Here is a 72,089-nt window from a genome sequence, read left to right as displayed (position 1 = left end):
CGACCCTACTTCCTAATCAATATTACTCATGTAACCATCTTCCTCACTGTTCATGTATGCCAACTCTCTATATCTATTCCCTGCAAGAACATCCTCAGCATCCCACCTCAGGTCTTTTGGTATTATTGTGATTTCAAGGGCGTCTTTCTTTCCTCTACCCAGGCTAATCAGTTTTATTTGTCTTTCACCTAGTGCCGCATGGTTCCTGAGGAATGATTTCCCTATTTTGTCCAACAACACTTCCTCCCTTTTTAATATTCTAATTCCTTCCCACAGCATCTCAGTCTCCGCCTTTTCTTTTGCATCTTTTATTAGGGCTGAGTGAAGTAGGACCTTAGTTATTTCCTCTCCCTTACTATTTACCGTAAACCCAACTTCTTTTAGATCAGCGGTACTAACATATCTTAGACTGGGACACTTTGCAAATAAGGAGAGGAGCTGAGAACGATTCAAGGGGTTTAATTTTTTGTTTCTTTTCCCCCCCTTTTCCTGACCTGTTGGCTCTACAAATATCCAAGTGTCTGCAGACAATTCTAGGTGCCTTTGTTGGGAATTTCCATCTGGCATTTCTTCCCTTATATGCCTGCTTACTTCTTCACTACCTCTTCTTCTGGCACCCTTTCCGTGGGTTAAATTAGAGGGCCCCGCACCTGCGGACATATCCATCCCCCATGCAGCTGTTGCGCTCTCCTTTACCCCTGGTTGGTTCCTTATGGTAACCTTTTCATTTTTTCCCATATTATTCCTTGTTTTCCGTCTTGGTTGTTCCTCAGGTCTACTGCTACTTGCTCCTATATCTACGTGGTTAAGCTTTTTATTATCCTGCCTTGTTCCCTTACTCATTATCTTGTTTGTGGGGGTTTCCCCCCTCCCCCCATACTCCTGTTGATTCGTCGTATGGCAATTAACTGGGGCCTTATTCCCTTTCCTTCGCCGTGTTGTATTTTGCTTTCTAAACCTCTTTTCCCCATACCTTTTTATAATCATCGGGCAGTAGGATATATATTCTGTTGGTACGTCCTCTGAGGGACTACTCGCCCTTCCCACAACTTCCCCCCTGACCAGTTTGTTATCCTCCTCGGCTTCTACTGGCCTTACTAGAGAGGGCATCAAATTTTTAATCTGTGCCAACTCCCCGATTATATCTTTAAATTGGTCGCCTTGTCTTTTCAGAATGTTATTATTTAGGACTGAAACCTCTAAAATGCCCTGCAAGGTTTTCTGGAGCATTAACATAACCTCAAGCATGGATAGGCCAGAGGAGCCTGTCACCTCAAGGCTACGTAGGAGCCCTTTTGATACATCAAATCCAACAGCATTTGAATTTTCTTGTCTTTCATGTCCATTTAAGCTGGATTCCCTCCCAGCAATGTTTCCTTTACCCAAGGAATTGCTACAGTTTATTCCTTCTTCATTCACCATCTCTACTCCTATGTCCTGGGTGAATATCGACTGAAACATCCTTGGTGAGGAGGACAAGCGAGGTTCCATTGGTATCCCAGCAATGTTGAAGTCAGATTGGTTCAAGGCTTCTATGCTTGTAGCTGCCGAGTCCTCGATGGTTTGCGGGGACTCTAATGCACTTAACTCCTTATCTACTGTCTCTTTCCCTTTAAAATGTTTACCAATAAAATCTTTAATGGACTTTGATACCGCGGACCCCCCTTTTGCGCCTGCTGACTTAGAGGTTGTCGGCGCTAGCTGTGGGGTTGAGCTTGGAGGGGTGGTTGCTCCATTGGCTATTACTCTGCTGCCGGTTGGAGATGCCAAGTCTTTTATTATGTCATCCGGACCTTTCGATAAATCAGTCACTTCCACCGTCACAGATTTATTTCCTGATTTTTTAGAGTTTTTCTGGACCTTACGTGGTTTAGATTTTCCTAAGGCCATTGCCTTTGCTTTTTCGTTTCTTGAATTCTTCTTTCCGGTGTACGAAAATTGCGGTAGAGTTTTTTTCACTTTATTGGCATCCACCTCTGAAAAGATACGCAGCTACCCCCACTCCCTATATACTTCCCCTAATTATTGTATTATTGAAAAGGGGTACAAGTGTCTCTTTCACTTACCTCTGTTTCTATTGGCCCGCACTCTTTCCTCCGCCTCTCCACTCAATTTTCCAGGTTGTGTGCACAGCCACTTATATGATAATTAACTGCTACAAACTCTGGTGGCTGTACATTCCCCTCCACAAATCCATACATACATAAAGTGATTTAAACACCTGTTGTATTGATCCTGCCACCAGCCACTTATCGAGGTATTTATACTTGGCTTGTTGTATGGTTTGATGTCTGGCTGCCACAGACCTTTATGGTGCACACGCCCCGCGTTCCATATCTCCAGCGGTAAGGTGGGGCTCTTTCCCGTGCCTCTCGCGCTTCTCGCGCAGGGGCTTCACCGGCCCTAAAGCAGCCGCGAGGGTGCGGGCACCACGCCCTCTCAAACCCCCGCAGGTACTGGTCGTCGCCGCTCCTACACCAGCTGCTCCTGCCCAAGGTCCGTACTTCGAGCTCCGTGATCCGCTCTTCGTAAAGCGGCGGCGGCGGCAATCAACACGGTCAGAAAATGCAATCCTGCCCAGGGTCTCCTCAGACCGTCAATCCAGAAGTCGGAAGTTGGAGTAGACGCCGTACGTGCTGGGAAGAGGGAGGCTCAGCGAGTGCTCGGGCAGAAACAGAGGAGTTCTGATCTGAAGTCATCAGTGGCCACAGTGTGTCAAAACAGCTTTAGGCGCTTTAGATTGGATGCGAGCTTGAAGTCCTTGGTAGCATCCTGCCATTGAACGGCCCCCATCTGTACAAACTCCAACACAGCTTGCTTAATCTCCAAACGGCCCCTCGCGGCGGGATGCCTCGCTTTCACCTTGCGGATACCCTGCCGGGGTTATCTCACAGGGGAATAGCAGGATGGGTTCCCTAAGCAAGCGCTTAGAAACCGCTTGGTGATTTGCGCTATATAAATTCCTGTACATTTACATTTACATTTACATATATCCCAGTCAATTTGATTCTGTTGCATAAAATTATCCACAACCACAAACAAGTCTTGACCTGTAGTTCCACCTTTGATTTCTTTACAGAACAAATCCTCAACAATTTGTTTTTCGTATAGAAACCTGACATAGCAAATAAGATGGGTGTCTTTGTGGTTGTCTGTTGCCTCATCCAACTGGAGTGCAAAGTCTTTGCCTCGTAGATTACCGATGAGCTGATGGTTAATATCTTCAGCCATATCATTTATCCTCCAGCTGATAGCATTATTAGAAAGAAGCACTTTCAGCAGCTGTTTACCCGCATCGTCACCGAGCATGATTGTTACCATATCAACAGCAGCAGGCAAAATCAACTCTTCTGCAATTGTGTGGGTTTTTTTTCTCTGTGCAACTCGATAGGCCACTTTATATGAAGACAGGAGGGCATTACTATTAATTTTGGTTTGTTTTGAAAAAGTGGACTTTTGTAGTTTGGTTTCTGCAACTTTTCTTACAAAAGATTCCATTGGCTTTCTGACCAAGTTTGGGTGAAGACTTTCAAGATGCAGCTTAAGTTTACTTGGAAGCATGGATTCCAGAGCCAAAACTTTTAAACAGATTGCACATTGAGGACGGTCCTCATTATTAACCTGAACACATGTGAAACCATAATCTCGATACCTGTCATCGTACTTTCTGTACTTAGCTTTTCGTTTCCAGTCGTCTTTTAGGTCAGAAGAACCTGCAACTTCACTTTGCTCAGATGAACTTGAAATTGGCATTAGAAATCTCTTCATTGTTAATCCGAAATATGGGAATCAGTTCCTCTTGTCTTAATTATTCAGACGGAGAAGAGAAGATTTACAAAAATATATAAGAAAAGTCTTTCTACCTGTAAAGTTCCTGGTCGTCTTTTCTTTTTGTTTACTGAAGTATTTCCAGGTTTCTTGCAGGTCTCATCCACAGTCTCCACGGAATAATAAGCCTGAAGTACAAAACAGCCAGGTAAGACAAGTATAAGTAGAACTAAAGTTATTCTCTGCCTAATGATGGATTTATTATTTCTGTTATTTTGCAATAGTTGCCCATGATGATGGTGTCCATTTGGACTTATTATTCTTATTGGTACCCCGCACAGACAGAAAGAGCATTCAGTTTTAGAATGACATCTAAGATAAAAAAAATGGCAAATGGAAAGTTTGCTGCAATTTAGTGCAGAGGCTGCAACCAACAATAAGAAACATGAGCAACTCTGACTTAGTTCATATAAGCAAGGTTTAAACCCCGTAAAATCAAATAGAAACAAATGTGGCCGAAACTAAATAAAATGCTGTACTTTTGCATGTATCAATGAGAAAGCAAACAAGAACACATGGGATGAATGAGGATCCACATAAATTTGCATATATTTCCACACATTGTGGCTCAGGAGAAAATGTTCCTGCATATTTCTTGGGATACGCCCGGTCAGAAACTCATCAAAGCTGCATTGCTAGAAGCACGTCAGGTGAGCAGATGGCGAGGGAGCAGTCCACAGTGCAGCTCTATCCCACAAAGGGCACCTTCTATCAAACAGGATTTGAAATCCATTGTGTTACATTTTAAATTCAGAGTTTGTGCTTCTCCAGACCAAGTACTCTTCAACTATACTGCCTACCAATATGGATGACATGTGAATTCACCCCTTGTTATCCTTTGTCTTATGTGACATGTCCTATACACTGATTTGCACACCTATGATTGATAGTCTCTGTGTAATATGTGCGTTATGTACAGTGCCACCGCACCGGGTGCTGACTTCGCACAGGGGCGTAAATACAACAATAATACAGATTCTTACATTATAAAGGCTGTCGATGTGCCAGCTATATTTGCTCCAATGTTAAAAAGTCTTTCTTTTGTTTCAAGCACTGGAAACAACAAAAGTGTGTTTGTTCAGCATATATGCAACAACTGCAAAGCTTGTTTGCTCAACATTGATTGACAAGGAGCTGCCTGGCCCGGTCTAGCCCTGCCTGCCTACCTCAGCTGTGCCTTGGCTCTCTGGCCCGGCCTCGCCCTTTTAAGCCCAGCTGCCACTGCACTAAATCTGAGACCCACATTTGCTTCTCTCTTTTAGACTTCTTTTTCACCTCTGTCTTTTGCGATTTGCCCTTCTTTCACCTCTTTTCAGTTTTGCCTTTCTGTGCTTTTGGCTTTTCCTCTCGCCACTTTCACCTTTTTGCCCCTTTTGTCACCTTTAAGGCCGTGGTTTCCAAACTGTGATCAGCATTTCATCGGCATTATTTTTACTTTTAAAAACGGAGCACGTTAGAAATCAGACACAAAATATAAGTCAAGCCAAGGCCTTCTCTCAGAGAGAAGAAGGCCTTGGCTTGGCTTATATTTTATGTCTGCTTTCTATTGTGCTCTGTTTTACAGTAAAAATAATGCTGGTGATACGGTTGTAAAACGAAGGTTGGGCAGAAGATCGACATGGCTGTTAGTAAGACGAACCTCTGCTTTTAGTACCCACAAATGTAGAACTTTTTTTGCAATATCGCTCTCATTTGAGTGTGTGGCTTTAAACTTTTACATAGCACCCAGCTTGATTCTAATTGAATCTTGGAGCTGACTGTACTGCCCTCCATATGAATACAGGGAATTAACTACCCTTCTGCTCTCAATAGCCATGCATTCAGCCTGTGCCTGTCTATGATGTGTAATGCCTTGCTTCTGGGTCCGGCACATGAGGCTAAAAAGGTCTGATCAGCTCGCTCAGTGATGTTAGTTTACATTTTTGCAGGTCACTCTTGCACTTTCTGGCCTCAGAATTTGTCTTTGTTTCAGTTTCATCAGATGATCTCCATTGAAGCCCTGGGTATGAACTGCTAGAAATGTGTGGCTTGTCTCTGCTTGCGCAGCGTATGCAAAGTTGTGGTGTTGGGGATCCCCTTGTCTCTCCTCTATGATTTATAGATATATGTTTTTTTCCTAATAAACACTCTGCTTATGGCATTTTGGGTAAACAGTATCCAAATAATCTTATACAGAGATTAAAAACAGAAAATATACAATCAGCCTCAGCCAATGCGTTTTGTTCCCATATGAACTTCTTCAGGGCTAGAGAAAAACTTGGTGACACGTAAGGCAACCAAGCATAATTTGTAAGTCGAAACCTCCATGTCGTCAATAGGTCAAATTGTTAGAATAAATAGATGTGACGTATTAGAAGGGGTTTCTAACGCCAATAAGCGTCATCGGGCAGGAGTCTTCACGGTCCAGACGTGATTGAATGTCAGTATAAATAAGAAACTGAACCACAGTTCCTCGGTATGTAGGCTGTTAGGCCATTGGGTAATCTCAGAACTAGTCAAAATCGATGACCACCTCTCAGTAAATTAGATATGGCCCGTAGAATACTGAAAATCAAATATACGTTGGGAATGGGGGAAGAGACGCAATGCAATGACCGTGGGATAGGGCACATATAAACCTGAACCACCAGTAATGATCTCCCCAAAAGGAGTTTGTATTCTCCATAGGTCCCGAGTCCACGTTTCCAAGCCTGATGTTTCAAACCCCCCGAACTGGTGCCCTGTTTGTGGTTAGTATTTAAATTATCCAGGCAAAGCCCACTGCTAAAAGCGTGCTATTGGCATACAGCTCAAAAGTGAAGAGCGAAACATAGGAAAATAAATACCGAAAATCTTGAGAGCTCAAGATCTCCTGGGAAGCACACTGCCAGCTAAAACACCATGAATCATGATGATACAGGCAAAATGAATAAAGAGACCTCGTCACATTCTCCGCAGCAAAGATGCACAGACAAATGGCAACACTGAACCAAGAAAATACGGCTGTTCCCAATAAATGTAAAACACAAACAAATGCTAACACCAGGGCAGTGTGAAAGATGCCCTCCATCTCTAAATTACATACTTGGGGCCGCACGAGCAAAGAGTATGGGTGTGTTGTAAAAACAGAGCACGTTACAAATCAACACCAACTGCCCTTTTAACTTGCCTTATGTGGGAAGAAGGTCCTACGGCAGAAGACTGCAAGCTGCAGAGGACAGTGGGCACAGAAGACGGTGGGCACAGAAGACGGCAGGCTGCAGAAGACGGCCAGAGCTGCGTATGGCAATCGTATGCCAGTAATGGAAACTACCTCTGACGCCTGTAAAACACACATACGACGCGTATACGTATAATGAAAGCTCCTTCACCAACCAACAAGCAGCAACTTTTAGCATTCTCAGGCGTGTGCGAATACTACAGTAAGTTTGTGGAAGGATTTGCAACTAAAATGGAACCTTTAAGAGTTTTGTTGAGACAGAATGTGAAATATGAATGGGCGGATGAGCAACAAAAAGCTTTTGAGTGTATAAAAAAGGATATTGTAAATTCTCCCACTTTAAAACCCTTTTGAATGAGAAAGGAATGCATCATAACGGTAGATGCTAGCCTTTATGGTCTAGGTGGAGTCCTGTCACAAAGCGAATGTAAAGAAGAATGGAATATTGCTTTTGCATCCAGAACCCTTAATGAGTGTGAGCGTAAACATGCTGTAATAGTGAAATAACTTCTTGCATGTGTTTGGGCTGTGGAACATTACAGGCTGTATGTGTGGGGTAGTAAATGTACTCTTAGGACAGACCACAAACCAATGGTCAACATTTTGTCCATGGGTGGGGGTTGGAACTCCGCAGCTAGGATTGCTAGGTTAACCTCGAAGTTGCAAGAATAGAATTTTTTTACAGAGTATGTTCCGGGAAAGAAAAATGTTACCGCTGATTTTCTTTCTAGTTTACCATGTGCTCAAGATAAAGTAAACGTTACTGAGGACTGTGGTTTTCTTTTGGCCATTGGTGATGTTGTTCCCACCGAATTCAAAGAAATTACAGAAGATATTTGGAATAATTGTAAACAATTAGATGACAGGTGGTGTAATTTAAAAAAAATTGTATTAGGGGGATGGTCAAGGAAGAATATGGTGAGATCAGATTTATTAGTTTTTTAATGTTTCAGAAGAATTTGAATTTGAAGGTAGTTTACTTTTTAAATTAAGAAAGTGTGTTCGTCCAAAAGGTATGCAAGACATTATACTCAACATAGCTCATAAACACATCCTGGCATTTCGTCTATGAAGCATTTGGTCAGGAGTTTCTTTTGGTGGCCAGGCATGGATACATTTATTGATCACTTTGTTAGAGAATGCAATGAATGTGGATCAAGTGAGAAGATGCTGAGGTTGCATGTTCCACCAATGAAGGTTGTCAAAGGGCCTGAAGAACCATGACAGAAAGTTGCCTTTGATATATCGGGTCCATTTAATTTTTTGCCTGAGAATTCACGTTTTGCTTTACTTATGATTGATTATCATTCCAAATGGCCAGAGGTTACATTTGTTCCCAAGGCAACAACGAGTGCCGTAATTGTTATTTGAAAGAAATGTTTGCACAGGAAGGTTATCCTTCCAGAATAGTTACAGACAATGGAGTGCAATTAACTTCTATGGAAATGGAAAGTTTTCTTAAAGAATGTGGAATCATACATAAATGTACATCCCTTTACGAACTGATCCAGCGCTCTCACCAAAATATTGCACAAATGACGCTATTTACTACCACAAAACTTACACTACAACACTAGGCCCATAACAACAATAGAGCGCTTGAATCATGAGGCGATAAGATCTAAATATAGTTGTTTAAACCATCTGCAATAATCAAGACCAGCTTGTCATTTTAGAAAGTTTATTTTAACACATCTATAAAAACTTAGGTTTTGGTATTTTATTAAACAAGCATTAGAAAATGTCATAAAGAAAGATTTATTCAGTATTAATAAAAAGAGCATAAATCAAGAATTATTATTCATTAGCAGGAATAAGTAAAATTAAGCATTTCCAAAATCCTAACTATATCTCTGTCTCTACCCTCATCACCTAGTAATAAAGTAATTAATAAAAACTCCTGTCCTCACGTGTAAAGTCCATCAGCATAACATCGTCCTCCAGAATTCTCGAGCGTAAGCCAACTATGTGTTCTCTGAACCTATTCTTATACTCTAATTTAGCTGAGCTAACTATTTTTCACATTCCAGCAGACGAATTCTAGTTCTCCATTGGCTGAGCCACCTCGTACCACAGTAAACTGTGACACCTCCTTCTTACATGCCCGGGCAAATTCACTTGTCCATTGTTTATTTAGAAGTCTTGGCAGTTCTTCCTTAGGCTGCTACATTTTGTAGCAACAGCTTTCTTTTAACCTTGAGCTAGACAGCTCTGAACTCCCGTGGCACGTTAGCAAACGTTAGCAAATTTCTCCAAAAAGTCATCTTTTTAGCAGTTCATTCCAAAACCTTTCAAAATAAAAGCTCAGAGGCCTTTTCCATCCTTTCAGAATTATTTTCACTTGAGCCATTTTCATCATTAGGCCTCTTTCAGAAAGCGTCAATTTTCTGCGCCATTGTCCCTGCGTCACTTTTAAAAGGGTACTATTTTTCTGCAGCCATCTCTAAGCTTCACTTGTAAAACTATTATATAAACAAACACAAAGAATAATTAATGAAAGAAATACAGTTTGTTCTGTTGCCTCCCATCATTGCTAATAATTAACCCATTAGTCTAAATTACCTAGCAGTAAAGCACAAATAAAGCAGCATTTTATATTTACCAGTCTTCATAAATCCATAAAGCCTTATGTGCACCTAGAATAGTAGAAATGACATCACATAGACAAGGGAAGCAAAATAAGCACATGCCTTTATTTTAAAAACAGCTGCTATTAGTTATGACATGACAATAGACAAGATTAATTTATTATTTTCTACATACATGAGAATGCAACATAATGCACATTTATGAGCACACATATTAGTTTCCCGCGTGTTCTGTGAAAATGCAACTTTAAACTAGGTTGAATTAGCACACACAGCACAAATTGTTAGCATTATTAATTTATTTATGGAAGTGTGACTTCACGGGTTTAAACAGATTTCTGTTTTCTATCCCGCTCCATCAACTCCCTCATCTGGTGATTAACAAATCACCACACCAGCACCCAAAAATTTAGCAAAGATTTTATCTAAGATGAACATGATTCAATTTCACCTGTGTTAGTATTTCTAAAGACTTATCTCATCAGTTTATCTACAATTCTCATATATATATTTAAGAAACCCCTCTAGTTCTATTTCTTTCTCTTGTGTAACATACAACTAAGCTTCAATAAATGTGTTGCAAAAACTATAACTAATATAATGTCAGTATCTTGCTTGTCATATTAACCTAAAACTTCTCCTAGTTAATCTCTAAAAGAACAATAACCTAAATTAACCAAAGCAGAATTATATTTTCATTAAGCTTGCAAAGAAAAATAAAACAAAAATGTTAAAAATTTTACCTAAATTTTCTAAAAAATTTCTAACTAACATCACCCCCCTTTTTCAAAATTTTTTTTTTTTTTTTTTTATATACTCTTTAAACCTTCTAACAGTTTTTCTTCGACCTAATGTCACAAATTAATTTTTCAGCTAACAGAATTTCTTCGACCTTGTGTCACCTAACAAGATTTCTTCAGCCTTATGCCAAAAAAAACAGAAAACCTAAAATTTAACAAGTATGTACTTCAACCATTGTCACTATTCTCTTCAATCTTTTCCTGACTGTAATCCATTACAGGTATCACTTCCATTTTCTTTCCTGCCTCACTTTTCTTTTCAGAATCTTTTTGACTTGATATCTCATCAATCTGCTTCTTTGATCTGTATCTCAATTTGAATTTTAGGCCTTCATTTTCTCCTGGCCATTCATCACTTTTTCTTGGTAATTTCTTCTTTTGCTTGGTCACATTACATTCTGTTCTCCAAGCTCCTTTTCTGAATTTTCTTATTTCAGAATCTTCATCACTTTCATCAGTTTCAGTGTCAGATATTTTCATTCTGGACTCAGGTACTTCTTTACTCAGCAGCTTCACTCCGTTAGGAACGTCATCTTTGTAGCTGGTACTTGGCAATTCATTTTCTTCTTCAATTACCTTCAACTTCCCAGTTTCAGAATTCTTGTTCCTGCTTTCAGAGCTACTTTTCTGCTTTTCAATACTCTCCTGGTCTTGAATCACAATCTGATCACATTCTTCTTCTGCTTCTTTTTCTGGCAGATTTCCATCATTTTCTGAGTCTTCAGTCACAACTTTCAAGTCTTCTTCAATCAAGGCTTGTTTTCTCTTCATGTTCTCCAGATGTCGACCAACTTGTCGATCTTCAAGATCTGGATTCTCTTCAGGCTCTTCTTCAGAATCTGAATCATCAATTGTGACATTATCCTCATCAGGATTTTCAGGTGTAGATACACGAAAAGTATGGCCAGTGTCAATCCACCTCTTCAGTCTTTTGCACTTCTCTGCATTTGTTGTGACAAGACTGACTAGCCTCCTTTTCTGCCACCTTGGCACTAGAGAATTTCTTTTTAGACGAACCTTTTTCCTTATTCTTTTACCTGGTAACAAATCAAGTGCTTGCTCTTTTTCTCTTGTTTGCACTTCAGTTTCATCTTCATCAAACACAGAAATCATTTCATCTGATAAATTCCTGCAGTTCTCCAAATTGATGCTATCATTGATAGGCATCATTCTCTTCTCTGGTATGAATGTCTGTCTCATGACCTTGTCCATCATAATATTACGTGGACTTAAATCTGTCTTTTTATCAGTAGTGTTTCTCAGAAACATCAAAACAAGTGGAAGGATATTTGTCCACTTTGTACCTGCAGCTAGGCATATTTTTGTATCTCTGTCTTTTATAGTAACATTCTCATGCTCCTCAACATCTACTCTATCTGTACAATAGAACAGTCTGTTTTCAATATGTCTTTTACCATCTGATAAATTTTCAACAGTAATTTCATCATTATGTCGCATCTGAAATGTTTCAAACCATTTTGTAATCAAACAGATAATCACAAAAATGTAGCACAGTTTGTCATATATTGACATCTCACAGAAATCCATTTGTAATCTAGTCAATGAACCACTCTCCTGTAATTCTGTTCCCAATCTCACAATTGATCTCTTAATTGTGTTCACTTGCTGATAAGTCAGACATCTCTGGTAAAGAAATTCTGCAATTTTATGGTTCATGTCAGTAATCATACTATTTGGTAAAACTATTCTACTATCTTTGTGTATCCAAATCTCATCCTCATCTCGCTGTCTAAAATCTGCACTCAACCATGTGTTTTTCTCCTCATGAGTTGCATCATCTTGTAAGTCTTTGACTACCTGCCATGTTTCAACTACAGATGTTAGTATTAGTGAACTCAAAGCATGTTCATCATTCATTTTGTATGCTGCACATATCACGACAGCAAACTTTTCTGCCAATTGAATATCATCAATCAATCTTTTAATTAAATTTGCATTTCTGAAAAGTGAACCTGCAGAAGTCAATGTTTTAATCTGTTGATCAATTGCGTCCTTCACTTTGATGTCTTCACTTAAAAGAACATCAATTTTATTCCAACATTCTGGAAGTGCATTTAATCTTCTTGGACTGTTTTCCTGTTCTTTATTTAATCCTGTATCTGTTTTGTCTGACTGTTCATTAACAAAAATTTGTAATGGCAGTGAAGCCATCTCATTCTCTTGAATTATTACCTGTCGCTGTATTTGTAACTGTTCATTCAGCTCATTTATCTCAGTTTCTTTTTTATTTAAGCATACTTTTGATTCATCAGGCTGTATTAATTTAATCAGGTCAATGTCAGACTTCTCACTTACCAGAACTGAAGTCATCTCTGTTTCTCGCTGAGTTTTAATCCCTACTAGTTCAATCTCAAGTACAATAGAATAAACTTTTTCAGTTAATGGGACCTTTAAAATTGCGGAATTAATTTCATCTTTTCTAAGTACAGGCACTATCTCTGTTTCCATAATTTTCATGGACTCCTTTAAATCATTTGATGAATTTACATAATCAGGAATATTAATTCCAGATGTACTAAACATTTCATCATGCTTTTCTGTCGCATCGTTTTTAGTAGAAGTCTGAGCTTGTACTTTTGATGTTACATTTATCTGCTCTGGGGGTCTTCTTGAATTTCTGTTCTGATCCATATTTACAACATCAATTTTACACTGATCAACATTTTCTACTCTGATACTTTTATTATTTATTTTCGCTAATTTGGGAATCTTTAATTTGTTCTCGCATTTGGCTACAACCTTTTTCATTTTCTTATACAAGGAAGACATTTTATTTAATTAATTTGGTAAATGTACTCTTTAAATTTGCCTTGCAGCGTTTGCTGATCAATTAATTAATTAATTTAACACTATCAAATATTGAAAACCTTATAATTTGGTCAATTTAATGTATCTCCTAATTTACCTGTATCACTAAATTTAATTAACCTGTAAAGAAAAATTATCAATTTGCAAAAACAATAGCAATGCAAAATTTTATTTTATAACAGTAAATATCAACATATAATCACATGTGTTTTAAATGTACTTATTTTTCACTTACACACCTTCTGCAACATATACCTGTGGAAAAAGAAAACCCAATCTATTTGCTAATATCCATTGTAAAAGCTATCGTCAGGGAGTGTGAGAAAGAACATTACGCGCATGCACTTTACTGACAGGGCATCTGGTAACACAACACACAGTCCCTCAGCCAATCATAACACAGCGCTTCAGAACGCAGCTTTCTCTAGCACAGCCAATCACAACACAGCTGTAGCTATAATGTTATGTCGTTGCTGTAGTCTCTCTCCCCCTCCCGCGCTTAGCGTCTCAATACTTTAATATGAGGAACGCTATGGCTCATAACATCATGCCATTATTCTAAAACAGCACGCAACATTGTTGTCAGCTAAACACAAATCAGCCGTGACATGCAATGAACCAGCCGTAACACACTTTCTTTTCTTTAAATTAAAAGCACTGTTACAGTGGGGACACTTACAAGTGTAAATAATTAATACCAGAGCTCTTATTCAAAAGAAAAACAAAGCCAAAACACTCAGAGCACATTAGCTCATAATCATGTGCTATTACTTTAATTTAAAATGTGCAATACTCACTAATTATTTTAAAGCTAAATCATACATCAGCAATAATGAAAGACATTAATATACAATTATCCCGCTTTATCCAATCACAGCACTGTTGACAAGTCTTCAGCCTATTAGAACACTGCTTTTACAAGCACAACCAATTAGAACACATCAAGCCTCTTCTTGGGGAATTTATTTATTTGTTTGTGCATTTTTATATAGCGCTGACATAACCCAAAAGATGTCAGAGCGCTTCACAAATCAAGGCAGCAACTCTTCAAAGTGTAGCGCTATTTTACTATAAGCGCTCACCAGCACTCCCTCTAAAAGAAGAAGAGGAAGTCTAACCACACGGAGCTTTGACCAATCAGGTCGCGGCTCCTCTCCTGTGACAGCAAACGTCACAACTAACTGGTGCGCACTTTCTTAAATCAATCCTAGACAACCTCGAGGCTCACGAAGCCTCAACCAATCATGTCGCGGCCTTTGTATGACGCTGCGCGTCAACAGCCAATGGGTGCGCGGCCTTTCTATGACGCGCCGGGGCTTCAACGAATCGAAGCGCGGCCCCTTCGTTATCCTTTCAAGCTCGAGGGAGGCCAGCACGTTAAGGAGACACAGCGTATCTAGACGCACAGGCCTCGCAAGAACCCCGCTCAAAGATAGTGCGGCTCTCCTATTCGATCCACATTAGATGCCTAGTTACCAAATAACACACGGAGCTCTGCCCAATCAGAGCGAGGCTCCGTGTATGACGCGTCGTCACCCCAGCCAATAGCAGCGCGGTTTTGGCTATGACGCGACGGCGTCTCAACGAATGGGAGCGCGGCGGCTGACGCAAGCAGCCGCTGCAGCTCGCAGCTCTCCCACTCGCTCTCTACTCACTCCTCAACAGCCCCCCTCCTTCACAAAATGTACTACACTTACAAAGGACAGCGCTATTTCATTGGAAAGGAAAGCTAATGATTTAATACACTGGGGACACTTACAGAATACAAGATACTAACAATGTGCTTAAGCAAATTTTTGCACCACGCTCTAGTTAATTAGCGCACTGTCCCTGTAAGCTCAGCCAATTACTACACGGCTGCAGCTAATTTTATCACTGTTGCTACTGTAGTCTCTCCTCGCGCTCTCACTCGCAAGCAGCCCCTCCCTTACGAAATATATTCGCAATACAGCGTGTTACGCTTGTGGCATATCATTAGCTTTGTTTTTAGACTTTTGCGCGCATCTAGCAACCCAATTTGAAAGACAGGGATATTTACAGTTATAACCCAATGAGCCCACAAAATCAATAGCGCGATCTACAAGAGAAAGATAGTAATAAAAAAGGGAACACTTGTAAAATAAACAATATTTCGAGCATTAATCACGCTTCAGCCAATAAAAGCGCTGTATTGCTCTGACACTCCGGGAAACTTGAACCAATCAGAGCACTAGTCAATGATGACGCTCCAGACAGTTCTACCAACCAGAGCGCGGCAAGCTCTGACGTAGGCAGCTGCTGCAGCTGCAGGCTCTCTCCTCACACGTTCTCACTCCTAAAACCAGCCCCTCCCTTACAATTTTCGATCGGGGCACATTTTAATGGTTTTAAACTACGGAGAACAGTATAATACTATATTTAAAGTGTGGAATGTTTATAAAATGAATACTAATCGCTTTTTACTTATTTTAATGAGTTTAATAACGTGGAATACCTTAATTATTGCCTAATTAACACAAAACATTCTAAAATGCTCCTGAATGTTTTAAAATAGCACAGTTCACCTTTTTATACTTTTCAACTATGCTGAACACTTTTGAATCGAATTTTATTAGCGTGCAGAGCCTTTTAAATGTATTTAAACACTGCACATACTTTATAAAGTCTTAGAATGGTACAGACTTTATCCTGAACTTTCCTAAGTACCTTAAAATTACTTTTGGTACATTTTAGTGAATATATAAAACGAAACACATCTGTCTGCTTCTCTAATTAGGATAGTTTACATACATTCAAGTATCCACACTTCGGAATAGACGGCGCTATTCACACTAAGGATAATTTCCTTTTGCCAGTAGAGCAACTCTTACCCTACCCTTCTAACACGTAAGAATATGAACTCATTTTGCTCTGAACCCACCGCGAAGTGAAAGTTCTAAGAGTTCCACTTGAACATACCTTACAAAACAATCACGCACTTTCACACTGAAAATTCCCTAACTTCAGACACACATGAAATCCGTACAGGACTCTCACCTGTTTATAGAAATCATGCACCGTTAGCAAAATAACACCGTTATCCGTACAGGGCTCTCACCTGTTTATAGATATAAAACATGTACCCCTACAGGACTTTCACCTGTTTATAGATAATCATGCACCGACATTACCCTGCCCTTCACTCAAGCTCGAATATAACTAATACTCTTATCACAGTGAGTTTTATGGAAGGCGCTTTGTCCCTATTCTCATGCTGCTCTAATTTCTTAGAAAACCCTCACTATTACAAGATTCACACCTAGCCCTAAAACTGTGTTGCACGGCGACAACACTGTATTGCACGGCGACAATACTTCTGGTACACGGCGATACCAACAGTGATACTCGGCGATATCACAGAAACAGATCAGATATTCTGCATGACTACCTTCTCATCACACAGTTTTTGTACCGGTACACACATAGCACAAAATAAACAAACTCAACATGTGTTAAAACTTAATCCTATGAATTTACCAACATATATGTATCATGCATGTAACATGTATGTCAAAAACAACATATATAAACCGTCCGATGGCTACCAGAAATTGATCCAGCGCTCTCACCAAAATATTGCACAAATGACGCTATTTACTACCACAAAACTTACACTACAACACTAGGCCCATAACAACAATAGAGCGCTTGAATCATGAGGCGATAAGATCTAAATATAGTTGTTTAAACCATCTGCAATAATCAAGACCAGCTTGTCATTTTAGAAAGTTTATTTTAACACATCTATAAAAACTTAGGTTTTGGTATTTTATTAAACAAGCATTAGAAAATGTCATAAAGAAAGATTTATTCAGTATTAATAAAAAGAGCATAAATCAAGAATTATTATTCATTAGCAGGAATAAGTAAAATTAAGCATTTCCAAAATCCTAACTATATCTCTGTCTCTACCCTCATCACCTAGTAATAAAGTAATTAATAAAAACTCCTGTCCTCACGTGTAAAGTCCATCAGCATAACATCGTCCTCCAGAATTCTCGAGCGTAAGCCAACTATGTGTTCTCTGAACCTATTCTTATACTCTAATTTAGCTGAGCTAACTATTTTTCACATTCCAGCAGACGAATTCTAGTTCTCCATTGGCTGAGCCACCTCGTACCACAGTAAACTGTGACACCTCCTTCTTACATGCCCGGGCAAATTCACTTGTCCATTGTTTATTTAGAAGTCTTGGCAGTTCTTCCTTAGGCTGCTACATTTTGTAGCAACAGCTTTCTTTTAACCTTGAGCTAGACAGCTCTGAACTCCCGTGGCACGTTAGCAAACGTTAGCAAATTTCTCCAAAAAGTCATCTTTTTAGCAGTTCATTCCAAAACCTTTCAAAATAAAAGCTCAGAGGCCTTTTCCATCCTTTCAGAATTATTTTCACTTGAGCCATTTTCATCATTAGGCCTCTTTCAGAAAGCGTCAATTTTCTGCGCCATTGTCCCTGCGTCACTTTTAAAAGGGTACTATTTTTCTGCAGCCATCTCTAAGCTTCACTTGTAAAACTATTATATAAACAAACACAAAGAATAATTAATGAAAGAAATACAGTTTGTTCTGTTGCCTCCCATCATTGCTAATAATTAACCCATTAGTCTAAATTACCTAGCAGTAAAGCACAAATAAAGCAGCATTTTATATTTACCAGTCTTCATAAATCCATAAAGCCTTATGTGCACCTAGAATAGTAGAAATGACATCACATAGACAAGGGAAGCAAAATAAGCACATGCCTTTATTTTAAAAACAGCTGCTATTAGTTATGACATGACAATAGACAAGATTAATTTATTATTTTCTACATACATGAGAATGCAACATAATGCACATTTATGAGCACACATATTAGTTTCCCGCGTGTTCTGTGAAAATGCAACTTTAAACTAGGTTGAATTAGCACACACAGCACAAATTGTTAGCATTATTAATTTATTTATGGAAGTGTGACTTCACGGGTTTAAACAGATTTCTGTTTTCTATCCCGCTCCATCAGAACCACAAGAAAATGGACAGGTAGAAAGAATTAATAGAGTGCTCAAGGATTTTGTTTTAGACTCTATAAAGTCAGGTGCCAATTGAATGAATGCTTTGTGGGTTTATCGTATTACACCTCATACCACAACCGGAGTTAGTCCCTTCAAGCTGCTTAAAGGTAGAGATCCGGCATCTCGTATATGCCCATGGTGGTTTAGGATTAAGGGGCCGATTAGGATGGCGGACGGACTTGCGTCCGTCCGCCACCCCTGAGTAGGAGGGACCGTCCGCATGGGCAGCGGCGGTCCCTCCATGGCAATTAGGATGTGACCGCCACCCTGGCGGTCACATCCTGTATGTTTTACATTGCGGCGGGTGCTGCTTGAAGCAGCACCCGCCGCAATGAAAAAAAACGAAAGCTGTGCATTTGCATGCACAAAGCGGCAGGCACCACGCGGTGCCTGCCGCTTCGTGCACGCAAAGGCAGGGGGGTACCATAGGTACCCCCCATGTGCACCCCCCACGCAACCTTCACCCAGGGGGCCCGCAACGGGCCCCCAAAGTGATTGTCCGTATGCTCTTCCACGGCGGAAAAGCCTCCGCGGAAAAGCATGACTTTCCCTACATCCTAATATGGCTGGTGGTGTCTGATAGACACCGCCTGCCATGTTAGTGCTTTTCCGCCGTGGTCGCCTTCCGACCGCGGCGGAAAAGCGGCGGACAGATTGTGAGACCCACCAGCCATCCTGATTTGGCGGTGGGTCTTTCAGGCCTCCTCGGCGGATTTCCCGCATACTCCGGGCCGGCGGTGGCTTCCGCCGGCCCGGAGTAAGCGGAAAATCCGCCATCATAATGACCCCCTTAATGTCTAACTAAATTCACGGATAAGGAATGTGTGCATGATCCCACAAAAAGGGTTGAAATAAAGCAGAATAAAACTGCGAAGTGGTATAATAGCAAATGGAATACCAAGGTACACAAATGTCAAATTGATGATTGGGTAAGAATTTTTAAACCAGGTTTAATGAATAAAGGATCTAACAAGTTTGGTAAAGCCATTCAGATCAAGAAAGCTTTTAGCAATATTGTAATTATCCAGGACGGAAGATTTTGGAATGTTAAAAGATTGGCCAAGTGTTCTCGTCATGATGTTTCTCAGAGTGATAGTTTCAGGAAAACTAATCATTCAACCACAAATATTAATGGTGAACAAAATAAGAAGACGGTCGCTTTCAGAGTTAAGCTATCTGATCGCATAAGTCTATTTCCAAAAAGACGTAATGATTTTGTATAGGCATGGTTGCTTCCTTGGTTGTTACTTTGCATTTTTGATAAGGGGGATGTGTTACATTCTCTTTATTACATCATCATTCTTGCTTGCCAACCTTGGCATGAGCTATGTTTGTTTTCTATCTGCATTCCACATTCTGTATAGTTCTGCTTCATTTAGATTCTTTACTGTTGCTCAGTTGCATCTGGAGCTGAACATTGATGGACCTACTTTGCTGTGCTGACAATAAATCTACATTTAACTTTATTTGGACTTAGAAATATTTCAACAGCATGCAGCAAGTGTTGTTAAAAAAAAGCTTCAAAGATTACAGAATGCAGCGGCTCCTCTGTTTAAAAAACTTCAAAATGTTTGACTCTGCCTCTAAGCATTGGAAGAGCTACACTGGCTCACTATTAAAAAGAGGGCTGTTTTCCAAGCCTTGTGTATAGCTCATAAAGCTCTTAACTAAAAGGGCCCTGAGTACTTCAAGAGAAGATTTTGTCGGTATGCACCAACTAGACCTTTATGGTCGGCAGGCTCCAGAAAGGTGGTGGTGGTGCCAAGAGTCTTCAGAGCCTCCTAGGGCGGCAGAGGTTTTGTCTACTCCCCTTCCCACCTCTGGAACCAGATGCCTGAATTTTTGCAAGGTCAAACCTATCTGCAGACTTTTAGAAAACATCTAAAGACATGGCTTTTTAGTTTTTCACTATAGTTCCTACCTTGTGTTGTAGTAGTTATCATGGATAGCAAACACTAGCGCCAAGACGCCTTTGGGAATTCAGTGCGCTCTACAAAAGCAAATCCAATCCATAGCTGATAATGGGCAACCCAGTCTGGTCCCACTACCAATGGGGAACTCCTGGGAAAGAGTTTTATTCACTTTGACTTGGGCCCTGGAAGCCCTGTAGAGGAGTCCAATCCAACATCTAAATTTGGGTTCAAAGTCAATGTTTTCCAATATTGCAAAAAGGAAGGGCCATTCCACTGAGCCGAATGCTTTGTTCACATCTAGTGATATAAACACCAGTGGGAGCTCAACAACCTTGGCCACCACAATATTGTTATGAAGGTGACGGAGGTTGACCCTTGTTGATCCATGCAGCATAAAGCCACTCTGGTCTGTATGTACCAGGTCTATGATAACTTCCTGTATTCACTTTGCCAACACCTTGGAGAATATCTTTGCATACTAATTAAGCAATGAAATCAGACGGTATGAGTTCCAATGGTTTTCTAGGTTTCAGGATTCAGACTATGGTTACCTAGTTGGCAACCTGATGGGAGCTCACTCAGTTGATATGCCTCCACATATATCTTGTGGAGGTATGGAGTCAGCATATTGGCCACCATCTTGAAGAATTCTGCTGGTAATCTGTTTGGGTCCAGAGTTTTCCCGCACTGTAGCTGAGACAGTGCTAGTTGCACTTCCTCCACAGTCGAATCCGCCTCTAGGTCAAGCGATCTCTGCAATCAAGCTGCCTGCTAGGGCAGTCCCTCACAAAGCCATGCAGATCCTCTATATCCGACAGCAGTTTACTCTAATAGAAATCACTCAAATGGGCTGCCATTGTCTCCGCAATAGCCTCGGATCCCAGCACTAGACTTCTGTCTGGACCCTAGATCTGTTTTATATAGGTCCTACCCTGGTCCCGCCTACCTTGCCATGCCAAAATCTTTCCTGCCTTGTTCCCTACTATATATATGCACTTCGCTTGTGTTATACAGTCTAATTTAACCACATCTGTTACCAATGAGTGGTATTCCTCCAACCTACTAAGTAGATGAACCTTCATATCAGTCGAAGGGTGCCTTACATGTTCCTCCTCCAAATGTTGCAGGCCCCTCTCTAATTCCACACAGCGTTCCTTCCTCCTACATTTATCTCCCTCTTCTGCAATGATCACCACCCGGGATGGTGACCTTACACACCTCAAATACCATGGTTGCCTCCCACACTGACTCTGAATTGTCCTTAAAATAGTGGCTTGAATCTTCTTGTAATTTGGCTACCTGCTTCTTATTTGTAAGTCTCCATGCCAAAATTCTCCACTCACCTTGACTTCTCCAATAAGGCAAGTCCATCATCATCACTGTAAAAGGGGAGTGATCTGAGATCCGTCTTGCCTTTTAGTCAGAGTCTACAAATCTATGAATGGCTCCTATCAGGGTGAAGAAGAAGTCAGTGGGAGAGTATGTGTTGTGCGCTCCCGAATAAAAGGAGTAATGCCTCTGAGCTCCGTGGTGCATCCTCCAGATATCTCCCATATCCACTGCTTGAAGGAAATTTTCTGATTTCCCAGGGCCAACATTATAAGTCTGTCTGTACTGGGCTCTGTCTAGGCATGCATCCAGCACCATGTTAAAATTATCCCCAACCACTGTGGTGGCCTGTGGTAACCCGGTTAGCAGGTTGCCTAAGTATGCCAATGTGTCTTCTTGGAGTCCTGGTGGGACATAAACATTGACTAGGGCAAGCTGTTCTCTCTCCCATTTCCCTAATACTGCTGTGCAGCACCCCAGTTCATCTATCCACGTCTTGAATACATGAAAAGCCATGGATTTCTTAACTATAATTGCCTATGGATTGTGTATTTTACTCAAGCCAAGATTGTCCCCCTGGAACCCTTCATTTGCGTCTCCTGCAAGAAGGGCACGTAGGCAACATATCTGGCCAGAGATTTCATCACCAATACCCTCTTTATCTTCTTCCCCAGGCCATTCACATTCCAACTCAGAAAATTAAGAGTATAACGTTTCATATCTCATATAATAGTACCCCCTCCCTGTGTCCCGCCATGGTGTAGACGGCCCTCCCAGCGGGCAGAGAGCCCCACATCACTAAAAACCATTGAACATTGGACATTTTCCCCCTCCCCACATTAGAGTGCTGAGGCACCTAAACTGGCTTCCACCCCAATTCACACTACATCCATTGTCCTTGAATTTTAACTGAGTACAACACAAACATCAGGTGGTTGTAAATATAGGTCCCTGATTCTGGGCAGGGCATGGCCCGAAGCATCTCTACATCCTCTCTGGCATCCATTGGGTCGGCTAAAGTGATCCATGATTCACCACGGCCACGGTCAAGAGTCTGCATCTCAAAGGACCTCATCCGCGGTCATAGGTGTGACTCGTCACTCGAGGAGACGTCCCATCTTCTGGACCACCTTCATGAGACTCACCTTCATCTGTAGATTCCGGCACCACCTCAGCCACACCCATCTGTTCTTATCTCTGGCCATGGAGTTACTTGCAAGTGAGCAACCACTCTCGTCTTTTCAGACTCTTCCTGTGTCTTTGGCGCTGTCGCTTGTAACTAAGTCTTCTTTCTGCTATGTCTTCACTGTTCCTGCCAGGCTTGGGACTGAGCAGTTTCTCCCATCTCAGTCTGTATTTGGTGTACCCTCTGTTCGAGCCAATCTCAGACCACTGCTGCAGAGGTGAAGAAGTGGGTGCGGTCTTTTGCAATGATCCTCAATGTTGCTGGCATTAATAAAGCGCACCGAATATCCAGGGTTCTGAGGTGATGCTTGACCCGTAGGATGAACTCTCTCTCTCTGTTTTTGAACCAGTGCCATATAGTCTGGGTAGACGTTAACAAGTTGTCCTTCTGTAGTCCATGGGCCACGCGTGCGTGCCATATGCAGGATTGCATCCTGGTCCCTAAAGTAGAACAGCCGCGCTATGATGACTCTTGGGGGTCCTCTAGGTGGCGACATCCGACCTGGCAACCGGTGGGCACGTTCCATGATGAACCACTTAGAACGTTATCCCCCCAGCACCACTAACGCCAACCATTCCTCCAGGAAGACATCCATGCTCCAGCCTTCTGTCTGTTCTGGGACCCCAACTAGTCGAATATTGTTGATGCGGGAGCAGCTTTCAATTTTTTCTACCTTCTTCTTCAAATGGACCACTTCTTGTTCCAGCCTTTGTAGCCTTGTGGAATGTTCGGACACTGTTGCTCTCAAATGGGCCAGTGTACACTCCCCCTCTGCCACCTGATCCACCAATATCCTATGGTCAGTCCAGGGGAGGCTATTCTCCTGAGTCACTGCATCAATTTTGAGTTCCAGTGCTGTCTTTGTGTCTTTTATGGCTGCTAGAATGTTAGCTGTGTGGTATTCCACGTTTCGGTCTAGTGTGGTCTCCATTGGTTCCTATTCAACTCCAGTGTTGCGCAGTAGGTCCTGCTATGGGACCATGACCACCTTTGGTCCCACCATGGTTTCTCTCACTGACACTCTCTAGTTGTGGATTCCAGTATCCCTCCAGTTTGCCACCACCTAAATCTCTACCTGGAGCCGCCGCTGACAGGTTCTGCCATATATAGATTCAAAATAATACAGAACTGGTCTCTAGTTCCACGTATTCAGCTTCTCTGCAGTTCCTGCAGGCAGAACCCCGAGCCGAAGCACGCCCACTCGATATTCCATATGTCAGTTGATCTGTAGGCATGGGTAAGTATTACTTGCCATCAGTAGTGATTCTCCTTGATCCGATATTGTATAGGGCACCATACCTCGGAGTGGTCCGAAGGTTGAGCCTCTACCAGGCGCGGACAGCATACAAGATGGCGGGAGGCTCCCGAAGCAGATCTGAACCCCACACAAAGTTCCCCCGAGGATTAACTCTGTGATGAGGATGTAAATGTAAATGTAAATGTAAATGTACAGGAATTTATATAGCGCAAATCACCAAGCGGTCTCTAAGCGCTTGCTTAGGGAACCCGTCCTGGTATTTCCCTGTGAGATAACCCGGCAGGGTATCCGCAAGGTGAAAGCCAGGCATCCCGCCGCGAAGGGCCGTTGTGGAGATTAAGCAAGCTATTGCCCAGAGTCGCAGAGTGTGAACCTGTGAATCGAGTAGGCACCGGAGCGAGAATTGTCGAGTCCATGGACATTTTAGGACTCAAGACCCCGCCGAGCCGGGAATTGAACCCTGGTCCTGGGCTGACCTCTGCTCCCAGGTCTGCCTCCTCTAACCAGTGAGCCACACTTCTCCACTGATGTACCGAAGGTGAGCAAGGCCGCCACCACAGTGTTGATTGCATTGTCTCTGTTGCTTAGCCGGGTGGAGGGGAGTGAGGTGGGGGAGCAGTCACTTTGTTTGAGATTCTTCCCCTCAGCCCCACTCACGGCATGGTTCCATGGGCATGTGCATCCCCGCCAATCTCCTCCATACTGCACCCTAATGGGTTCCCAGCATCCTCCACTCATTACCATATCATAATTCACAATAAGTTTGTAGGGGTCACCCCTCTGGTCATCCAGTGTTATGAGCTCCTAGTTGGCAGGTGTGGGAAAGGCATCCTTTTTGCCCTGATCAACCCCATTTTTGACTAGTACTGATGATAACTGACTCTGACTGTGTGTTAGAAATGGGGGTCTCTAGTTGGCAGAGGTAGGTACCTTTGTCCAAATAGGGACCCTTGCTTCTAGTCAGAGTAAGGGGGATACCCACTTTAGATAACCCCTTCTCACCCCCTGGGTAGCTTGGCACAAGCAGACAGATATATCCCAAAGGCAATGTGTAAAATATTTGTACTCAAAACATTAATACAGTGATAACACCGAAAATGGACACCACACCATTTTAGAAAAATAAAGTGTCTTTATATAAACTCAACAAGACCAAAACAACAAAAAGACAAAGTACAAAAAGGTTTCAAGCAACTGGGTCCATAGAAAACTATGGATGAATTATTTCTCACAAAATACCTGTAGATGCGTCCGTCAAAATTCACAAGGCCAAACAGCCCCAGAGATGGGAAGCGTCGAAAACAAAGAGATGTGTCCGTTTCGGAGACAGACCTTGGGGAGACGATGCAACAGTTCTGCTGCACGCAGGAGATGTGATGCGTCGAATCGGTCTGTAGGTGGACTCCAAGACGATTCTGGTCCGTGGGTGATGCCTCGGGAAAACTAGCCGCACAGGTATAATGTGAGGAAATCCGGGATGCGTTGGCGATCGATGCGGCAGCATCGAGCAGTGCTACGTCGGTTTCTTCAGCTGCGATCCCTCGATGCATCGGTTTTTGCAGCCACGACAGGCGCTGCGTTGGTTTCGGCAGATGCGCAGCAAAGCGTGGAGATTCTTCTCGTACAGCAGTGCTGCGTTGGATAAAATAGCTGGTAGAAGTCGATTTGTTCAGTTATTCTTTTCTTCCAGCTCCCAACAGCAGGAGCAACCTCCAGAGGCCCAGAACTGGAAAGGGCAACCCTGTCAGGTTAGAGCTCTCAGCAGCAGAGTTCAGGGGAGCTGGGAGTGAAGTCTTTGTGTCCCTGAGACTGCAGAAAAGGAGGCCAGCACACACAGGCCCTTGGAGATCTTCTTCAAGCAGGTTCAAAGCAGAGTTCCAGTCTTTGTCCTCTCCTTGGCAGAAGCAGAAACTGTAGGCCAACCCCACACAGCAAAGGAGCAGTACTCCCCCTCACAGCTCTTCAGCTCTTGTCCTTGGCAAAGTCTACTCTTGAGTCCAGAAGTAATCTAAAGATCTGGGGTTTCAGGTGTAATACTTATACCCCAAAATGTCATTGTTCTCTTTGTCCAAACCAGTTCTGTCCTCACTGATGCAGTATGACCACAAGGGGTAGAGACAGCATTGTGCAAGGGAGATGGGCCCTATTCAGGTGCAAGGAAAACTCCTCCCACTACTCTAAATTTAGCCACGGTCTATTCAGCTCAGCTCTGAGCCATCCAGGAAGGGCCAGGCATACGTCTACCACCCTCTTCCCCCAGTGGCTGTCTACAGTGAATGCACATCCCCAGCCCCTGTCACTCCAAAACCAGACAGTCAATGCACAAACAGGCAGAGGCACACAGAATGGTTAAAGAAGAAAAAATGCATACTTTCTAAAAGTGCCATTTTCAAACACACAATTTAAAAAACAGCTTTACTAAAAGATGTGTTATACAATTCTGAGTTCAGAAGAGAGCCTAAACTTTATTTCTCTACCTTGTCCCAATGAGAAGTTATACTCGTAAGATTTTACAAAGTATTTCCCATTCTATCCTATGGAACAGATAGCCTTTCAATAGTAAAATTGGCAGAATTTCACTATCAGGACATGTCACACACAGCAGTACATGTCCTACCTTTCACATACACTGCACCCAGCCCAGAGCAGGTACATTGGGCCTACCATAGGGGGCCTTACATGTATTAAAAGGGAAGGTTAGGACCTGGCAAGTGGAGGCACTTTTCAAGTCGACATGGCAGTTAACAGACTGCGCACAGACACTGCAGTGGCAGGTCTGAGATACCTTTTCAGGTCTACTCATGTGGGGTGGCACAATCAGTGCTGCAGGCCCACTAGTAGCATGTGATTTATAGGCCCTGGCACACTCAGTGCACTTTACAAGGGACTTACTGGTAAATCAAATATGCCAATCAGGGAGGACCAATTGTAATCACAATTTACGCAAATAGCACTTGCACTTTGACACTGATCAACAGTGGTAAAGTGCCCAATGCATTTAAGCCAGCAAAAACAAAATCCAGCACCGCATACAAAATACAGGCAGTAAAGGCCAAACGTCAGGAGAAACAACGCCAAAGATGCCAAGTCTAACACTGCGCCATGAGCTCTGCTAACCAGGCCCAGTGCTCTGATCAAAAGGTATATTGTAATGAGGTGTAAGTACAATTCGTACTGGCAACGTATCCGTAAGTCCTAGTATATTGGAGGGCGTGTAGGTTTAGAGGCCAAGCAGATTTCATGCACTTAAGTGTGCACTGCTGTGTTGCCTGCTGTCACTTTAAAAGTCAGCCCTGCTTTGAAAGCTGCTTTTAAATTGAAATTATATAAAAAGTTGACTTTGGATTTAAAGATACTTCCAAAGTATGAAACTACCTTATTTTCAGGGTATTTCCTGTAGGGGCCGACCCGCAACAGCCTGGTCCTGAAAGAGCCAGTGCTTGTCCGACTCCCACCTGCTCCACTCCACCAAGTAGCGTAATTGTGCTGCCTGGAAGTACTTGCGCAGATCCGGTATCCCTAGTCCTCCGGCCTCCGGGGCTAGCGTGGATAGTGCTCTCTTCAGTCTGGGCTTCCGACCCTGCCAGATGAAATGCGAGAGATCTGCCTGCGTTTGTTGGATCCACCCCACAGGTGGCTGAAGCGGAAGTGCCCTGAATAGGTAAAAACCAGCGGCAAAACCGTCATCTTGACCGCAGCAATTCTGCCCAGCCAGGAGAGTGTGCTACGGTTCCAGCGTCCAAGTTCCTCCCGGATCCTTCCTCCCAGAGCGGCATAGTTGGCCTGCACCATGGCTGGCAGGGTGTTGGCCAGCTGGATTCCAAGATATGGCACCCGGTCTGACGACCAGTGCAGGGGAAAAAGATCTTGCAAGTAGGCTTTAGTGGACGGCGTAAGCGACAGATCCCGAGCCACAGATTTATCCACGTTCATCTTAAATCCTGCAATGGCGGCAAAAGTGTCTAATTCCGCAATGCAGGCAGAAAGGGCCGTTCATGGGTTGTCTAAGGACAATATTACATCGTCAGCATAGAGGCTGACGGCATGATGGAAGCCGCCAAACTTCACCCCCGTCACCAGGAGATTCTGCCGTATCCGCTGGGCAAATGGCTCCATATAGGGCAAAGAGCAGGGGTGACAATGGGCACCCCTGCCTTGTACCCCTCTCAATGGTGAAGCTCCGCGAGCTATATCCGTTCACCCGCACTACCACCGTAGGGAATTTATAGCAATTAAATACTAGTGAGCGGAACTTTTCACCAATGCCTACTTTCGCTAGGACCCGCTCTAGGTATGGCCAGTGCACTCGGTCAAATGCCTTTTCGGCGTCGACCGCTAGCATCATCCTCTCTCCGGGTATTCGGGAGGCTTTTTCAATAAGGTGGACGATCCGTTTGGTATTATCCACCGTCTGCCGCCCAGGTACAAACCCGCCTGGTCCGGTTCCACGAGCCCAGGTAAATGGAGGGCCAATCGGGCTGCCAGTATCCCAGTATATAGCTTAGATCTAAGTTTAAGATCGATATCGGCCTATAGGAGCCACACTTGGTCCTGTCCTTCCCTGGCTTGGGATTCACAGTAAGAGATGCCCGCAAAAGATCGGGTGGGATAGCGCCAGGTGTTGAGTTAAACAGGCGGGTGAGGATCGACGCTAGCGTCGTGCAAAATGTCTTGTAGAAAAGGGACGTGTACCGTCTGGCCCAGGGGCTTTGCCATGCTTAAGTTGAGCAATGGCCGAGATCATTTCATCAATGCGAATGTCCCTTTCTAGGTACTCCGCTTGTGAGGGCGCCAGCGAGGGGAGTGTGACCAAGTCTAAATAGTCCGCCGTTGCGGTATCGTCCGGGGGATCCCCAGTGTAAAGATCCGCATAGAACCTGCGGAAGGTTTCTGCAATATGGGCATCTTCTGTGACTAACGTCTCGTCTGACTCAGGAATCTGTTTCACCTGCTGCTGCTGGCGTGCTACTCGGAGTTTATGGGCCAGAAGTCGGCCGCACCTGTCTCCTCCTGTATAGTGTGTCTCAGATGCAGTGCCGCGTACTCTGCACGGTCCATATCCAGGGCCGCTAGAAGTTTCCTCGCTACTTTAAGTTGCTTCCAGATCCTGGGAGCCCCTGCACGCTGGTGCATTTGTTCAAGTTCATGTACCTGCTGGATGAGCTCGTCCCTTTTGTTTTGCCGATCTTTGTTTTCCCCCGAGGAAAGGGCCAAAAACTCCCCTCTAATTACAGCCTTCATTGCCGCCCATTGTGTCGCCAAGGATGTGTCGGTGTTGGCATTGTGCGATAGATATTCATGGATAGCGTCTGTAATGTGCTTCACTACTGTCTTTCGGTGCAGTAAGGTGTCTCTGAGGCGCCAAACCCTAGGTGGACAAGATATCGGCGGTAGACTGAGTGTGGTGGAGACCGGCGCATGGTCCGACAAGGAGATTACTCCCCTCTCCGTTGCCGTAGCTAAGGCGCACACCGGCTCTGTGACCAGGAGATGGTCTAGTCGCGCGAATGTTTTATGTGCATTGGAATAGTAAGAATATTCCCTGCCCGTGGGGTGCGCGCGGCGCCAGAGGTCGTGAAGACCCAATTCCGCCATCTGTTCCTTACACCCAGTGGAGAATGCCCCTGCTTGTGGAGCACGTTGCGCGGACCTGTCCAGGAGTGTGTCAAAGACCATATTGAAATCCCCTCCCAGGATGATGTGTCTATCTGGTGTGGCTGTAATGTCCATCAAGGCTGATCTTAGGAAGCGTTCCTGCTGCTCGTTAGGGCTATATAAGGATCCAATCGTAAATGCTAGCCCTCCTATCCTGAATCTGTATGCCAACAACCTCCCCTTCTGTTCCGCACACTTGTATAATACCTCTCCTCTAAAATGCCTCGCCACTAGAATCGCCACCCCTGCTGTCTTGGTGGTGCTAGATGAGAAAAATTGCGTTGGGAATTTGTGAGAGCGCAGCCGATGGCAGTCACGAGATAGCAGGTGAGTTTCTTTTAGCAGGCAGATGTCTGCGTGAGTGCTTTCTAAGTGGGAAAATACTGCACGCAGCTTAACTGGGTTATTTAGGCCCCGCACATTCAGGGTCAAAACCTTAATGGTCGTGGCTGGCATTTAAACTGATGTGAAGCAGGGGCATTTTAAAAGATGTTTTATATTACCTAGCCAGAGAAAATTGCCAATTTCGTTTTTCCCCATTGAAGTATTTTAGCTCCATACGCTAACATAGGCATACATTAATAAAGTATAACTATTGACAGGAGTGAGCTAAAATAATATTTCAAGGACTTAAAAGATTGGTAATCATAACTCCAACACAGTGGCGGTTGGTGGTATTAAAAAACAATGAGGCGCTACATATATTTACATTACATACATAACACAGTTACATCAAACACATTACAATAAAAAATGTAAAAAGAGAAAATTAAAGTTCCACCAAACTTATCCTGCAGCACGTCCTCAATGCTCTTCAGTCCCAGGCTCGATACTCCTTCGAGTGAGAGGCGACATCACATAGCCAACTACCTTTTTCAATCCAGACGATGCTCTCATTTAGCATCAGTGAAGCGTCTGGATTGGCTGGAGCAGGCTGCCTCAGTGCTCCGGAATGATTCAGAAAAGGGGGTGGTGATGAACAGAGTGCCTGAATTAAGCAGACCACTCTTACCCAGTCCAAAGATCAGGGCTTGATCCATCACCGTTTTTTAGCTCACTGCACCATCCCAGCTCAGAACTTGGCTATATGCAAATTAGTCTGTTCCTGTCCCAGTGCATGATGGGAACAGGGCAAACCAAACTACCAAGCCAATTCTTATACTGGGAAGGAAACAAGCTTCCGGGGACCGGTTTCTGCCATTTCAGGCGTCGTCGGCCCGGCTTGCTTGAATCCTGATGGTGCAATGAGCAAGGGACTCACATCTGAGTATACCCTTCCACGCATATGGTGGACAAAATGATTCAGAAAAGGGGGTGGTGATGAACAGAGTGCCTGAATTAAGCAGACCACTCTTACCCAGTCCAAAGATCAGGGCTTGATCCATCACCGTTTTTTAGCTCACTGCACCATCCCAGCTCAGAACTTGGCTATATGCAAATTAGTCTGTTCCTGTCCCAGTGCATGATGGGAACAGGGCAAACCAAACTACCAAGCCAATTCTTATACTGGGAAGGAAACAAGCTTCCGGGGACCGGTTTCTGCCATTTCAGGCGTCGTCGGCCCGGCTTGCTTGAATCCTGATGGTGCAATGAGCAAGGGACTCACATCTGAGTATACCCTTCCACGCATATGGTGGACAAAATGATTCAGAAAAGGGGGTGGTGATGAACAGAGTGCCTGAATTAAGCAGACCACTCGTACCCAGTCCAAAGATCAGGGCTTGATCCATCACCGGTTTCTAGCTCACTGTACCATCCCAGCTCAGAACTTGGCTATATGCAAATTAGTCTGTTCCTGTCCCAGTGCATGATGGGAACAGGGCAAACCAAACTACCAAGCCAATTCTTATACTGGGAAGGAAACAAGCTTCCGGGGACCGGTTTCTGCCATTTCAGGCGTCGTCGGCCCGGCTTGCTTGAATCCTGATGGTGCAATGAGCAAGGGACTCACATCTGAGTATACCCTTCCACGCATATGGTGGACAAAATGATTCAGAAAAGGGGGTGGTGATGAACAGAGTGCCTGAATTAAGCAGACCACTCTTACCCAGTCCAAAGATCAGGGCTTGATCCATCACCGTTTTTTAGCTCACTGCACCATCCCAGCTCAGAACTTGGCTATATGCAAATTAGTCTGTTCCTGTCCCGGTGCATGATGGGAACAGGGCAAACCAAACTACCAAGCCAATTCTTATACTGGGAAGGAAACAAGCTTCCAGGGACCGGTTTCTGCCATTTCAGGCGTTGTCGGCCCGGCTTGCTTGAATCCTGATGGTGCAATGAGCAAGGGACTCACATCTGAGTATACCCTTCCACGCATATGGTGGACAAAATGATTCAGAAAAGGGGGTGGTGATGAACAGAGTGCCTGAATTAAGCAGACCACTCTTACCCAGTCCAAAGATCAGGGCTTGATCCATCACCGTTTCTTAGCTCACTGCACCATCCCAGCTCAGAACTTGGCTATATGCAAATTAGTCTGTTCCTGTCCCAGTGCATGATGGGAACAGGGCAAACCAAACTACCAAGCCAATTCTTATACTGGGAAGGAAACAAGCTTCCGGGGACCGGTTTCTGCCATTTCAGGCGTCGTCGGCCCGGCTTGCTTGAATCCTGATGGTGCAATGAGCAAGGGACTCACATCTGAGTATACCCTTCCACGCATATGGTGGACAAAATGATTCAGAAAAGGGGGTGGTGATGAACAGAGTGCCTGAATTAAGCAGACCACTCTTACCCAGTCCAAAGATCAGGGCTTGATCCATCACCGTTTTTTAGCTCACTGCACCATCCCAGCTCAGAACTTGGCTATATGCAAATTAGTCTGTTCCTGTCCCAGTGCATGATGGGAACAGGGCAAACCAAACTACCAAGCCAATTCTTATAATGGGAAGGAAACAAGCTTCCGCGGACCGGTTTGTGCCATTTCAGGCGTCGTCGGCCCGGCTTGCTTGAATCCTGATGGTGCAATGAGCAAGGGACTCACATCTGAGTATACCCTTCCACGCATATGGTGGACAAAATGATTCAGAAAAGGGGGTGGTGATGAACAGAGTGCCTGAATTAAGCAGACCACTCTTACCCAGTCCAAAGATCAGGGCTTGACCCATCACCGTTTTTTAGCTCACTGCACCATCCCAGCTCAGAACTTGGCTATATGCAAATTAGTCTGTTCCTGTCCCAGTGCATGATGGGAACAGGGCAAACCAAACTACCAAGCCAGTTCTTATACTGGGAAGGAAACAAGCTTCCGGGGACCGGTTTCTGCCATTTCAGGCGTCGTCGGCCCGGCTTGCTTGAATCCTGATGGTGCAATGAGCAAGGGACTCACATCTGAGTATACCCTTCCACGCATATGGTGGACAAAATGATTCAGAAAGGGGGTGGTGATGAACAGAGTGCCTGAATTAAGCAGACCACTCTTACCCAGTCCAAAGATCAGGGCTTGATCCATCACCGTTTTTTAGCTCACTGCACCATCCCAGCTCAGAACTTGGCTATATGCAAATTAGTCTGTTCCTGTCCCAGTGCATGATGGGAACAGGGCAAACCAAACTACCAAGCCAATTCTTATACTGGGAAGGAAACAAGCTTCCGGGGACCGGTTTCTGCCATTTCAGGCGTCGTCGGCCCGGCTTGCTTGAATCCTGATGGTGCAATGAGCAAGGGACTCACATCTGAGTATACCCTTCCACGCATATGGTGGACAAAATGATTCAGAAAAGGGGGTGGTGATGAACAGAGCGCCTGAATTAAGCAGACAACTCTTACCCAGTCCAAAGATCAGGGCTTGATCCATCACCGTTTTTTAGCTCACTGCACCATCCCAGCTCAGAACTTGGCTATATGCAAATTAGTCTGTTCCTGTCCCAGTGCATGATGGGAACAGGGCAAACCAAACTACCAAGCCAATTCTTATACTGGGAAGGAAACAAGCTTCCGGGGACCGGTTTCTGCCATTTCAGGCGTCGTCGGCCCGGCTTGCTTGAATCCTGATGGTGCAATGAGCAAGGGACTCACATCTGAGTATACCCTTCCACGCATATGGTGGACAAAATGATTCAGAAAAGGGGGTGGTGATGAACAGAGTGCCTGAATTAAGCAGACCACTCTTACCCAGTCCAAAGATCAGGGCTTGATCCATCACCGTTTTTTAGCTCACTGCACCATCCCAGCTCAGAACTTGGCTATATGCAAATTAGTCTGTTCCTGTCCCAGTGCATGATGGGAAAAGGGCAAACCAAACTACCAAGCCAATTCTTATACTGGGAAGGAAACAAGCTTCCGGGGACCGGTTTCTGCCATTTCAGGCGTCGTCGGCCCGGCTTGCTTGAATCCTGATGGTGCAATGAGCAAGGGACTCACATCTGAGTATACCCTTCCACGCATATGGTGGACAAAATGATTCAGAAAAGAATCATTTTGTCCACCATAAGCGTGGAAGGGTATACTCAGACATGAGTCCCTTGCTCACTGCTCCATCAGGATTCAAGCAAGCCGGGCCGACGACGCCTGAAATGGCAGAAACCGGTCCCCGGAAGCTTGTCTCCTTTCTGGTGAAGAATTGGCTTGGTAGTTTGGTCTGCCCTGTTCCCATGATGCACTGGGTCAGGGACAGACTAATTTGCATATAGCCAGGTTCTGAGCTGGGATGGGGCAGTGAGCTAAATAACGGTGATGGATCAAGCCCTGATCTTTGGACTGGGTAAGAGTGGTCTGCTTAATTCAGACACTCTGTTCATCACCACCCCCTTTTCTGAATCATTTTGTCCACCATAAGCGTGGAAGGGTATACTCAGACATGAGTCCCTTGCTCACTGCTCCATCAGGATTCAAGCAAGCCGGGCCGACGACGCCTGAAATGGCAGAAACCGGTCCCCGGAAGCTTGTCTCCTTTCTGGTGAAGAATTGGCTTGGTAGTTTGGTCTGCCCTGTTCCCATGATGCACTGGGTCAGGGACAGACTAATTTGCATATAGCCAGGTTCTGAGCTGGGATGGGGCAGTGAGTTAAATAACGGTGATGGATCAAGCCCTGATCTTTGGACTGGGTAAGAGTGGTCTGCTTAATTCAGACACTCTGTTCATCACCACCCCCTTTTCTGAATCATTTTGTCCACCATAAGCGTGGAAGGGTATACTCAGACAATAGTCCCTTGCTCACTGCTCCATCAGGATTCAAGCAAGCCGGGCCGACGACGCCTGAAATGGCAGAAACCGGTCCCCGGAAGCTTGTCTCCTTTCTGGTGAAGAATTGGCTTGGTAGTTTGGTCTGCCCTGTTCCCATGATGCACTGGGTCAGGGACAGACTAATTTGCATATAGCCAGGTTCTGAGCTGGGATGGGGCAGTGAGCTAAATAACGGTGATGGATCAAGCCCTGATCTTTGGACTGGGTAAGAGTGGTCTGCTTAATTCAGACACTCTGTTCATCACCACCCCCTTTTCTGAATCATTTTGTCCACCATAAGCGTGGAAGGGTATACTCAGACATGAGTCCCTTGCTCACTGCTCCATCAGGATTCAAGCAAGCCGGGCCGACGACGCCTGAAATGGCAGAAACCGGTCCCAGGAAGCTTGTCTCCTTTCTGGTGAAGAATTGGCTTGGTAGTTTGGTCTGCCCTGTTCCCATGATGCACTGGGTCAGGGACAGACTAATTTGCATATAGCCAGGTTCTGAGCTGGGATGGGGCAGTGAGCTAAATAACGGTGATGGATCAAGCCCTGATCTTTGGACTGGGTAAGAGTGGTCTGCTTAATTCAGACACTCTGTTCATCACCACCCCCTTTTCTGAATCATTTTGTCCACCATAAGCGTGGAAGGGTATACTCAGACATGAGTCCCTTGCTCACTGCTCCATCAGGATTCAAGCAAGCCGGGCCGACGACGCCTGAAATGGCAGAAACCGGTCCCCGGTAGCTTGTCTCCTTTCTGGTGAAGAATTGGCTTGGTAGTTTGGTCTGCCCTGTTCCCATGATGCACTGGGTCAGGGACAGACTAATTTGCATATAGCCAGGTTCTGAGCTGGGATGGGGCAGTGAGCTAAATAACGGTGATGGATCAAGCCCTGATCTTTGGACTGGGTAAGAGTGGTCTGCTTAATTCAGACACTCTGTTCATCACCACCCCCTTTTCTGAATCATTTTGTCCACCATAAGCGTGGAAGGGTATACTCAGACATGAGTCCCTTGCTCACTGCTCCATCAGGATTCAAGCAAGCCGGGCCGACGACGCCTGAAATGGCAGAAACCGGTCCCCGGAAGCTTGTCTCCTTTCTGGTGAAGAATTGGCTTGGTAGTTTGGTCTGCCCTGTTCCCATGATGCACTGGGTCAGGGACAGACTAATTTGCATATAGCCAGGTTCTGAGCTGGGATGGGGCAGTGAGCTAAATAACGGTGATGGATCAAGCCCTGATCTTTGGACTGGGTAAGAGTGGTCTGCTTAATTCAGACACTCTGTTCATCACCACCCCCTTTTCTGAATCATTTTGTCCACCATAAGCGTGGAAGGGTATACTCAGACAATAGTCCCTTGCTCACTGCTCCATCAGGATTCAAGCAAGCCGGGCCGACGACGCCTGAAATGGCAGAAACCGGTCCCCGGAAGCTTGTCTCCTTTCTGGTGAAGAATTGGCTTGGTAGTTTGGTCTGCCCTGTTCCCATGATGCACTGGGTCAGGGACAGACTAATTTGCATATAGCCAGGTTCTGAGCTGGGATGGGGCAGTGAGCTAAATAACGGTGATGGATCAAGCCCTGATCTTTGGACTGGGTAAGAGTGGTCTGCTTAATTCAGACACTCTGTTCATCACCACCCCCTTTTCTGAATCAGTGCTCCGGAAGGCACTGGAGACTTGTGCCTTCTCTCTAACCCAGCTGTCTAAGGCAACTGGGTTGGAGAGTTTGAATTGTGCATGTCCGTTTGGCTGCAGCACGGTGGCCAGCCAAGCCGACATGCACAATTCAAAACGAAAGGGCCACTCGTCACTGCTGCCAATCAGCAGCAATGACACACTGGCCCCACCCAGCTCTCTCCATTCGGCAGAAGGCTGGCAAAAAAAAAAGGTAATCAAATTATTTTTATTACCATTTTATTTTGCCAGCTTTCTAAACAGCAGTGGGGGTGGGGGGCGACGCTCCTCCGCTCAGACGGAGGATTCGCCACTGCTTCAAAAATGTGCCATTATTACATTTATCATAACCACTACAAAGAAGAAGTTATAGAAATGTATTTTCTGTTAGCTAAAATCCAGCATTCTAGCAGCCTCTCCTGATTGGCCAGTCTTGACAGGCTGAGACAAACTGCTTTGATGAGGTGATAAGTGTCCTGTATAGAGACAAGGGTTACCTGGTGAGGGTAAATCTGCAGCTGCAGAGAACAGGCCAGGAAGGGGGCTGGGTAAACAAACTGATCTTAAAAGAGAGCAGGACAGTAAGGCTGCAATCCAGGCCTATGCCCTCTTCCTGTACCCCCCAGCCAGATGGGAGACCCAGGAATGGAAGTTGCAAGTCTGGAGAGGGCAGTGGCGGCTCTTCCGCTAAGGAGGAAGAGCGTTGCCTCACTGCAGAAAAATAAAATGACAATAACATATCGTTATTGTCATTTTATTTTTCCTATTGCCTGTGTGCAATGTGGGGCGGAGCTGTCCAGAGCAGGGGATGAGTGCTGTACACTCCCTAAGTGCGCATAAACTGTTTGGCCGGCCCTCTCGGGCCGACCAAACAGTTCATGCACACTTTGCATGTTCCTACCAGGCTGCATTACAAAGCCTAGTCAGGAACATGCACAGGCTCCCTGTTTGAGTCTGAGTGCCGATCCACAGCACTCAGACCAATCACAATGCTGCAAGATTGGCTCAGGGGAGCCTGTCTGCCCGGGTGGTTCCTGCGGCAGCCGCCGGGACAGATAAGGACGGAGGAGAGGCGGCGGCCGGCCGTTAAAGTTAAGTCTTTTTGTTTATAACATTCCTCCCCTCTTCCCCCCACCCCTGTCCTTTAGCAGCCGCTACTGGGAAAGGGAGTGTTAGGGGAAATTAGCCCCACCAATAGGTTGGCTTAGCCAGATCCTCATCCCAAGGAGAAAGTTTCTCCATTTTGAATTTGAAAATACAGTGCTTTTTGGAACAATAATATGCCACACTTTGGAGGAAGCTGTCTACTTTTGGGTGGCACCTTGCACCTGATTGGCCAGGGGTCCCCTCCTGCTTGTCGCCCCAGAACACTGGATAAATATCGGAGAGCTGCATACCACTCAGATACCCTGCCTGGAACTATGAGATGGACTGCCCTGCTGAAACCCTGGCCTGCACCAAGAGGACTGCACTCTGAATTACTGCGCCTGCTGCACACTAAGGAACTGCAGCCCTAAGGACTTTGCCTTGCTTCAAAAAGAGAAGGAATGTACTCCCTAAAAGCAACATGTTAAAAGACTCCACCTGCATCATCTCCAGCAGGAAGAACCCAGCTGACCACCTGCAGCTGGTTTTTAAAGGATTTGGCCAGGTGCATTGTGGGTAAAGTAGTCCCACCATCTGAGGAGCCACTCAGAGACTCTGGAATCTTGGATGTTGTTTGTGGACACTTTGAACCCCCAAAAGGAACTTCAGGATGCACCTCCTGAAGTTTGGAGAGGTTTTGTGAAAAAACTCCATAAGGTGACCGACTCGACGTCGGGAGTCAAACTGTTAAACTGCGACCCGGCTTGGATTTCAGGTTCGTCCCACCGAAAGCTCTGAAGCTCAAGACTTCCAGGAGTTGACCGAGGGCTCCTGCGGAAACCAGACCGACGAAGCCGCTGCAAATCTTTCCGGCTGGAGAGGCCCACTTGACATCGAGAGAAGGCCTCCTTGGTGTATCTCACCAGGGCTCCATTGTGGTTGGCTTCAAACTTTGACTTTGTCCCGGTCAAGTGCGACTAGATGTCCCAATTTGGCACTCTTGGTTTTTAAGCACTAGAAAGTGTTTATCCTTTAAAAATTCATATATCAAGTTCCCTACATTGGATTTGATTACTTTTGGTTTCATTTTAATATTAAATGTCTTTCCTATTGTTACGAATAGGTCATGGATTTTTATTGTGTGTTGTGTCTTATTTATTTATTTAGAGTATTGGTGTTTTTAAATGCTTTACACACCTGTCTCCTAAGTTAAGTCTGCCTGCTAGTTACCAGCTACAAAGGGTTGAGCAAGGGAATAATTTATTGAGACCTTATCTGGACCGTATATTGGGTTGGTGGCTTTATTGCTCGTGTTAGGTGCATACTTACCCCTACTAACAACCTACCTTCCAACATCAGACCACACCTCTATGATCCTTACCAACAAAACCCCAGTCCTCACAAATGTTGTATATGCACTCAGATCCCCATACTGCACTCACCAGGTGCCTCGAGGTCCACTGTCCCCTCAGCAGGTCTCTATCTCTCTTCTCGCTGTCAATGGGGCAGAGATATTGTAGACAGGCATGCAGATCCAGTCGGCGACTCTTGCGGGGCCTCGTGCCCCGCCACTTTGGTTTCCACTTCTGAGCTGCAACCCCCTAGGTCCCAGTCTTTCCACAGGTCACCCGGCAGTCCACTCCACTGCCTTACAATACACCCATGGCCCAGATCAGTGCTGTGTTGGGCAACTCCTAGGCCTCTCTGCTTGTAGGGCTCCATTTACTCCCCCGCAACTCTATGGTCACAGAGAGCAGGTTCGGACATAATTCCTTGTGTGTTGATGACGAAAACCCCTGGGGCAAGCCCGTACGCAGCGCAGATTCTCCTATTTTTATCATCAGGCCGCCACCTTGGGCGCGGTCGGTTTGCGCCTGTGTCTCCTGGGGGGTTTCCTTGTACTCCTCACGACCTGATTCACAGGGAGCAGTTCTGGCCGCAGATTCTCGGCAGACAAATGGTAAGTTCTCCCAGGGCTGGTCCGTCACCTCTTCAATTGTTTTACAAACTCACATCTGTGCTTCCAATGTGGGTGCAGTCGTGACCTACAGGCTTTGTGGAAGCCCGAAAAACTCTTCTAGCCATTCGGGGCCACCGCCACTCCAAACGCTGCAAGGGGCCCCTCCTGCCATATGGGCAAGCTCCTGACCGGTTCCAGGTCGGGCGGTCCCAGGATTATTGCTTTCTCAGGCCAAGGGCACCAGAGCTGAGGTATCAAACAGCCATATCCATGCTGGCCTTGGCCACACACCCTCAGCTTGATTCTAGCAATGAGGCTAGAAGCTTGATGTCCTGTGACCTGACCTGGAGAAGTGTGGCTCACTGGTTAGAGGAGGCAGACCTGGAAGCAGAGGTCAGCCTGGGACCAGGGTTCAATTCCCGGCTCGGAGGGGTCTTGAGTCCTAAAATGTCCATGGACTCGACAATTCTCGCTCTGGTGCCTACTCGATTCAAGGGTTCACACTCTGCGACTCTGGGCAATAGCTTGCTTAATCTCCACAACGGCCCCTCGCGGCGGGATGCCTGGCTTTCACCTTGCGGATACCCTGCCGGGGTTATCTCCCAGGGGAATACCAGGACGGGTTCCCTAAGCAAGCGCTTAGAAACCGCTCGGTGATTTGCGCTATATAAATTCCTGTACATTTACATTTACATTTACCTTTCTGGATACATACCTGACCTTTGTTGGTGGATGTGGTGTTGTGGGCAAAATGTAATCATCCCTGGATAGACAGAGAGTCGGAATAAGGTGAGTGATGGATGACATTTTGTGGGGACTGGCCTAATTTTAAGTATTGATGGCAAGGTGTGTATTTCCCCTTTTCTTCCCCCTTACCACCAGATTTTGCAGGGTTACGTTTTGAGCTGCTGAAGCAAAATTCCGGGATGGACGCATATCTGTATTGGTGCTGGAGGTAACCCCTTCCTGGGTCAAACAAGTCAGTAAACAAATGCAGGAGCATTTAGCCTGCAGTCTGGTGCAGAGCCCCATGGATATGAGTGTCAAACTACTCCAATTTTGCATTTCATTTATCTATATATATAAAAACGAAAGTATGTCTGTCTGTTTGTCCTTTATGCATTACTACACCATTCATCCGATCGGCATGAAACTTTGGGAAGTTGTTGAGTACACTCTCGCGAAGGTTTCTGGCAAAAAAATTGTTAAAAGTTGTTGAGTACACTCTCGCGAAGGTTTCTGGCAAAAAAAAAAAAAAAAATGTGTTAAATATCGGCCCCCCGGCTCCCAGGGCCCTCATAATCTTTCCAATACTGAACGTTTACAATTTCCGGTGTGACTCGCTTTTGCAATGACCATCAACAAAGCACAAGGACAATCGCTGCAAGTGTGTGGACTAGATTTGGAGAATCCGCGCTTCTCACATGGACAACTGTATGTGGCCAGCTCACGCGTCGGAACACCTTCTGATTTATTCGTGTACGCACCAGATGGAAAAACAAAAAATACCGTGTATCCACAAGCACTCGAATAAATAAACAGAATTAAAACAACACTTAAAATGTTTTCCATATTAAAATGAATAAGTTTCAATAAAAATGACACAATGTAAATTAAATGTTATCATAACAAGTTTCCTTAAATTTCCTTTCTTCTGAGATCGCAGCAACGCGCGACGGGTAAGCTAGTGTCATATATTAATTTATGTGGCATAGAGTTGAGGCACGTCTATGGGCATTCATTATCAAAGTGTCATGTGCAATAATTAATTGACAGGCACTGCCATTGCTCAAATGTGGACATGTACGCTAGAAGTGTGCTATGCGCCCTTCCACACACACAACAATGAGATGGAGGCTTGCCTTCAACACACAACACACTAACAAATACATACTATTTATAGCAATTACACAATGAAATATCAGGGTTTAAAACACTACAAAGCTGGGTAAGCTCTTCCTGGGATCTCCCTTGCCTTCTGAGTGAGTGTCTTCGCATCTTTCAGGGACCATGTGTTGAGGGAGTAGTCAGAAAATGAATATAGTCTCCACTTTGAACTAAAGCGCTGTTGCCACCAAGCAAACAAAGTTAGTGAGCCACACTCTCCCTAGAACAGCTTCCTTGTCTCTTCCTTCTATGCATCTATCCATTCATCCTTTCACCCTTCCATCCACCTGCTGATATCCACTATTTCACCTTTATAGTTTCTTATCCATCATTCTTTCATCCACCATCCAATCTTTCCACATTCCATCCATTCACCCATCCCCTCTGCCATCCATCTACTCTGCTATCCATCCATCTACTCTCTCATCTTTAGACCATCCACTTTACCATCCATGCATTCACTCTGCCATCCATCCACTGTGCTATCCTTCCATCTAAACACTCTGCCATCCATCCACCCTAAACTAAGCCATACCTCTATCTAGCTATCCATCCACTGTTCCACCCATCCTTTCTGTCATTCATCCATCCCCTCTGACATTCATCCATCCATCAACTGGGCCATCCATTCATAGATCCATTCATCCAGTTTGCCATCCATCAATCCACTCTGCCATCCATCATCATCCATCCACCCATCCCTTCATTAAGCTATCGACCCACCCATACATCCATCCACTCTACAATCGATCCATCCACCCTGCCTGCCATCCATCCATCAATACATCAACTTTACCATCAGGTCATTCACTCTGCCATTCATCCCTTCACTCTGCCATCCATCCATCCATTCTACATACATCCACTCTGTCATCCATCAATCCGCTCTGCCATCCATCCGTCCATCCATCCACCCACCCATTAATACACCTACTCTATCATCCATCCATCCATTCATCTACTCTGCCATCCATCCATCCATCCTGCCATCCATCCATTCACTCTGTCCTCCACTCATTTGTCCATCCATCCATCCATCTACTCCGCCATACATCCACTCTGCAATACATTCATACCTGCTGCCTTTCATTCATCCATCCATCCACTCTGCCACCCATCCTCTCGGTCATACATCCACCCATCTACTCTGCCCTCCATCCACCCTCCCACTTTGCTCTCCACCTATTCTGCCATCTATCCATCAATTCTGCTATTCATCCTTTCTGCCATCCATCCACCCATCCACTCTACCATCCAATCACTCTGCCATTCATCCATCAATCCACCCACTCTGCCATCCATTCATGAATCCACTCTGCCATCCATCAATCCATTTGCCATCCATTCACTCTGCCTTCCACTCTGGCATATACTCATCTATCCACCCATCCGTCTACTCTGCCATCCATCCATTCATCCTGCCTTCCATTCACACAACCACACTGCCATCCATTCATCCTGCCATTCTTGTACCTGTCTATCCACCAATCATCCTTCCCTTTACTCTGCCATCATTCTACCTGTCCATCCACCTATACATCGATCCTTTTATTCTGCCATCCTTTCACCTGTTTATTCTCCTATCCATTCACTCTACCATCCATCCCTTTACTCAGCCATCCTTTAACCTGTTCATCCACCTATCCATTCACTCAATTATCCATCCACGCATCCCTTTTCTTTGCCATCCTTTCACCGCTCCATCCACCTATCATTCACTCATCCTTTCACCCACTCATTCATCCATCCATCCACTCATTCATCCATCTACTCATTTATCCTGCCCATGCCCTGATGACAATGCTCCTAGTGAACTGAGAGGCAAGTCAATGTACTCTATATTTGGTCTCTGTTACTACACATGGAGCAATATTATAGGTCATTAAAGCAAACACAAGAAAGGTTTTTGCACAGCACACGTCCTGATTAATGAAGACCATGCCCCAAACTGTGTAGGTCATGCCCTTCACCAGGTTTGCCACACCTGTAGCGTCTGTCTCTTTTCTTCTTTGCTCATCCACTGTTGTCACCTTGTGGAATGTTAGCATTCATTAATGATGTATTAGAATGTTGGTTTCCCTGGCTCTGAGGAGTTCAGTTGGGAGCTTGGGGCTGAGCTGAAAGGAGCCTGCTCCTGGTGGGGTTCGTATTTATAATCCTTAATTACCACCTTTGGACTCACCACCTTGTACCCTCTTCATGAAATAAATATATAATTGAAACTACTTGAATCTGGATCTTCCTTCACTACAACACCCCTATTAGAGACCCCTCCCATCGAGTTTTTACATCCCATTTACAGCCTTGGGAATTAACAAGACGTTTCTCTGTTTAGTATAATTCTAGAGGGAAACCCAGACCAGATTGGTATCTAAGAAACGGATCTCGGTCATATTTAGTGTTTCTAAGATACAGGAGGACATCATCATCATGCATATAGAGATTATGAGTCTAAGGGCCACATGTATTAGAAATGCATTTTGCATTTCTTAAATAGGGAATTTTACGTAAACACTATTTAAGGAATGCAAAATGGTATGTAAGAAAATAGTGAATACCTAATAGCGATTCCTAAAGATTCGCAATTAGGTAATCGCTATTAGGTAATACTACTTCATTCGTTCCTATGGGTGCAAATGGTTTTGCACTACCTAACTGGTAATCGCAAATTAGGTAATTCAATACCAAGGGTGTCCGGAGACCTGAGGCCCCCCTAAAGCACCCCAAAAAATGTGCACATGTAAAGCGCACAAATGCCCTAGGAGCATGTGTGCACTACAAAGCACTTTGAAAAATGCATTTTTGTGCATTTTTCAAAAATTGCACATGGTTAATATCGACTTGGAGTCAATGGTAATAGCACTTCCTAAATGCAGTTGCCATTTAGAAAATGCTTGGTACATGTGCTTAGGGAATCGCAAATTGCGATTTCCTATTTGTAGTCACAATTTTAGGTAATCACAGTTTTTGCGATTGTCTAAAATTGTGACTACAAAGCCTTTCATACATCTTGAAAGGCTATTTTGCATTTGCAAATGGTTGAATTTAGCGATTTGCACTGTTTACAAATGAAAAATGGATTCATACATGTGGCCCTATGTCTGTATACTGAGATTCCTCTGGCAAGCTCTTCCATTTTGATAAAGGGCTTCACAAAGAGTGAAAAAATCAAGGACGAGACCAGCACCCACTTTTTGACTATGTTGGTGCAACTGCAACACTGCTTCCCGTTTAAATTGAATACTGGCCTCAGTGTGCCAGTCATACTTACATTCTCAAAATAGCAGTAATTTAAATAGCGAGGGGTGAAAGAGTCAGCAAGATTGGGCTAGAGAATTAGTTAATAAAGTACATAATAGTCACCTAATGATCAGAAGCAGGTAAACAGCTGGGCAGATTGTGCAGCTGACAACCAGTAGGAAAAAAGTGAATAAACATAAGATATCACACGTTATCAAACTGTGAATGTAACACAGGTGATGCTAATGCACCTTGTCTTGTACAATGTAACGTTTTTTGCTCATCGAATAATCAGGAAGAGACTCCAACCTAATATACCCGCTGTGTGTTTGTTAAATGCAAGAAAATCTGTTTATAAAAAAAATCAAACTGAGAGAAGAGTAGTGTTATCAGAAAGTGAAGGGTGTGGAGCATATGACTTATTGTTCAGACGCAGGCAAACAGCAGCACAGATTTTACAGATGACAACCGGGGAAAAAATCTATATCTATATCATATCTATATATCTATATATATCTATATATATATATACATACACACACACAATATATAAAAGGAATGAAATGCATCAGCAAGCTATGAGTGATCAGATAGTCATGTTATGGGAGAGCGAAGTGTGAAGAGTGTGTGAATTAATATTTGGAAGCAGGGAAACGGCTGGGTGGACTTTGCAGATAACAACCAGTGAAAAAATAAAAAATTGATATAAAATATAAAATGGCAATTAAAGTCATTATGAAACACAAAGTTAACACAAAGTCGTGTTACTGGAGAGTGGACAGTTGTATATGTGTATAATTATTATCGGATATTCGCTATGAAGTTTGCTAAGAGCTAAAATATTTCATAGCACAGACGCGCGGCATCGCATAGCATCCAATGGCACTGCATGGGCTCTCATAGGCTTCTGTTAAATGCAATACAAAGTCTGCTTCACAGCTGCAGTCTGGCTGTTCTTGCAGAGGAGCGTCTTTTGTATTTGCGCGCTGTTTTCGTTTTCGATGACGACACTGGAAACTGTGTCCAATTGGCGACGTCCCCTTGTCCGGACAATGGGAGCGCCTCCGCCAATGAGAAGGAGGGACGAGAATGTGCTGTCCAATGGGCACAGCGTTCCGTAGAGAGTAATGTTACAGCACTGACAGAGAGCGAGACCAGCCGAAGCCTTGTGCGTATACGAGTCCGCTCATAGCCATTGCAGAGCATTGAGCCCCATAGGCACAGCATTAGACGCGTGTAACTCGGTGCGTGCCTTACGGAGAGTGGTGAGTATGGTCCGGACGCAGAAAAAGTAGAGTGCGCGGCTCCGCGGGCAGGTAGAGGGGCTGTTACGTGTGGCAATATGCACACAAAGGCACAGTGGGTGACGCAGAGAAGCTGCGGATGGTAAATTACCTCACTGGCGCAGTCTGGCAGATAGCGCTCTTATTTTAAATCATAACATTTGAAAACGGCGATTGTCACCATATGTGGATGACTGACAGCGTACGGTGGGGCTAGTATGAGTGGGTCTAATAAAGGCTAAGCTGCTTGCTTACATGACTTGGCTATTAAGAGTGGTAAGCGACAAAAAGGCACCGAATATGCTTAGTATTCAGACAGGAGGTAAAGTGCGGTGAAATAAAAAAATAAATACTAATGGGGGAGGAGGAGTGAGTTTTAATGCGGTTCACGGTTTTTCCTCCAGCCAGGGCGTTGTTGAGGGAAAGGACATAAATTACCTCAGCGAAGCTGCGCTGCTTATAACATGGCTGCCTATGGGAGTCTATAGAGAAAACAAGGCGCGCGCGGCCGCCATGGGCAGAGGGAGGAGGGGTAGGCTCAGCCTGACAGGATCACTTCACAGCAACTTTTTCGGACCCGCTTTTTGGCGGCTCCTGGCGGTTTTAGACAGGCTCCGAGGGTCCAGACGAGAAGCCTCGGCTCTGGTCTACCCAACAGTCGGGTTTTCCCAGGCGCGGGGAGGTTTGTGGACGTTTGTGGAAGGCGACGAGCAAGCGCCCCTCCGCCTCGGCTTCTTAACACAGCAGCTGGGCGCGCGCGCCCCCGCTTTTCTCGAGCGCGCGCGCCCGTCGCCTATTACAAAGGGAAATGGGGAGCCATATTCTGCCTGTGCGAAGAGCTGCTGGCGGCCATTCCGTGGAGCCGAGTTAGGCGGCGGCGCGCGCCGCCTCGCTCAATACAGCAGCCCGTGTAGAACAGGGTACTCTATGTACATTGCATTGAACTGCAGCGCATTGCGATAGCTATGCTCCCATGCGCTGACGAGCCCGTTCTACACTGATGGTACCAAAGGGCGGCTTCCAGACACCATGAAGCCTTTCTCACAAAATGGATGAAGGAATTGCCGATGTTGTTGACCTTTTTTTTTTTTTTTTTGCCTTCTTTTTTTCCCCTTCCTTCCTCTTGTCTTTATCTCAACGTCGCCCGCATCCATCTATTTGTACGGTAGCTGTGACAGGGACAGCAAACGTGGTTCCATACAATAACACAGTTTATGGACTTTATACAGTAAAGTGAAATATGTAGGGATAAGGTGCCTCAATGCAGAAAGAACACTCACTGTCCTTGACGGCGCGCTTTTAGTTTTCGACTCTGTCGGTGTTCTTTAACACCGCATTTTAGAACATCCGACTACTGCATTTAATATATTGGCCTTTTCTTAAGGAGGTGAATGAACTATTAGCTTCAAATCTATAGTTTTAAAGAGTGGTACTGTATAATTTTTAGGAAGGTGCAGTTAAGACACAATAGTCTGCATGTCAAGCTTTATAAACTAAGAGGATTTTCGGCTAACGTCACTACATAACGCATCGAAAGTTTAGGGAAATAGTTGTTTTCCACCTCAATCTCACGTGTATGTCACGGGGGTGTACCTTTAAAACCTTTTATATTACAAACTATTTTCCCTTTAACTTTTACTCAGCTGCGGAGGTCCTCGAGACGTTGCAGCCACACTTCGTGGCAAAACTTAGTAGTGTTACGACCAGTGGATAAATTGCTTTCTTGGATATTGTTTACTCAATCCATGAAAACCGGGCGTGTGTTGTCAGAGAACTGAAGTCTGCTTTTGTCCAATGCCATTTGGTATGCGGGGGAGAGGGGTATACTGTACTGCGGCAGCGTTCTCTTGACAGGACTTCAGTTCTCGCAGGGCTATTAGCTGCCTTTAGTTTGAGCGGTGATGGCATCACTAAGTCATCTTATACGTAAGTGTGCACCCCGTGCACCACCCTTCAGCCCAGGGTAAGTACCCTGGCTCAGTTTATATCAAAACGAATTGCGTGTTAGCATTAACAAATTATGGATACCTAATCTCGGGATATGAATTGCATAGTTTTTTATTCTATTGAGGCTCCATCACCGAGAGCTTGGTTAATCCTGATGTCCTTCGATTGCTAACACTTTTCAGACATCGCCTTAATATGATGACTCAATTTTGTCGTGACCTTATTTATAATAATGAACCAGATTCTAAAAGTTAGAATGTAGTCATGTACAGTAAGAAATGTTGTCGAGTTTTATTTCCACTCCTGACGTCTTTACCTGGACATTTCAACAGCAAGTTAGCATCGAGTTTAAAGAGGCGCCGGGGATCCTCTATGGATCATAGGTGTGGAGCGCCTTGTCTTGATGCTATTAGATTAAAAAAAATATGAGCACTCCACCACTTGTACATTTTTAGACTAGAGTTAAGATTTTAGTCTTCTCATTTCTGGCTTATGACATTCAAATGTTCTGTGTGACATTTCTAAAGTGCATTACGTGTTAAGTGTAGAGAAAACACTTATTTATTTAAATCCTTTGGTATTTGGTGAATAGTTTTACATTCTTTTCCCTTTTAATTTTCTCTAGAAATCATACACAATGGGCAAAGATCCTAAGAAGCCAAGGGGCAAAATGTCCTCCTACGCATATTTTGTGCAAACCTGCAGAGAGGAACATAAGAAGAAGCACCCTGATGCTTCTGTGAATTTTTCCGAATTCTCCAAAAAATGTTCTGAAAGATGGAGGGTAAGATTTAAGTTTGTTTTTCATTTGGGTATTCACACCTGTTTTTAATGCCAGTCGTTTTGTGTGTTGGTTGTGTCTGTTGCAAGACAGTTTTGTTGAAGTATAAATGTTTGCAACATTGTTAACATTGAACTCTGGTACATTTGCTTCTTATGCATTTAACACAAATCATTTCCTAGCATTTTCACGCGCGTATGAATTCACATTAAAAACATTATGTATAGTTTGACATGCAATGCATAATGTTTCTTTCTTTCCTGTTCACGAAGACCATGTCAGCTAAGGAGAAAGGGAAGTTTGAAGATATGGCAAAGGTAGACAAGGTGCGTTATGAAAGAGAAATGAAAGGCTATGTGCCACCAAAAGGGGAATCCAAAAAGAAGTTCAAGGATCCTAATGCACCCAAGAGACCTCCGTAAGTAGTATGCTAATATATATCCCTGTGATTGCCATGTTTTCCAATACTCTCTTTCCATTGTCTCAGAACAGTTTCATAGGCTCTATAGTGGCTGCAAGGTGACAGCAGTGATATGAAAATGTTACTTCATGGTTCCAGTTTTGGTGTCTTATAGATTAACGTTTAAATTATTCCCAGTCGTGGACTAGAAGTTTTTGTGAGAAATGTTTAAACAGCAGTGTACGTAAAATACTCATCTAACATTTTAATACTCTAGCATTGTGTGGTCTATCCTCGTCGTATGGCTCAAACTCCAGGCAAACACTTGGAGAAGCCTAGAGCTCCACTCGTACCATAAACTTCTCAGCTCAGTTATTAATAGCTCATCAATACAGCACTTTTGAGTGCCTCTTGACAGGAGACATCCCCCAAACCACACCCCGCCAATACATTGTAACCCCAAATCGATTTGTCAAGTCGTGGACAAAGGTTTGCTGAATCGTGTGAGATTTGAGGAAATGCCTGTTCATAGTAAATGGCCCTACATATTGTTCTCTTCCTTGATCAAGGAAGGGCCTAGATTTGACACGATTACAGGTTATCTGCTGTGACTTTTACCAGTTTTTATAAGCTGATTGCAGAACTTCCACCTAAATCAATCACCTCACAGCCACTGTTTTTCTAAAACTGTTGTTAATCATCAGTAACCTGTTTATAGTATCTATTATAGTTTATTTTCTACTACATCACTACCATGTTTTGAATTACAATTTTCAAATGAGTTCTGTGACCCAGGAGCAAACTATTTTTTATTTAAGTAAGGCATCACTTATTGACTTCTAGATTGTATTTAATTCTTCCCTAAAGAATCAAATAGTCCCCTTACCTGGTAGGGTCACGTCATGTTTGTTAATGCCCACATCATCATCATCATTAATAGCCCTCTTTGTAAACATTGGCATTCACTAGAAGGAATAATAACCAATTCACAAAGCACAACTGTTTGAACACTGATGAGCAACTGGACTACTTAGTGCTGAGTTTTTTTTTTCTTTTCGAATCAAATGAGGCACTCACTTTGCGTCACAACTCGCTTCTTTATCCAGCTTCTCTTCTAGTAAGTAGTAGTTTACAACATGCTTCTAAATAAAGCAAGCAACTCAAAGAATTATGCCAACTTTGTTATTGTTTCGTAAATTCACATGATTACTCGTGACAAAAAAAATCTTAGAGTGGGTTAAGGGAATCAGAGCTTATGAAGCTCCAAAAGTTTAATGGTGAAGATGTAAACAGCATGAGGAAGATAGATGAGCTATAGCAGCGCTTCTTAACCTTTTGAATTCTGTGGACCCCCACTAATTTGCTATGTGGAAGTCTGGGAACCCCACTATCATGTTTGAACCTCCAAAACCACAAACCTAAATAAAGAAATACATAAAAAAAATACATAAGTTATGAAATTGTATTTGATTCACAGCACTATGCAAAATCGAAATTTTATTGGGAAGGCTGGAGCTTTTAAAAATGTAGTTTTATTACTAAAAGACTGAGGGCCTGATTTTGAGTCTGGCGGTCCATGGACCACCAGACTCGTGGCGATGGCAGTCGGTCACCGCCGCAGCAGGGATCAGAGATCCTTGGCAGTGGTGCGGTGATCTGAGGGCTGAAATATGCTTTGTAGTGCCCTGAGCCACAACCAAGCATATTCCGACTTTCCTCACTGCCAGCGGTGTCATGTAGGTTCTTTCTCCATGTAACCACTGGCAGTGAGGAAAGAAAGGGGGGCCTACAGGGCCCCCTCTTGCCCTTGTGCACAGGGGTGCATGAATGGGGGCACATGTTGTGTCCCCCTTTATTTTTTCACCCCAGTTCCTGCTCACAAAGGAATGCACAACATGGTGCATTCCTTCCCGTGCAGGAAAGTGCACTGGCGGTCCAGCGGCGGTGCAGTTTAAGGCTGCCAATGAGCCTCTAAACAGCATCGCCCCAGGACCGCCACACCACCCGCCCCACAAACCACAAAAATACTTGTAATCTGGCGAGCAGGCAGCGGCGAGTCTTGGCAGTGCATGGCTGTGGTGCACCGCCCGCTTTTGCACTACCAAAACTCATAATTAGGCCTTAAGAGATGCTAGATGGTAGCGTATCACTGTCTTGTTTTTTTGTTCTAATGCATGCTCTTTTTTTTTTTTTTTTTTTTTTTTTTTCTTTTCTTGAAGCATACCAGTGCTTCTTTAGAAGCCACCAATTGGCCATTCTAAATTCTGTTTGCTATGCTTGTGCTGTTACTACGAATCAAGATAAAGATACCTAATGTTTAGGTTACATTTTCAAATTCTTTCACAGTGTTTAAAAAATACAATTTTGCTTTTCGATCCATATGTACTTTCTCAGTCTTTATTTAATTGTCTAAACCGTGGTGGATCACTTAGTTAGATGTTGCGGCCAGCAGGCTAAGAAATGCAGGGCAACATAATAAAGGTTAGTTGGTTGCACAGTTAATGCTACTTATGAATACAAGTTTTTCAGGCGATTCTCGACCTGGTGGTGGGGAATATACACAACAGAGTTGGAGCACTGACCTTACTTAAAGTAATTACCACTGCTAACTATTCCATGGCTTGAAGGTACTTGGCAAACTGTAAAAAAATTGCCATCTGAGTGTTTATTTTGGTCTCAGATTGCACAGCATTTTGACTCCCTCGCAATTTTTCGGTTTTATTTTTCACCAGTTTGTGTTGTCTTATACTCCACATTATGATGGACCTTTCTCAAGTAAATATGCTTCTCCTTGCAGGTCTGCATTTTTCTTGTTTTGCTCCGATTTTCGTCCAAAAATCAAAGGGGAGCATCCTGGGCTAACCATTGGAGACATTGCGAAGAAACTGGGAGAAATGTGGAATAACACAAATTCTGATGATAAAGTGCCCTATGAAAAGAAGGCTGCCAAATTGAAGGAAAAATATGAGAAAGTAAGTATAAGCAAAACTGGTCATACTCGAAGGTGGGCCTTTAATTTCTGCTTCAAAATAAATAATACATGCACAACCGCTTTGAAGAAGCATTTTGTTTTTAAATGTTTAATTGATGGAACTAACGCGCTTCAGTGTGCGCAAATTCTGTATATGAGGTTTAGTTTGAATTATTTTTACAAGATTCTCAATTGCAATATCGTATGTTGCATTTTGGGAGGTGAAATGGTTCGGTATTTGTCTAAATTATGAGGGGGAGCCATACAAGAACTATGCCCACATCCATATCAGTCTTTTAAAATTCATGCTAGTCAGAGTTTTGGTGACAGTGCAGAGGGACAAAACATTAATGCATCATGCAGCAGAACATCTACCCACTGGTACAAGTGGCTCTAAGAGGAAGCTCATAACCCTTTGAGCTTCACCAATAAGTAGATTACCTCTGTAGGTTTTGTGGCTGTGTTGTGTGGGGTTGTTTCTTGCTTTGCTTGAAACCTAACTTCTCCATTGTGCTCTCCCCACATCCAATACATAGGGGCTCTGTTGCATTTATATACCTCTATACACTACTTCTAGAATGCCAAATTGCCATCTGAGCCTCAAAGAGCCAATAACTCTATTGGCTTTCAGGGTGGGGGATGCCCCTTTCTTTGCCCCGACAGTTGCCAGACTCCATATTGTAGTCCTCTCCTTGGAAGCTCCCTGCTGCAGGGACGCCCGCCCGTCCATTAGACTGGATCAGTGAGGATTTACTTTAAACCGTTTGGCCAGAATGCCCGAGCTTGCCTCGGCTCTCATCAGCATTGCAGGACACGCCCCAGGCCACTGGGTGGACTCTATCTTTGCTTGTCGTCGGTGAACAACTTATGAACTGGGTTATCCTCTACTTACTTTAGCCTTAGAGAGTCGCACCTGGACAAACCCCCTGCCTTCGCTCTGCTGCGCGTTGAATCAAAATGCTTACGTCATAGTAGTTTGAATCTCGCTACGTGTTGCCGTTTTGCATATGTCGTGCGTAGCCATCCTCAAGCAGTCATAGATTTCAGGGAACATCTAACTCAGTGCATGGTGGGACTTGTAGTGTCACTCTTCTTATTAGAAGTAAGGGATTGAAACTATCGGTGCAATCCTCCTGAATCCTGGCTATAATTGCAAAACTGGCTGGATGTGCCGTATCAATGTAGGAGGAATGTAAACCATAGCATAGCCCCTAACAGATGCAGACGCAATTATTTTCCAAGAAATACTTCAAATAAATCCATTTCCAGAGTGATTTACGTAACACCTACTGAATGCATAGGGAACATAATCTTACAAATTGTATATAGCGCAAACTCGACCCGAAGGTGTCAGAGCGCTTTACATGAGCACCAGTTGCATTACAGAAATGAAATTCGTCGTCGGGGGTGACTGAGTTTCTCTAGTAGAACCAGCTTGAGGTCCTCGGGCTGTGGTCGCATCAAACAAGCCCCTGAAGGGAATTTCAAATGACTACTGAGGAGCGCGAGAGGCAGCGGCTAATGGTGGCCTCTGTCAACATTACAGACTTCTGTCACAAACTCCCGGTCACCTCCATGAGTCTCGGTACAAAAGAACAAAAAAGCACTTATTCTACAAGAGGCGGGTCTCTTTGTCCAATGTTATTTGTGCCACTTCTTATTCCGCTGCTCAGCTGCTAGTCACAGTTCAACAAGCAAAAGACAAACTCAAGTCTTAAACTGAAAAATGCACGTTCACTGAATCTTGATAAAATAACTCGTCCTGAGCATAGCGCATCACGTATGAATTCAGTTGTCATTGTTTGAACCCCTTAAAGTGCTATTGGTCGCTCACGGCCGCTTCAGCGCGCTAGTGGCAGGACAACGCACACATACATTAATTTTATATATATCAGACATTCCAAACGACTACATATACATGGGGAATGCGCATGAGTCCCTTGAAAGACAAAAACATAAATAAATACCTGAAAAGCGTCAGTCTTCCCCACCTGCCTGGTCCACCTGTGTCCTCACGAGCGCAGCGCTCCCAGAACACATGCGCGCTCCCTGGTGCAAGCCTGGTCACTCCTTTTAACTCCTCTGGGATGCGCTATGATGGGCCAGCCCCTTTTCTTCCTTACATAACTGAAGCATCAGAGAGATCTGGTTTCAAAGCAGGTAAAAAGTGCTTCCCGTCAGTCAGTGCAAAATGGTCAAAGGAGTTCGGCCAGAATGCCTGAGCTTGCCTCGGCTCTCATCAGCATTGTGTAATGAGCTCCAGAACCGAGCAGAAATGTCTGAGTCCCCGGCAGTCACATGTCTACACAGTACCTATAGCGGCTAGAAGTCCAGCGTTCAACCTAGAGGCGCTATGAGGAGGCAGTGTGGAGCTTCAAGAGACCCGCAGTCCCGGGGTGGGGGGGGGGGGGGTGTAATGAGCCCCAGAGCCGGGCAGGAACGTCTGAGCCTGTCCGCCCCGGCAGTCACATGTTTACACAGAACCCAGAGTGGCTAGAAGTCCAGTGTTCAATCGGTAGGCGCTATGAGGAGGCAGTGTGGGGCTTCAAGAGACCTGGAGAGCATATAATGAGCTCCAGAGCCGGCAGGAATGTCTGAGCCTGTCCGCCCCGGCAGTCACATGTCTACACAGAACTCAGAGCAGCTAGAAGTTCAGTGTCAAACCAGGAGGTGCTGTGAGGAGGCAGTGTGGGGCGTCAAGAGAGGGGGGGGGGGGTGTAATGAGCTCCAAAGCCGGGCAGGAATGTCTGAGCCTGTCTACACAGAACTCAGAGCGGCCAGAAGTCCAGTGTTAAACCAGGAGGCGCTATAAGGAGGGAGTGTGAGGCTTCAAGAGGCCCGGAGTCCCAGGGGGTATAATGAACTCTGGAGCAGGAATGTCTGAGCCTGTCAGCCCGGCAGTCACATGTCTACGCAGAACAGAATGCAGAGTGGCTAGAAGGCAAGTGTTCACCTGGGAGGCGCTATGATGAGGAAGTGTGGGGCTTCAAGCCCCCCCCCCCCCCCACACACACACACACACACACAGATCTCCAGACCAAGGCACGGAGGGCTCGTTAGCCACCCCCTCTGCGCACGCCCAAGATCTTAGAGATGTGTACTCAACAGGCACTAGCGCGGGCGAGGCTCAGGGAAAGGGTGGGGGGGGGTGTGCCAGCACTTTGTACACATATTAAAGGATTAATGATAATCACCCTCAGCAAATAGCCTGGAAGTAATAGTCACGCAGGGAGGCCTGCCTGAGAGAAAGAGGAATGGCGCTGTGAGAAGCCCCGGCATTAAGCGCAACCCTCTTGAGCCGCTCCACTTGGACGGGCTTGGGCTGACTTGCTGCTGGCGTAAAAGGTTTCTTATCTTCTTTATGGGGCCATCTGTTTGGACCCATAAAGAAGATAAGAAACCTTTTACCACAGCAGTAAGTCAATCAAGGAAGTCAGTCCAAGTGGGATGGCTTCAAAAGAGAAAAGAGTACGTCACAGGACGCTCTTTTCCAATGGCTGGCCACCGTTTAGCATGAACGGTGACGCCAGCCAATGGAAACGAGGGGCGGGGCTTAACCTCGCTACTGAAACATACTCGGAATCATTAAATCTCGGCAGGGAGACTGCGCATGCGCAGCCATCGCAGGCCGAGACCTAATAAACGAAATAAAGTGAACACTCATGTATTCTTCAGTTTTTGTTAAACAGTATTCAAATACTTGAATATAAACACTAAGCTGATTAAAATAGCAAGGCACATTTCAATCGTGAAAGAAACCACAGGACAGAAAGGTCACACTTCAGCACACTGTGTTCTGCTTTATTTTCAATTTTCCAAGACAGCATCAAACAGTTTTCTTTTTCACAGCAGCACCCCCCCATTACTGATCACCAGTGGTACGCCTCCAGGTGGGGGAAGCATAAGCACTAACCCAATGATGATGCGATCACGTTTTTAAAGAGAAAGGCGAAGAACCAATATATACCGCCACCACCAGCCTCTGTAACTTGAATGATGGCTTTTTATCGGTACAGAGTACGAAAACTTCATAAGCCCCTGGTTACGCAGGACAAGTGATCCATTCCCCACTTGATTTTTTGATATGTAACAAAGCACCATATTGGGCATGTGAACAGTGCACCCTTACGCTCAAACAGGTTCTGTTTGACTTTGTGACATATTTCATTTCCTGACGAGGGTTAGTCAGGTCTGTCTAGGGTCGCATCATTTTTGAAAATTGTGAGTACATCCACAAAAAGCGGAGTACATTTAGTATTTAATTAGGTGTGCAGGTTATCTACCTGTTGTGAAATCCTACAAGTAACCACAGTCGGACATTTTGAAAGCAAACGTCTCAATAAATCAAATGCTGTGCCTGTGCTATTACTACAGGTAAGTAATGTACTGTTTCTTTTACTCAGACGTTTGCACTGTCTATGAGAAGTGCAAGAAAGTCCCTCCCCATGGTCGCCACCAGTGATGATCCTGATGCTCCAGTCTCCATTACGAATAGATATTTGATGGCGAGCATTATTAGAGGCAAAACCCCAAGTCTATATAACCCCCCCTTATACCTGACAGTTGCTTTAGGATGGGTGAATATTTTGGATTATCTGACAGAATGGCACAAGACAACAAAAGACAAATAGGTACTGAATATAGTGTATACTTTTTCATCCAAGTCTCTTCCACCTGCCATTCCATGGAAATGTTTAATCCTTTACCACTAGTTATGGTTCATTAGGAAATAGAGATCCTGTTGCAGAAAGTTGTGAACTCCATCCTTCACCTAAGAAAGACTATGCAATGTATTCTTCTGCTTTCCTGGTGAGAGAGCAAGCAAACAGCACAAAGTCTGGACTTCAAAACAAATAATTTATGCTAAAAGAAACACTCTGGATCCTCATCTTTCACCAGACTTTACCGTGACTCCATCAGAGTGGCCTACTGTGCCCTTCATATTTTATTCAAACCAAATTTTACATGTTTCGGCAATGTCTGAAAGACTGGAACCTCTAGCAAGGAGAAATCCTAATGTCTGACTCAATCTGTTTTGGCTCCTTGAAATATATGAATGTGGATCTTTTGAAGAAACCTGTTTGTGGCATGTGTAGCTGTAGATACACATGCTCTGCATTCTCCTGCCATATAGTGTTGGGCTTGGATGTGTGCAACTTGTTCTTCTCCGAAGAAGTCTTCTAGTCACAAGGTATAGTGACTCCACCTATTACTGGTAATGCGCATGGGCACCAGTTCCATTAAAAAAAAAACACAAACGTTATTTGTAAAATTTCCCTCAAACCGAGCGGTCATATACAGAATCATTTGAGACAATATCCATCGACTTGTTTACGTTACACACATTAGAGTCCCAAACACATAGCACAGCTGGATACACTTTACACGGCTTAGCAGCAGATACAGCGTCATATGCAGTTAGGGAGACACAGGCACTAGCATTTACATACTATCATCACCATCAGACTCGACAGTCTGTTTACTATCTGTCCCTGTTGAATTCAACCATTCTCCTCATAGTTCTCTACAAGTTGCTAAGTCCTCATCCAACCTTTCATCCCTGCGGCAGGCTTTCATGTGTTGTTCCTCCGCCAAGGACCACTCTCCCACGTCTCTCATCCAGTTTACAAAAGGGGCCCCTCTCACCCATCCAGCAAATGGCAACCCTCTGTTTAGCCAATACCAGGGCTAACTGCAATAGCTTGTTGGTCATTTTCCTCTTCTTGCCGTGCGGTACCAGCCCTAGGAGGCACTGCACAGACGTAGCCTCCAACGCAAGTTCCGCCCTTCTACAGAGCTGTGCTACTACCTCAAGGCAATACTGATGTACTTCTGGGCATTCCCACGCCAAATGCATGAATCTAGTATGGGCTCCATGACATCTAGGACATTAATGCGAGCGGGAGGCATCGATACGGTGGAGCCTCGCCGGGGTCATATACACCCGTTGCAAGAAGTTATAGTGCAGCAACTTCAGCCAGGCATTGCAAGACACCATGCGTGTTAGCGTACATACTCTGACCCACTCCCTCTCCAGTAACAACGCCTGCAAATCCTTGTTCCAAGCATCCACACCCTAAGCGCCAAAGACCCTGAGTCCGCCCTCATAGCCTTGTACAACAAAGACACCAAACTACGTCCCCCTCCACATGTTTACAAAATGTGTTCGGTCTCAGTGGTCCGGGGCATACCCGGAAATGTGGGCCATGTCACCGTAGCCACTTCATCAGACCAGCATACTGTAGATATTGCCCTTGTCCCAAACCGAACCCTTCACACGCCTGCTCAAATGTAAGGTAGGTATCATTTATATATAAATCAGCCAATACCACGCAGCCACCCTCCACCAGTTCCATTGTTAGACTGTTTCTTTCTGCTGTCTGGTTTGGATGTGCATCCTGTGAGCTCTGGGTAGACGCGGTTTGTGGTCAGTACTTCTTAGTTCTCCCACCCTGGTTTGCTCCAACAATCATTTTACGGCTTAGTTTTTCAACAGTGTTAACCTCTGTCTGCTTTGACGACCCTTTGGGGCACTTGTTCCCTTATGGGGCCTTCTCCTCCTCGTCTTCCATCAAGAATGCAGACTCCATGAAGAAAAGGACTCATTTCCAGTACTGTCAACAGTGCCATTCTGAATAGCCATGGACAGACATTGGGTCTATAATTAGTGCCTTTTCGCCAGAGCACGATGAGTGAGACCTCCTACTCTGCCTGCCTCTCATCCCTATCCAAAAAAAACAACGCTCTGATACCAATGAGATTGGCGCATAGCTCGGCGTACCATGTCGCACAGCCAGGAGAAGATATCCCCAACTTCTTTGGAAACCTAGATGTCGAGGTGGAGCCGCAGCCAGAGACATCAGGCCCTTTACTTCTGCCCGGAACCAGGCACTCCCTCCGAGGCAGAGGAGCCCCAACTCATCCAAGTTATTGAGAGGGAGTACAACACCTCCCCCACAGTATCAACAGGCCGAGCACTCTTCTCCCCCCCCCCCCCTTCCCCAGAGTGTGTCGGGCTTCGAGCCTTGAAACCTAGACTCAGTCTTCTGGTCCTCTATTGACTTAAGACCATGGTCGGTACTAAACGAAGTCCCCGGAACCTAGTCTGTGCCAATCACCTGCAGCACAGCAACCCCTCCATTCCAACGGTGCCGATAACCCCCATCAAAGCAGACACCTAACCCCACCACGGCTCCCAAAATTCCTTTGGCACCTAAATGCCATTCGACACCTGATTCAGTCACCTTCAGTGTCGAAGCGTCTGCCACCCAAAGCCCCAGGGTCAAAGGACCAAGAATAGCCCACCCTTGTTTGCCTTCAGGAGGAGCGTGATGCTCAATGACTCTGCCTAGCCACCCATCCTCTGACAAGGAGGATTATCAGCAAGCCGTTCCCTCCCACCACCCCGCTCGAAAAAGCTGACTTATGGGGTGGAGCTTACTTGAGAATATTCTCCATCCAAGTTGAGAAAACATAGTAACCGGGGCACAAGTCCATTATCACTCTCTCATCCTTCATCTTCTCCTCCGCTCCCTCCTCCAGTCCACTTCACCCCCAACCGCACTCACCAGAGGGTTCACCATACTTCCCTTGTGAGGGAGGGAGGCCCTTGTACCTCTTTAATCAGTACATGGCACTGTTTGACCCTGATCTAAGGGACGACCAAAGGGATAGTTATACCATCTCCCCAACTGTAGATACAGACCTTACCCGCAAAACAATCCACTCCTTATGATACTACCTTGTATCATGAGAAAATCTGCAGGGCTACCATTTTCCACAAGGTAGAGTTGCAAAGAGTTCAACAGGATGAGGACTTCCTTATGAAAACACTCTCCTATTCCTGAAGGCTGGTGCATTGTCTTCCAATGCCGAAAGACATGTTAAAAACTGCTCTGAAACTCATAAAGACCCTGTAGAGGCATGAGAATGGACCCTGAAGGTTAATTCAAAGCTTCATCCTCCGACCCACCTAAAACCCGGGGCCAAGTTCCACCAGGGTCTGGTGGTTAATATGGCGTGAAAGTGCACAAAGAGAGCAGAAAGATTGCTTGCGGCGGGCAAACATGTTGCCACACAATCAGTGAATCATTGGAGAATCACTAGCTCCATCAGACTTATCTCGCGATATGACGGAGCCCACTAGGATGAGATGGAGGCGCTCCTCCAACATCTCCCACATGAGTTCAAGAAGTTGGGACATGAGCTGGTCTCAGAAGGGAAGTTACTTTCCTACACCACCATCTGCTGTGCCCTAGACGCAGCTAACACCGCAGCATGGGGCAATAACTTGTGTCCTCATTGGCGCTGCGCTTGGCTGAATGTCTCTGGTTTTAAACCAGAGGTCCAACAGCACCTCATCAACCTTTTAACGGGGAGCTCCTCTTCAGACCGAAGGTTTATAAGACGCTGCGAAAAGTCAAAAAGGACATAGCTAAGGCAATGGGAGCCCTCCAAATGCCTTCTTCCCCCGGGTTTCTTTTGGAGGTCCAAATACAGTGGATAGGGGGGCTGCAAGAGATCCTTCCCTGACGCATCTGCCCCCTATCGAAGGTAGCAGCACCAACAAATACCATCATGGGGCTACTCCAGGGAAGGTTGTAGAGAAAATAACTCCAAAGGTAGCGGTAGCATGACTACAGGAGCCTCTGCCGTGAAGCAGTGACTCCCTCAACAATCACACCCTCCCACCTCCCCACCCCTACATCATATTGTAGCTGACTGGGGTAATCTGGAGATCACCTCTGATCAGTGGGTTTTTTCCATCATCGGGCAGGGTTACTGTTTACAACTTTCCGCAACCAAAGGGGTGTATTCCCTGAAGTGCTAACTTGCGGGGTAACCACTGCCCCCAAGGTATTCACATAATGTCTTACTGTGTGGCTGCTTATCCTGTGAGAAATGGCATCCGCATCTTCCTTTACTTACGGGACTGGCTGATCAAGAGCGCAAACTAACAACAATGATTGCCACACACCCAATTCACCAGCAACCTGCTACATGGCCTGGGGGTTTACTATCAACATAGACATATCCCACCTTAAGCCCCTTCAGGTTCAGCCATTCCTGGGAGCATTTCCCAACTCATTCACAGGGACAGGGAAAGCATACCCCAGTTGGCCACCGTTTCCAGCTTTCCAATTGTTACTGACTCTTTTCAGTCAAAACACAGTAAAAGAGTTATGCGCCTACTTGGCATAATGGCTTCCTGCATTGCTATTGCTCCCTATGCCAGATCACATTTGGATCCGCTGCAAGAGTGTCGAGCAACACAATGGTCAGCAAAATGGTCACAAGCCGAGGGACGCTGGGAGGAGCTAGTGTTGATTTGGCCTAGCACTCCTTGCTCTCTGCAGTGGTGGTACAGCAACAATCTGTTGCGCGATCAGCCCTTTCTCGACTTAGTTTCACAAGTGACCATCACCATGGATGTATCCCACACCGGTTGCGGAGCGCATCTTCGGAACTTGATTGTACAGAGTATGTGGGCCTATCAACAACAGGGCTGCCACATCAATTACCTAGAGATGCTGGCATTCATTAGCTCTCCGCTTTCTATACCACAAAGTAGTCCTTGTCGGAACAGACAAAGTTACTGCCTTGTATTACCTCCAGAAACAAGGCGACGCAATCACACCGGCTGTCAGCATTGGCACAGGACATTTGTCATGGGACACTCCACCACCAGATAAATCTGCTGACATAGTAACTACCAAGAGTAGAACGAATTTGCAGACATGCTCATCAGGATTCGGCAACAAGTCTATGAATGGGAACTCCTCCCACAACTCCTACTCCTGTACTTTGAACCTTGGGAAGCCCTCTTATATAGATCTCTTCGCCGCTATGTAAAATGCTGAAGCTTTGCCTCCAGGTTCCCACGGTCCATTGGCAATGCAGTATGAATGAACTGGTCAAGTATATTTGCCTATGAGCTCCCTCCTCCTCTCCCACTATTTCTGTTTGTGGTCTGCAAGCTTAGGCAAACATCCCTTACTCTCATCCTGGTAGCTCTCATGTGTGCCAGACAACCCTGATTCAACACCCTTCTCGACCTGTCCCTAGTTCCCCATGAGAAGCTACCCAGCCAGCCAGATCTAACCCTGACCCACGGCACCATCAGGCACCAGAACCCCAGACAGCTCAATCTTGCAATTTGGCTCCTGAGGTCTTAGTTTGACTAGGTCATTCTGCCCCCTGAATGTATAGCTATCCTTAAGGAGGCCTGTAGACCCACTGCACGTGCCTGTTATGCCACCAAATGTAAGAAGTTTGCCCATCACTGCCTTCCAAACACATTGACCCATTAAACCTAGCGGCCTAAGACATAGTCTGTTACCTGCTGCATCTGCAAATGTCAGGACTTGCCTACAGGTCTATCTGTCTCCTCTTGGCATCATTGCTAGCCTATCTTCAGAATGGAGAACACTCTTCCTTACTTAGTCCCAGTCCTCAAAGCTTTTATGAAAGGGCTTAAGCGAGTAATTCCACCCACAGTACCCCTAGCCCCAGTTTGGAACCTTAACATTGTCCTCATTATACTAATGGGCCCTCCTCTTCGAGCCTCTTTGTTTTTTTCCCTCTCCAGTTCCTCTCTTGGAAAGTGGCCTTCCTAGTTGCCATAACACTCCTCAAAAGAAAAAGTGAGCTGCAAACTCTTACCCTCCAAGAATCCTACTTCCAAGTACACAGTGATAGTCGTACTTGGGACTAATCCAAAGTTTATACCTAAGGTGATATCCCCTTCCACCTTTAACACACTATTGAACGACTGGTGTTCTTCACACACCAGGACTCTGTAGCAGAGAGGGCTCTTCACAGAGGTCAAAAGAGCCCTCATTTACTACATTGATGGAACAATGCCCTTTTTTTGCAAGGCACTTTTTGTCTTTCTTTAAACCACACAAGGTATTTGCTTTCTCTGAAGCAGGCATAGCTAGGTGGTTAGTTAAGTGCATCCAGATGTGCTATACCAAAAGGCAATTGCCTGCCCCACATTGGCCTCACTCTACGTGCAAGAAAGGCGCCTCAATGGCGTTCCTTGGTAACATTCCATAGCTGACATATGGGAAATAGCTACCTGGTCCACTTCACACATGTTCACTAAACACTATTGTGTCTACGTTTTAGCACGTCGCAACCAAACATTGGTCAAGCTGTCTTGTGTACACTATTTAAATCCTCTGCAACATCCTCCAGCTGGCAACCGCTTAGGGGAGGCCTGTTTTACATGTCAGCTGTATCTACAGCTACACATGCCACACACAGAAAATGTTACCCTGTAAGCATATGTCCGTGGAATGTAGTGCTGTAGATTCATATGTGCCAACTATCCTCTCTGGAAGCCTTTGGTTGATTTACATGACTGCATGCCACAAATGGATGCTGACATGGTAATTAACGTTTTCATCCTGCAACTATTCCTGAGCTGCATTTGCTAATGCAAGCAGCTATGCCTCAAAAGGCTAGGAAGACTTTTAATCTCCTGCATTGGTGATCTGACACCTATGGCTCTATTGCAACCTCAGAAAAGTGCGGCTCTCCAAATACATATAGTACAATATTTTGGAGTCTGTCTGGGAAAAAAATATGAAAACTTTACTATAGAGGAAAGACTTTCTACCAAGAAGTGTCATTGGGTGGCAGTTGCTGAATCCAACCCTAAATGTATCTGATGCTTTGATTCAGCTTCTAGTGCTGATACGCTGTTGTCTAGTCTCTAACCTGTTCGGTTAAGTGGCCATTCTTTTGAGTTTTCCCATTGTGCTTTAGTGGAGGGCTGATGACCTTGTAAGCCTTTTCCCTGTGAATGAAGATCTCCTAGACGTATAACGAGGGGGGGCACTGTTCCAAGAGTAGGATGTGAATTATCACCCACTCATCAAGAGGGGAGAGTAGGAGTGAAAGGGAGAGTTTAGAAAGAAAGAGAGAGCGGCAGATGTGCATCCCCGGTCTCAAGGAACTAGTCCCGAAGGGGAGGGTTAGGTCTTGCCTCTTTTGTTAGCCCTCACACTTCCCGAAGGGAGTCATATTTCATCACTGGGCTTATGCTCCTCGTCGGGCCGGCGCTGCAATGCCCGACGGGACACCTATTGAAAGGGTCACATTCACGGAAATCTTTTAAGAGAAAAGCCGACAGGTGAGTGGGTATGCGGGCTAGAACCTGGGGTGGAGGGAGTGAAGTGCGTGCTGTGAAAATATATAAAAATATTTAAAATACCTAAGGGTATCCACAGGGAGACTTTCAATAGGTGTCAAAGGCCTGACTAAGCTGTGTTTTTCAGATTCGTTTTCTTCTGATTTTTCTAAGAACATTTAAAAAAAAAATCTTACTAGCAGAGAAAAACTTGCAGAAAATGCATTTGTGGATTAAGATATTTGAAAACCATTTTCTCTTTGTAAAAGTGATGCAGGATCCCTAACATAAACAGATTTTGTCAGTTTATGGCTATAAATATTTCCATGATGGAGAATGACAATGACATACAAGGTTATCGTATGCCTTAAATATTAGCTAAATTATTCTCTGCTTTTGCAGGATGTTGCTGCTTATCGGTCCAAGGGGAAGCCAGAGTCACCGAAAAAAGTAGTTGCTAAGGTCGAAAAGAGCAAGAAAAAGGAAGAGGAGGATGATGATGAGGATGAGGAAGATGAAGAAGACGAGGAAGAGGAGGAGGAAGAGGATGAAGAGGATGATGAATAATGGCATCTCTTTAATTGCATTCATTTTTTTGTTTGTAAAGCATTTCTAACCCCCTTGTACACAATTTACCCATTTTAAGCAAAGATTTGAACTGTAAGGCTGTGTATGATTTGTTTTTAAATTGTACAGTGAATTTTTCTTTTATATAGTTAACACACTACCAAATGTGTCTTTAGATAGCCATATCCTTCAGTGGTGTTTCAATAGCCACTAACATTGCCTAGTACAGTGAGGGGGTTGTAAATCGGCCTGGAGGTTTAAGCAAGTTTTATGTTGGTGCACAGCACAAATTAAGTTTTATACATCCATTTGCATTTAATGTTTTTTCCTTCAAAATTGTTCTGTTAACCTAGTACCACTTTGTAATTGCAAAATGTTGCAGCTGTTTTGACATTCTATATGCTTTCCAGAAAACGCAATATTCTAAATGCTTCTCAAGAAATACATATTGTATTAATATTGTTCTTTCCTTAGGTTGACCTGAATTCCGTAGGTCAAGCTTAATACTTTCGAAACAGTTGGATGGGGAAAAATTGTAATTTTTGTGTTTGCTAAGAATCAAGTGCATTACCACGGGCTTTTTCATTCTTTAGAATACATTCTGTATTACAAGCATGAGATAAATATGATGTACAGGTGTGGTGAAGTTGTATTGAATTTTCCCTCCAGGTTTGTTTAAAGAAAGACATTCAAATGACTTGAATATCCAACATTTGACTGGATTGGGTATATTTCGGTGTGGACCTACTTTAGTGCATTTTTTCAGGGACTGTAGAGGGAGCATTTTTACAACATGATACCTCTAGGAAAATATTTAAAAACGTTATTGTGGGCTTAGGTAAGTGTAATTTAACTTGCAGAATTATTAAATTACATGGCCCACATAGGAGGGTTTTAATTTGAGAGGCTTGTTTCTTGTACCGTTTTGTTAATCTACGGACATTCACATTTAATAAAGATGTATATTATCACAAGTTTAAAGTTCTAATGAGATGTATTTTCCTAATTTATTTATTATTTAATCTTGATTTTAAATTGATTAAATTTACCTGTGCAGGAAAACGTATTACATTTGGTATTAAATGTATTTTGGTTAAGCATAAATATTGGCAATCTAGCATTTTTATATTTTTTTTATTTACAGAAATGTAATTTTTTTTAAGTAAGACATTTCTGACAACTGTTTAAATGTATCCATGTGTTTGTACTTGTATGTATGTGTGTATGTGTGTGTATATATATATATATATATATATATATATATATATGTATGCATTACCTACTGGCGGTCGCCAGTAGGTAGTTATAGTTAGGATTGATTTCCATAGGGAAATCGTAACATTCTTTGGAATAACTTTGGCGCCGGTGGAGGAATCTGCCTGAAATTTTCAGCAACTTTGCTTCGCGGCGATCCGGTCCTTCCCTGAAAGTTTGGGGGGATTCGTCAAGCGGGGGCCGAGATAAAAGGGGGGTCCCAAAACGTGTTTTCCCCATGTTAATTTTCATAGGTCGCACTTTTAGCTCGAACGGCTGAATGGATTTTCACCAAACTTGGCAAAATTGTAGGGACTGGTAGCCCAATGTGCCTTTGCTATGTCTCAAGATATGTGCTCCAGAGGATTTTGAGTAATTTAGGTTCAAATAAATTTATATATCTATAGCCGCGCACCGGGGAGCGCTCCGGGCGCGCCACGCGACTTGCGCACGGAAAGCTGATTGGCTCTCGGGTGTCTGTAAACAGTCCGGAGCGGCCGCCATCTTGTGTCTCGGTAGGATCGAGACACAAGAGGTGGTAAAAACAAAAGGGGAAATAATCAAAAGGGGGCAGGGTAGACCCATCAACAAATACAAAAGGAGGCATTAAGTCAAACAAGGAGTGTGTGCTGTCTTGAAAAGGAGGTTGTGTGGAAATGAAATTACACTTGGCTGAAAAAATTCCCATCAGCCCACCAGGTATGGCGGAGAATCGTCATGTGGGATGCAGATGGTATGTTCCAAATCTCACCCAACCCATCTATTGATGGTGCAGAGATAGGAAAACCTGATGACCGTCTAGCCACAGTGTATTTCAAGGTAGTGCTGATTAGTGTGCAGTGCTCTGTGAGAAAAAATTGTGAAAATAAGTTAAGAATAACTACGAGAATAGAAAATATGTTTATTAGGCACTATTCAAGTGTTATGATTAAAAAGGGGGGCGCTATATAGTCTGAAAATATAACTATAATACAGCGCAGGGCAGTGTGGTCAACATGTTTCAGCTGTAAAGGATGTAGTATCCAGCTTTCGTCAGGACCGTGATATAAAAAGGGCAACTGCTAATTTATGGAATGGCATTTCAAACAACTAAAAGTACTCCTACCAGGAACTTGGAACCCCAATGTTAACTGGAGGGAACTTTAAATGAATCGTCCTTTTCCTGTGAAAAAAGAGAATAGTGCAAACAACAAATGTAGTGTCAAGAACTTGTATCCTCAGTGTCCACAAATAACACAATAAAACAAAAACAGTACACACATGAATAGCAAGAAGAAAAGATCTCCCTGCTGTTACAAGAGGCTAAATGTCCTCCTGAATCCAAAAATGGCAAAAGTAATTAGTACTCAAATTGTTTTAATGTACTCACCCAGCATTGTGTGGGAAGTATCCTCACCTCACCCGGCACCCGCTCGGGAAATAATGAGGCCCCGCTCTGTTAGAATAGGAAAATAGCTATAACATATGCATCTACCCAGTGAGTAAACTACCAAGTAAAGTATAGCTATATTAAGATGGTTTCCTTTATTAAACAAGCCTCAGTTGTCTCTAAGGAGAATGGCTGCCCCTCTACTCCAAACATGGAGGACAAAGTAGGTCAAATGTAAAAGTATAGTATTGAACTCAACACTAAGCCTTTAAGAATTGATGCTGTTTAAAAGCTCAAAGAGTATGTAGAGCAAAATACCAGGATTCAAACAGAAAAGGGGAAGTTGTATAGCGCAAATCTACCTGTCCGTCGGTACCTCAAGCCAGCTTCCGAGTGGGAGTGGAGGTAGCGGACAGGCAGGAAGCGTGCCCTTTTATGTGAGTGCTGATTGGTTAATTACTTCAATCGAGTGATTAACAAGCAATACATCCGTCGATAGTCTCCCAATCATGATAGAAATGCGCATGCTCGAAGCAAATACAAATTCGGCATATGCGCGGCTGAAAGCGGAGAACTGATCCCGAGCATATGCGCAGATGTGAGCGCTGATAGTGTCAACCTAGCGCATGCGCAGTGTGTCATTTGACGCGCATGCGCGGTATAATCGAAACGCCACAGACAGCGGGAGCGGTGCAGCGTGTTGCTGCTTATTACTAGAGGAGCCACTGTGTGCGATCTAAATGTGAAACAGTATATTAAAGCCCATAGATATCCAATACTGCCACCCATTGCTTGAGTGTAGTATCAGGCTGGAAGTATTAAACATCATAAAGAAGGCACAAAGATGATTAAGAAGGCCTGCTCAGTGGAAGAAGGAGTTGTGAAATATTCTCTATAGTAAGTAGGCTAACAAGGCAGTCATGTATGTGTAGATCATCATACACATGACAAAGGTGTCCACAGAAAACCTACAAAAATATTAGATATTACAGTGATGTCCAAGGAATATCGTCATTGAGACCCAGACTATCACTTTTAAGCGAAAAAATCAATTTCTGTTCTTTAATAAAGAGATATCTGGATATGTCGCTAATGTGGGGCGGTATGTAAGGTTGTTCCAACACAACCCATCTAAGGTCTTCTGCAGAGTGTTTATGATTCAGAAAGTGCTCAGTTAGCCTGGTCGACTGTTTACGACAGCGGATGGTACTTTTATGTTCCCCAATCCTAAGTTTAATCTTTCTGGTCGTGAACCCTATGTACCTCAAAGAGCAGGGGCAGGTAATCATGTATATGACTCTTTCTGTATTACAGTTAGTGTGTTTCTTGAGCAACCACATTTTGCCTGTGCCGAGATCTAACTGCTCAGTTCTAGAGGTTTGCGGACAGACACTACATGAGCCGCATGGGTAGTGACCCTGTACTGGTGGTAGATCCCAGAGAGTAGGTGGTCTAGGTGTCTCCTGGGATCTAGGTCTCGTGTGTACTAGACTATCACGCAGACGGCCCTCTTTTAAAAGAGAACAAAGGTAGAGAAATATTCTCGTCGGTGATATTTAGAATACTCCAGTGCTTGCGTATAGTCTTTTGGATACTGTTGGACAGCACACTAAAAGTGCTAACAAATGTTAGTCTATCCAGTGGGGGTTTCTCTTGTCGTTTCTCCAATAGGGATTCTTGATGGTTATTGGAGGCACGTTTCAATGCTCTTCTCACCAGGTTTTTGGGATACTGTCTTGCTTGTAGTTGTTGAGACAGTTGGCTAGCATGCTTATCAAACAAGACTCTGGAAGAACAGTTCCTTCTGAGGCGAAGAAACTGGCCCACCGGCAAGTTGGCCCGTAGTGAGCGAGGATGATGACTATTGAATAGTAAAAGGGAATTTCTAGCCATAGGTTTAGTGTACAGCTCACATTCCAGTTTACCTGCAGCAGGAAAGATTGACAAATCCAGAAACGAGAGTCTCTCATTACTGAATTCGACTGTAAACTTACGATATGGGTTTTGAACATTAAGCCATTGGTGAAACCGTTGTACCTAGTCGGTAGAGCCTCGCCATACCACCAGGATATCATCAATGTATCTCCGCCATAGCAACACCTGATGGAAAAAAGGGTTGCTATGGTGGAGGACATGATCCTGTTCAAATTGGTGGACATATAGGTTGGCGAGGCTCGGAGCAAAGATACTCCCCATTGAGGTACCGGAGATCTGGAGGAAGAAATCTTCCTCAAATTTGAAAAAGTTTTCAGTCATGGCTATTTTGGCGCAATCCATAATGAAATGGATGGGGGTGATGCTATCAAGATCACGTAGAGACAGCAGATGTCTGATGGTCTCCAAAGTCTCCAACTGCGGGATGCAAGTATAAAGAGACTCAACGTCGAAACTGACCAGTAGGTCAGTCTCGACGTTGAATTCTATGTCCGGGAGCATTCTCAGGACATCAGCCGTCTCCTGTAAAAACGTCGGCATTTCCTTCACGATAGGTTGGAGAAAACAGTCCACGAAAGTGGAGAGGGGCTCCAAGAGAGATCCAATGCCCGAAATGATCGGGCGTCCCGGTGGTGGTCTAGTGGCTGTGTATTTTTGGTAAACAATAAAAGCCCGGTATGACCGGGTTTTCCGTAACCAAAAATCTAGCTTCATGGGGTGTGATCCATCCCTCTGCACTACCTTCGTCTACCAAGGTCTTGATTTCAATTAGGAGGCGTGGAGTCGGATCTAAAGACAATCGACGATAAAATTGTGGATTGGTCAATTGTCTTAGACACTCTTGTCGGTATTGTGTAGTATCAAGTATGACTGTAGCTCCCCATTTGTCCGCCGGTTTGATTGTAATTGACGGATCTTTAGATAAGGTGGTCAGAGCATTTCTTTCTCATTTTGGAAAAACTCAGGCTCGCCATCATGTAGCCTCATAATGTCATGGGTGACTGCTCGCTCAAACGTCATCACTTGAGAGGGAACCTGATGGCTAAGAGGAGTGAATGTAGACTTTGGGCGTAGCCCAGTATTGATTTGGTGCCCATCCGAGCGCTCAGAGTCTGGTTTGCCTCTAAAAAAGAAGTGTAAGCGTATTTTTCTGTAAATTTTTTCAAGTTCAGTCCTTAATTGGAAGGGGTCACCTTTATTTGTAGGGACAAAGCCCAGACCTCTCTCTAGGACAGCTAACTCGTTAGATGTAAGTACTCGAGAGCTCAAATTCACAGTTAAGTTACAGTCGGTTCTGTGCTGGTGCTCTGTTGAACTGCCCTCCTGCTCCGTGTGTTCGGGAAAGAGGGGTCTGCCTCCCACTGGACAGTCTGTTGTCCTCTCCTTTTGCCGCGATTGAATCCGCAGCCACGTCCTAAAAAAAACGGATCAGGGAAGAGCTGTGGGGGCTGGATGTAGGGATTCATATTGGGTGCAAAAGGGGGTGGTTGGAAACCCCAGGGGCCAGGGGGCCACCATGGACCTTGATTCTGGTAATTGCCTGGATGGTTACCACCTCTCTGTCTATTCCCTCTTTTAGAGAAACGTTGTTGTCCCCCGCCACGGGATTGTGGTCCCTGGAAATTCGAACTATCTGAGTCACTAGAATCTGTGCCTGAGGTTGAGTAATTGGAACCATGCCGTCTTCCTCCATGTCATGAGTGATGTAATGTGTGACGTCATCAGCAGTGCATTGCACGCGCAAGTTATAGTGAGTCCAACTAACTATAACGTGGGAATTTCATTGGTTTTATGCCAGTAAAATTTCCAGCTAACTATAACTGGTGTGAAACCTATGGTTGTTTCAGTGAATTTAATAGGTTTTTTAAATACTAATTCCTAACTATAACTGGTGTGAAACCTATGGTTTTTTCAGTGAATATATATCAACTCCACTCCTTCAAAGAACGAGTAAGGCCACAGCTGAGGAACGGATTTGGAAGCGCTTTATTGTGCTGCACAAACAACGGAGAGTTCAATCTCATCCTATGGCGGATGCATTTCGGCGTTCTTTGCCTCTTCAGCTCCAGGTGCATGTGCTTGAATGAATGAGTGTGAGTAAGGATGATATGTCCTGCCTTCTCACCCACAGACCGCTGCTCCTCCCACTTTGATGACCTCACATAGCATACACCTCTTGTAGTCCGCTTGATGTTCGGCGCCTACAAGGTCCAGCATGCCACAGCAATGCATGGGTAGGTATCGCAGGAGTAAAGTGGAAGGGAAAACAATTTCTGCATAGACTGTGTGTATGTATATATATATATATTTGCAGAGGCAACAGTATTTTAATTTTAGTGAAATTGTTATATTTTAATCGAAGGAACGTTCTAGCCAGGATTATCCCCCACACCTCTAGCAAGCAGGCTCTCTATGTTGTGCACCAAAAAGAGGTACACTGTGCAGAGTCCAGGCTACCCATACTGGTTTACAAGGGCTATAATAATAATCCCAAATGTCCTCTATTGTGCTAGCGTGGGCGAGCAGTTTAGGCTTATCAGAGGATAGTGTTAAGCATTTATTGCACACACAGTAAGCGAGACACACTCAAAGAAATCTGACAATTTATAAAAATGAGCAATTTTTATATGAATTTAGAGTACTTCTTTAGTTCTCACTTTCTAAGTATAAAGAAATACACTTGTCTTTGTAGCTTTGAAGCGCTAATGTTATCCTATGGGAAAGGAACCTCTACTGCATATGCTCACTTGTCAACAATTTACAGGACTATT

General features: G+C 44.4%; 1 protein-coding gene across 1 annotated transcript; it reads left to right on the top strand.

Moving 5' to 3' along the window:
* Window positions 1-45,794: 45,794 nt before the first annotated feature.
* On the top strand, window positions 45,795-65,734 carry HMGB1 (high mobility group box 1). The gene is made up of 5 exons (XM_078657136.1): window positions 45,795-45,940; window positions 48,531-48,689; window positions 48,959-49,104; window positions 51,884-52,058; window positions 64,596-65,734. The coding sequence occupies exons 2-5, from the start codon at window positions 48,543-48,545 to the stop codon at window positions 64,758-64,760; spliced, it is 633 nt and encodes a 210-aa protein (XP_078513262.1). The 5' UTR covers window positions 45,795-45,940; window positions 48,531-48,542; the 3' UTR covers window positions 64,761-65,734.
* Window positions 65,735-72,089: the final 6,355 nt, after the last annotated feature.

This window comes from Lissotriton helveticus, chromosome 8 (genome assembly GCF_964261635.1).
Source record: "Lissotriton helveticus chromosome 8, aLisHel1.1, whole genome shotgun sequence".
Taxonomy (NCBI): domain Eukaryota; kingdom Metazoa; phylum Chordata; class Amphibia; order Caudata; family Salamandridae; genus Lissotriton; species Lissotriton helveticus.
Note: the sequence above shows the minus strand (reverse complement) of the source record. Positions and strands in the feature narration are given on the sequence as shown.

What these genes read in the sequence shown, in the direction of transcription:
- HMGB1 (XM_078657136.1), top strand. Translation starts at nt 48,543, where the DNA reads ATGGGCAAAGATCCTAAGAAGCCAAGGGGCAAAATGTCCTCCTACGCA. An exon ending in AATGCACCCAAGAGACCTCC is followed by an intron (nt 49,105 to 51,883) that starts GTAAGTAGTATG and finishes TTCTCCTTGCAG; the next exon opens with GTCTGCATTTTTCTTGTTTT. An exon ending in TGAAGGAAAAATATGAGAAA is followed by an intron (nt 52,059 to 64,595) that starts GTAAGTATAAGC and finishes CTGCTTTTGCAG; the next exon opens with GATGTTGCTGCTTATCGGTC.